We start from the raw sequence: 72,089 nt of genomic DNA on the forward strand, positions 1-72,089 counted from the left end.
TGAACCAAATATGAAATTAAAGCTTATTAAGTCCAGTTATTTTTTTATAGAAGAAATGGTGTAAGCAATGGAATTGCAGATTATGAGATAAATAAATTTAAGTAAGACAAGATCATATTGATTCTAGGTTTCCTTGTTCTGGCTTTGAAATTTTGTACAAATATATTTAGGGGTGAAATTTATATGTATAAAATCTTAATAAGTCTATTTTTAAGAGAAACAAACTGAAAGATAACTATTTTTTGGTGAAGAAGGATCAGAGCTGCCTAGCAGCAGAACATGGGAAGAAATAAAGAACAAAAATTGTATTAATTGGCTTTTATGAAAATTTTTAAATTTTTATGGTAAAAATTTCTTTGAAATTACTTTCAAAAACAACAAATAGATCTTAATTTCGAATTTCTTAGATAATGATATACATAATTTAGTGACTGCTACTCAAGTAGATAGCCTTGTTAAAAGTATGTGTATTTAGTGAAAGAATAATTAATATTACATGTAGGAGTGTTATTGTAACACCCCTTACCCGTAGAATAATTAATATTACATGTAAGAATATTATTGTAACACCCCTTACCCGTATTCAACGCTGGAATAGGGTACGAGGCATTACCGGACTTGTCACATGACCAAACATACAATTTTGGGTTATAAATTTGCACCTAAATTAAAACCATTCATATTAAATCACAATGTCCTTATTACGAGCCTACGAGGCCGAAAATGTGCATTCGAAGTGATTCGAGACTAAATTGAGAACTTTAGAAATTTTTACAAAACTTAGAAAATTTTCCACTAAAAAGGTCACACGCCCGTGTCCTGACCCCATGTAACTCTCTGACTTGTAATTCATGAACAAATTGAGGTCACACGACCAAGTCAAACGCCTGTGTGCTAGGCCGTGCAGAAAATTATTTTTCACAAAATAGGTGCAGACTTCACACAGCCAAGGCACACGCTCATTTTCGAGACTGTGTCATCCACACCGCTGAGATATACGCCCCTATCTCTGCCCGTGTGCTCAATTCTGAGTATTCTATTTCTTAAAATTAAGGTGCATAGGACATATGGCCTAAATACATGCCCGTGAGGCAAGCCGTGTATCGCACACGGCCTAGACACACGGCCGTGTGGAAAAAAATAAGGTTATTTACCAAGCCATTTTGCCACACTTTAATGTACACACTTACACAACATATCATACAACAATCCAAACATATACATACAACCAACCATCCACAACCAAGACAATTAACACATCATTCATGATAGGCATCATTATGTGAATATACTTATAACCAATATTAGCCAATTTTCAATGGCCTTATACAAGATGAACTTCTAACCAATATAAGCCAACACATTTGGCCAAAACAATTATGGCACATAACAAAATAACCAAGTCCCCTATACATGCTATAACTCAAAATGTTGAATTCATTAATACCAAAATAATTGTTGATAGTGTGAGTGGATCTCCGACGGTCTCCGAACTCGAGCTAGCTTGGTAACATTATAAGACAAGGGAAAGAAAATGGAGTAAGCTATATAGCTTAGTATGTTCTTATGCAAATAATAAGCATCATAAACACACATCTAACATACAATTAACATGATGAAGATTAGCATGAACGTTATCAAAATCTCATAGTCATAACTTACTCAATCATAATCCTACCACGAGTTCATCACATATCGAGTTCATTACTTATGAGTTTTATGAACATACCTGTACCAACTCACAACATAACCATATCCTTTCATAACTTTGACATTCCCATTGAACACTTGGAATATTATCGGGCACTTAGAAAATCTTGCACATGTAGCTAAAGCTACCTCATATCTCATAACACATATAGGCTCGCCTTCGAGCTATTCACGGGCCTGCTCACACAAGCTGTCAGTCAGGACGTAGCTAGCTAGTGTTGCTCACACAAGCTGTCAGGTATCTGTAACATATGCCATAATACCCAGCCACTGGTAGGACGTATGAGACCAGCACTCGGATCACATAAACACATATACATATGGGTTCCTAGTGACATGTCACTCGTATCCTATTCTATTCCTAAGGTTCAACCGGGATTTCTCGCTTGTCAAAACTTTGTCAAATACAACCAAAGGGTCAATCACAATTCATTTAATATTAAAGAATTTAAAACATAAATATAACAATGCATTATTTACATACGAACTTACCTCAGTACAAAAATAGTAGAATTGGACCTAATCGTCAAACACTTTGTTTTTCCCCTCATCTAGGTCCAAACCTTGTTTTTCTTTATCTATAATAACAAATTTAACTCATTTAATACTCACATTATTCAATTTATTCCAAAAATCATATTATGGAAAAATTACATTTTTGCCCCTAATGTTTCACATTTTTACAATCTAGTCCCTAGGTTCGTAAAATGAAATGTATTCAAATTTTTTCAAAACCCAAGCCTAGTTGAACCATTTTCATACTCATACCAGCCCACGTTTTCCACTTAATCACACTTTTACTACTCATTTTATAACGATTACAAATAAGTCCTTTTTAACATTTTTACCGAAAATCACTTAGTAAAAGTTGTTTATCTAACACCAAACATGCATTTTCTACCATTAGACATCAAAATATACAAATATCTAATATGGATAAAATTTTAAACTTCATCTTTATTTCAAATTAGTCCTTGAAAAAGCTAGATTAGGTTACAACGATCTCAAAAACATGAAAATCATTAAAAATAGGGCTAGAACTGACTTACAATCAAGCTTGGAAGCTTTGGACAAAACCTTAGCTATGGCGACTCTTCAAATTCAGCACAAGGGGACTAAATTGGAGAAGATGGCATCTTTTTATTTGTTATTTTTGTCTTTATTTACCAAATGACCAAAATGCCCTTCACTTAAAACTTTGAAATTTTATCTAACCGTGTCCATTTTTGTCCAAATTAAAGTATAATGGTCTAATTACCATTTAAGGACCTCCAATTTAAAATTTCATAGCAATTAGACACCTCTAGCTTCTAGAACATACATTTTATGCATATTACAATTTAGTCCTCTTTGTCAAATTGGATACCTTATCTATAAAATTTCTTAATGAAATTTTCACACAATCATCCAATCATACTGAAGACCATAAAAATATAATAAAAATAAATCTTTCTACGTCGAATTCGTGGTCCCGAAATCACTGTTCTGACTAGACCCAAATTCGGGCTGTTACAGTTATACTAAAAGTCAAAGATTCTCATATATATATATATACATACATGTTCATATAGGATGTGGAATGGAGAGGAGGAGGAAAAGAATAAAATAGTTATAATGCAAAGAAGTTGATAGAAGTGAGGGAATTGCTAATATATAAGAAGTTTAAACGAAACTGTTGAATCATTAAAGCTCCATTTGTTTCACGTAAAAGCTTTTACGAAAAATATTTTCAATCTTTTTTATGTTTATTTCATGTAAAATAGGATGGTCAACGTAAAAGAATTTTCTTGACAACATAAAATTACCTCCTTATTCCTGTAAAATTCTTACCAAATTTTTTTCGATAAAACATTTTCTAAACTAATAAGGCTCTATTTACCAAAATGTCTTTGGACATTTTCCAATCGACGTTAAATATGGATTAACATAAAACATATAACACTATCAATAATCAAACAATTCATGTTCAATTATCAATTTAAATAAATTTTGTAATTTATTCAATTTAGTCCCTAAAATTGGAACTAACATAACTTTTAATTTAAAGCTTCAAATTGAATTATGATTTCACTATTATACATTAGGGCCCTCCTATTTTTTATTTTGATAGTCAATTTTACGTTTTATTCAGTTTAGTCCATAGTGTATAAAACTATCAACTAAGCTTTGCAATTTAGTCATTTCTCACATCTAAGCTTTAAAATCTATCAATTTAACACCTAGAACTTTAAGAAATCAATAATGACAACTTTTTAAAACTTTAACAAATTTAAAAATGTGTACATGGGCTAGTTAAATCAAGCTCTCATGACCTCAGATCTATAAAAATTATATTGAAAATAACCAAAGACTTAATTTGATTTTGAAGTTAAAAGCTTAGATCCCTAAGAATGGCGTTTCCTTAATTATCTTCATGTTTTACAATTTTACTATAGATCTGAGCCCTTTTTCCTATTAATTGAATAATAATAAATTAGCTTTTATTTAATATTTGTTCTACTATTTTTTGAAGTTAATTTATTATTATTCAAACAAATATTGTAGTGATCATGTGGTGTACTATTAATTATGCACTTGGAAAATATTATTAATTTAATATTATGTAGCACTAATTATGGTTTAGAAAATAATTTATTATTCAATATTTGTTTTTTTTGTTTTTTATAACACAATTAGGAATTATTTATAGATATAAAATAAACTCAATTAAACAATGAAAAATAAGGAAATATTAAATGTATGTTTGTTTAATTGAAAACAACTTTTATGAAATATTTTCAAGAAATTTACGAAATAACAGAAAATATTTTACATAGATTCATCCAAACACCAGAAAATATTAGCTTTGTGACAGCCCAAAATTGACCCTAGTCGGAATGTGGTTTTGGGACCACAAAACCGAGGCATAAAAATAATTTAAAATTTATTTTGATGCCTATGATATGTGTTAAATTGTGTGTGACATTTTGATGATTTGATTTAGTGTTATAAATGTGAATTTCACTAGAAAGGGCCTAGTAGTAAACTTTGAAAGTATGATGGGAAGATGTGGGATGACTAGTTGATCATGCATGCAAAAATAAGGGATTTGCATGTCAAATTTCCCCAAAAGAAGCATAGTGGCGGGCCAAGGTAGGTGTTGATGGGCAAGGAAACATGTTTCCAACATGTTTGGTTAGTGAGTTATGTATGAAGAAATAAAATAAGAATTAGCATTAAAGAAATGAACAAAAAAAAAAGATGAGCATGGATGCCCCCCATTGCCGTGCAACTAAGAAAGAAAACAAAAAATTTTGTTCATCCTTTTCTCTCCTTTTGGCCGAAAATACTAAGAGGAAGAAGAGATTTTTGCTTCATTTTCTTTGTTTAGAAGAGATCTAGAAGGAAATTTGGCTAAACTTGCATCAAGAGTAAGGTATGTATGAGGTTGTGTTATGAGTTTCATGCATGTTTTAGTTGCTAACTTGATGTTCATGTTAGCCATGGTTCAAATCCTTGTTATGCCATGGGAATGGTATTTGGCCAAAGTTGTTATTGTGTTAAAGCCATTGCATGCTAAATGTGAAGCTTGCTAATGATGCATGCAATGATGGATTGTCTACTCTTGAAATTTCTTTGTAGCCATCTTGAGTAAGACATTGAGTTTTCTTTTGTTTAACCATGATTGAAGTTGAAAGGGCATGATTGTGATGTATTCGCCATGATGCATTCATGAGCATGGTTCATGCTTCTTGCATGTTAGTTAAAATTTGTGTTTTGGATGGCTATGGACACCTTGAAATTGACCTTGCACCTATATGTATATATGATTGCACATGATATTTTGATTATGAAGAAAGTGATAAATATGTTGTTTAAAGAAGAAATTGTTGAAGAATGTTGTGAAATTTGCATGTACATTTGGCCTAGTACACATATGATGTGAAAATCTTGCAATTTATTGTTGATTTTGTGCAAGTATGACTAAGTATAATCGGCCACATGAGGGGAATTATTGTGCATGCATTCGGTTAGAGGCAAGCTTAATGATGCCTATTCTTGACTTAGGTAATCGGCTACCTTGTTGTGAGCTAAGGCCGAATGTGCGTAATTAAAGAAAATTGACTAAAGTGCTTAGTTATGTGATGTTGAGTCAATGATATGTGTATTCGCCAAGGCTAGCAAGCGAGACTTTAATGAATTGAATTTGTTTGAATTAGCTCAAGAGCTTAGAGGGCCACAATTGGATAAGGGAAGGAAAAAGTGATCGATTAGCCGTCGGTTGTTCGACAACATCCGAGGTAAGTCCTCAAGAAATGACCCTACTCGAATTATGTGAAATGAAATAGGGATGTGTAATGATTATTGATTTATGTGTGTATGAGTATTTGAATGATACCGGGCTAAGTCCCAAGGCGATTATGCAAGTGATATGTTTGTGTTTGAGCCTTAGTAACGAAAATGAAACATGGATGTGTAATGATTATTGATGTATGTGTGTGCATGAGCAATTGAATGATATCCGGCTAAGTCCCAAGACATTTATGCTAGTAATTATATCCGGTTAAGACCAAGGCCATTGTGCTAGTGACCACATCCGGCTAAGACCAAGGCATTCGTGCAAGTTGTTAAATCCGGGCTAATACCAAGGCATTTGTGCAAGTCATTCTATCCGGCTAAGACCAAGGCATTCGTGCATGTGGTTATATCCGGTTGTATTCAAGAAGCTTGGGCTGAAGGTGAGCGTTGGTTGCTGTAATAAATTTAATTAGTACGCTCGAAAAGCCCAAAGGAAAAGGTATGTTTATATGTGCATTGGAAAAGTCGATATGTTTGAGTAACATTCGTTCAATCGACTAACGAATTTTCAGCTATTGAATTGGTTGATATCTTGTGAAAGTATACAATGATGAAGTGTGAAGTAAGTATGATTATGTGAATGTGTATTAATGAAATGATTCATTTGGCTATGTGAATGTAATGCTTTAGTTAAAGCTGATTTTATTGCTTGAGACTTACTAAGCATAAAAATGCTTACCCGTTGCTTTGGCTCTCTGTTTTATAGATTTTGCTCGTTAGCGATCGGATTCGGGATCATTAAAGTCGAAGTCATCTACACTATCAAAGCCTCCATTTTGGGTATAATTTTGGTTGAACTTTGAAATGGCATGTATAGGACTACCCTATTGTAGAAGGTCATGTACCTTTCGGTTTTATGTAAGCTTGGATAGCCATGCGAAAATGGCTTAGATACGTTGTTAGTATGATTCTATAATCGTTTGTATGATGATCATTATGGGGTATGGAATGGTTTTGAAAAGATTAGCCATTGAATGGTTAATCATGATCACACTTGTTCTATGTATGCAAAAGGGCCAATTGAATCGTGGAAATCATGAAATAGGTAAAGGTTACCTTGAAAACAGATGCTAGCAGCAGCAGTGGTGTGGTTTTGAAAAATCACCAAAATTTGTAAGAATGGTATTAAATAGTGAATAAGTTATGTAAATGAACCTTGATGAGTCTACTTTCATATGGAAGAAACGAAACGGTCATAGGAGTTACTTGTTAAGAGTTATTAAAGTTATTGTGAGACAGGGCCAGAACGGTTTCTGGGTCCCCTGTCGCGACTTTAAAAATTTGCTATAAATTATCCAGAAAGAATTAGAAGTCATTCCTTATATGTGCAGATTCCATTTTGAGTATAGTTTCATTAGAACCAAACGGCACCAGTATTAAAGCCCTGTACAGAGAGATATTCAAGTTGTAACGCGCGAAGGTCAGAGCAGTCGATCCCTGTAACATGGGTGACTTTAACTAATAAAATGTACCAATTGGCCCGACCAAAAATTCTAGAAATAAATCCATGGAAGGATATATGAGTCTAAATTCAGGGAAAATTTACGGAATCAGTTTCCGAGTTTTGAAACTCGAGATATAATTTTTAAGGCGACAGTGATGCAGTTTTCCAGCCTGTCTGGAAATGCCAAATTGGTCGGTACTTTAAGAGGATTTAGCTCGTCAACCCCTCGCGTCCGACACCGGCGATGGTCTCGGGCTCGGGGTGTTACAATTTTATTGGTATCAGAGCTACGGTTTAGTCGATTCTAGGACTACCGTGATATGTTTGGGGTCTAGCTATACATGCCATTAAATGATGAATTGATAGTGTGGTGATTTCTGACAATTTGACTTTGTGTTTGTTTATAGCAATGGATCCCGATCCCAACCGAGCAATAGCTGATGATGTGGAGAGTGTGGCGCCTGCTCCCGCGCAAGGGATAGCGCCGGCGGACTCTCAACCTATGGCCAGCAATCCGAATGATGAGGCTAGGCAAGCCTTTTATAGTGTGATGAATGATTGGTTTAACCAATACATTCGAACTAACACTACTGTTCCACAACCTTCATTCCCGACAAATGCAACCTCAAGACCTACATTACCTCCGAATCGATCAAATAAGGTCAAGTAAGCCCCAATCGATAGGATTCAAAACATGGGGCCACTGAATTTAAAGCTACGGATGATGACGATGCCGAGCAAGCTTAATTTTGGTTGGACAACACTATCCGGTGCTCGATGAGCTATCTTGTACACCGATGAGTGCTTAAAGTGTACCATCTCCTTGTTACGTGATTCCGCCTACTATTGGTGGAGTACTCGACTTCGTGGTGCCTAGAGAGCAAGTGACTTGGGAGTTCTTTCAAACCGAGTTCAAATAAGTATATCATCGAGATTCATCGACCGAAGCGAAAGGAATTTCTTGATCTTAAGCAAGGCTCTATGTCGCCATCGACTACGAACGAAAATTTGTGAGGCTTAGCCGATGCAGCGAGAATGCATTTCGTCCGAAGCTATTATGTGTAAACGCTCGAGGATGGGCTAAATGATGATATAAGGATGTTCGTTGGCATTCTCGAAATACGAGAGTTCGTAGTACTTGTTGAGCGAGCTTGTAAAGCCGAAGAGCTTAGGAAGGAGAAACAAAAAGTTGATGTGGGAACTGGAGAATTCCGGAAAAGGTCCTCGGGAAAGTCTCTTCAACAGGCATCGAAGAGATTTCGAGATGATGTGAGCCGGTCTAGAGGCGCTTCGGGCTTTTCTAGACGAGATCGCGGTCGACCTCCTGTGACCACACGAGTCACTTCGATCGCCAGTGGTGGAAATGATCGCCGAGAGAGAGCGTGTAACAGCCCAAAATTGACCCTAGTCGGAATGTGGTTTCGGGACCACAAAACCGAGGCATAAAAATAATTAAAAATTTATTTTGATGCCTATAATATGTGTGTGCTCATGTATGACATTTTATGATGATTGATTTAGTGTTATAAAGGTGAATTTCACTAGAAAGGACTTGTGTGAGAAAATTTAGAATTGAGATAGGCAAATGTGGAAGTGGTCTATTGATGCACACTAGGAAATGTTGTCCTTGCATGTCAAATTCCCCCAAATTTGACTATAGTGGCAGGCCAAGGTGGGCATGATGGGCAAGGAAAACATGTTTCCAACATGTTTGGCTAGTGAGTTATGTAGGAAGTATTATAATAAAAATAAGCATAAAAAATGAAAAAAAAGAGAAAGATGAGCTTGGATGCCCTTGTTGCCGTGAGTAGAGGAAAAGAGAGGGAAATTTTGTTCATCCATTTTCACTTCTTGGCCGAAAATACTAAGGAAAAGGGGAGGATTTTTGCTTCATGCTTGGTTTAGAAGAGATCTAGAAGGAGATTTGGCTAAATTGCATCAAGATTAAGGTATGTATGAGGTTGTGTTGGGAGTTTCATGCATGTTTTGGTTGCTAACTTGATGTGCATGTTAGCCATGGCTTAAATCTTTGTTATGCCATGGAAATGGTATTTGGCCAAAGTTGTTATGGTGATAAAGCCATTGCATGCTAAATGTGAAGCTTGATGATGATGCATGCAATGATGGATTGTCTACTCTTGAGTAAGATTTTGAGTTTTCTTTGTTTTATCATGATTGAAGTTGAAAAGGAGCATGATTGTCATATTCGCCATGATGCATTCTTGAGCATGATTCATGCTTCTTGCATGTTAGTTAAAATTTGTGTTTTGGATGGCTATGGACACCTTGAAAATTCGCCATGCTCATATATGCATATATATGATTGCACATTATGTTTGGTTATGAACTAAGTGATGAATATAGTGGTTTAAAGAAGAAAATGTGGAAGAATGCTTGTGAAATTGCAAGCACAATTCGGCCTAGCACACATATAAGTGCTTCATGCTATATTATAAGTTTTGGGCCACAATGTGCAAAGCATTAATTAGTAAATTGCATGCTGTTTTTGTGAGGTATTAAGTGCAAAATTGACCTCAACATGTACATGAATATTCGGCCTTGGGTAGCCTATTGAAGGCCTTAGCATTTCCTTGATGCTCGAATAAATTGTATTGAATTGCTTGATGTAGTATAAAATGTGCATGACCATTGTGTATTCAAGCTAAAGGGTGGCCATATGACCATTTAAACTCCTTGTCATATTCGCCAAAAGCTAGCACAATGAGGTTTTAATAAATTGAATTTGTTTGAATTAGCTCAAGAGCTTAGAGGGCCACAATTGGACAAGGGAAGGAGAAAGTGATCGAATAGCCGAAAAAGCCGTTCGACAACATCCGAGGTAAGTCCTCAAGAAGTGACCCTACTTGAATTATGTGAAATAAAGTATGGATGTGTATTGATTATTGATTATGTATGCATGTGTATTAGAATTCTACCGGCTAAGTCCCAAGGCGAATATGCTTGTGACTGTAATTGCGTTTGAGCCTTAGTAACGAAAATGAATTATGTATGTCCAATGATAATTGATGTATGTGTTCATGGGAAATTGAATGATATCCGGCTAAACTCAAGACAATTATGCTGGAAATTTTATCCGGTTAAGACCAAGGCAATTGTGCTAGTGGCTACATCCGGCTAAGACCAAGGCATTCGTGCGAGACATTCTATCCGGGCTAAGACCAAGGCATTTGTGCACATGGTTGTATCCGGTTATGTTCCGAAGAATCTTGGGATGGAGGTGAGTGTTGGCTTCTGTAATAAATTCAATGAGTACACTCAAAAAGCCCAAAGAATGAGGTACGTTTATATGTGCATTGGAAGGTCGACATGTTTGAGCAACATTCGCTCAATCGACTAATGAATTTCAGTTATTGAATTGATTGATACTTTGTGAAATTATATAATGATGAAGTGTGAAGTAAGAATGTGTATTAATGAAATGATGCATTTGGTTATGTGAATGTATTGCTGTAATTAGAGTTGATTATATTCCTTGAGACTTACTAAGCATAAAATGCTTACCCGTTGCTTTGGCTCTCAAGTATTTTCTAGATTTCGCTCAAGCAATCGGATTTGGGATCGTTGAAGTCGAAGTCATCCACACTATCAAGCCTCCATTTTGGTATAAATTTTTGGTTGAACTTGAGATGGCATGTATAGGACTACCTCTTGTTTGTTAAATATGTTGTAATGTAAGTATGTACGGCCATGCGAAAATGGCTCGAAAAGGGAAGCATGAACTTAGACTAATTGTGGTTTGTATGTATATATTTGGTGTCATGATGTGGCTATGGCATGGAAATGGGAATGTTGGTCATATGATCAGCCATTGGCATGGTTAAAATGATCATATATGAACCTATGTATGGCAAGACTAGTTGATTCATGGAGACTACCAAATAGGTAAGCCCTACCTTAAAAACAGATGCTGCCAGCTGCAGTGGCGTGAATGTGAAAAACCACCAAAATTCATAGGAATGGAATTAAATAGTGAATAAGCTATGTAAATGAACCTTGATGAGTCTATTTTCTTATGGAAGAAACGAAATGTTCATAGGAGTTACAGGTTAAGAGATATTAAAGCTATTGTGAGACAGGGCCAGAATGGTTTCTGGGTTCCCTGTCGCAACTTTAAAATTCACTATAAATTATCCAAAAGAATTAGGAGACATACCTTATATTTAAAGATTCCATTTTGAGTCTAGTTTCATTAGAAACAAACGACACCAGCATTAAAGCCCTGTACAGAGAGATATTCAAGTTATACCGCGCGAAGGTCAGAGCAGTCGATCCCTGTAACATGGGTAAATTTAACTAATAAACTGTACCAATTGGCCCGACCAAAATCCTAGAAATAAATCCATGGATGGATATATGAGTCTAAATTCAGGGAAAATTTACGAAACCAGTTTCCGAGTTTTGAAACTCGAGATATGATTTTTAAGGCGACAGTGACGCAGTTTTCCAGCCTGACTGGAAATGTCAAATTGGTGGGCAAAACATGTGAACTTGGCTTGTTAACCCCTCGGGTCCGACACCGGCGATGGTCTCGGGTTTGGGGTGTTACAGAGCGGAGTGTCTGCATTGTGGCAAATGGCATTCAGGGAGCTGTAGGTTCCGTGATCGCTCCTGCTATAAGTGTGGATCGGCTGACCACTTTATCAAGGACTGCCCGAGGTTGCTTGAACAAAATGTAAGTTGAAGTGGAAACCCGGGTGCTACCACTGCTCGAGGTAGGCCATCCAGAAATGCGGGCAATGCTAGTGGCGATCAGAGAGGGTCGAGAGATGCTACAATGAGACCCGAGGCTCGTACTCCTGCTAGGACTTATGCCATACGCGCACGCGAGGATGCTGCCTCACCAGATGTTATTACCGGTACTTTCACTCTTTTCGATACTAATGTGATTGCTTTGATTGACCCTGGTTCTACTCATTCTTATATATGTGAAACCTTAGCATCCAAAGAAGACTTTGCCTATTGAGTCTACTAAGTTTGTAATTCGGGTGTCAAACCCCTTGGGTCATTACGTGCTTGTCAACAAAGTGTGCAAGAAAAGTCCCCTAGTATTCCGAGGTTCTTGTTTTCCGGCGGACTTGATGCTTTTGCCGTTCGATGAATTCGACGTTATTCTTGGTTTGGATTGGTTGACCATGCACGATGCGGTTGTAAATTGCAAAAGCAAGACTATCGATCTGAGGTGCGCGAATAACGAGATAATTCGGGTTGAGTTTACGGACTTAAAGGGGTTGCCAGCTGTAATATCAGCAATGTTGGCCCGGAAATATGTAAGAAAAGGGTGCGAAGTGTACCTTGCGTATGTGCTCGATGACAAGGAGTCAGAAAAGAAACCCGAATCTGTGCCAGTGGTTTGTGAATACCCGGATGTTTTCCCTGAAGAATTGCCGGGTTTACCACCTGTTCGGAAATAGAGTTTGGCATCGAATTGGTACCGGTACCACTCCAATTTCGATAGCTCCGTGATCGTATGGCAATCGACGGAATTAAAGGAGTTGAAAGCTCGGTTGCAAGAATTGGTGGATAGAGGTTTTGCCCGCCCGAGTTTTTCGCCTTTGGGTGCGCCGGTGTTGTTTGTGAAAAGAAGGATGGGACCATGAGGTTGTGCATCGACTATCGTCGACTTAATAAAGCGACGATAAAGAACAAATATCCGTTATCAGCGTATTGATGACTTGTTCGATCAAGCGAAGGAGCCTCGGTGTTCTCGAAAATAGATTTGAGATCGGGCTATTATCGCCATGAATTCGAGATTCGGACGTACCCAAGACCGCCTTGAGCGAGATATGGTCACTACGAGTTTCTAGTGATGCCGTTTGGACTTACTAATGCCCTGCGTTATTTATGGATTTGATGAATCGGATCTTCGACCATATTTAGATCGGTTCGTAGTCGTATTCATTGATGACATCTTGGTCTATTAAAGAAATGAGACCGAACATCTTGAACACCGAGGTTAGTCTTTGCAAATTCTACTGGGATAAGCAATTATATGCTAAATTCAGCAAGTGTGAGTTCGGTTAGAGAGGTTAGCTTTTGGGGCATGTGATATCTCGCATCGGGCATTCGAGTCGACCGAACAAAATTTCAGCCATACTTAACTGGAAGCCTCCGAGAAATATTACCGAGGTTCGGAGCTTTTTGGGGCTTGCCGGTTATTACCGACGATTTGTAAAAGGTTTCTCAACGATAGCCACGCCAATGACGAAGCTACTCCAAAAGGATGTTAAGTTCGAATGGACGGAGAAATGTCAGAAGAGTTTCGATCAACTGAAAACTTATTTGACTGAAGCCCCAATTCTAGTGCAACCCGAATCTGGCAAAGTGTTTGTCATCTATAGTGACGCCTCCCTACTTGGGTTAGGTTGTGTATTGATGCAAGAAGGTCGAGTTGTGGCCTGCGCGTCGAGGCAATTAAAGCCACATGAGAAAAATTATCCGCCCATGATCTCGAATTGGCGCCATCGTATTCACCTTAAAGATTTGGCGACATTACTTATTTGGTGAGAGGTGCCATGTGTACTCGGATCACAAAAGTCTCAAATATTTGATGACCCAAAAGACTTAAATCTGCGACAAAGACGTTGGCTCGAGCTGTTAAAGGATTATGAGCTGGTCATTGACTATCACCCGGAAAGGCGAATGTGGTTGCGGATGCCTTGAGTCGTAAATCATTATTCGCTTACGAGCGATGAATGTGCACTTGTCCGCTCGATCCGACAACGTGTTAGTAGCTGAATTGAAAGCCAAACCATTATTGATACATCAAATTTGTGAGGCTCGGAAGGTCGACGATGAATTGGTTGCAAACGGGCGAGTGTGTTCGAACAAGGAATCGGAGTTTCAGATTGATGATGACGATTGTTTGAGGTTCGAAGTCGTCTGTGTGTTCCAAAGAATTGAACTTATTTCGATAATTCGAACGAAGCCCATTGTAGCCAAATGGCAATCCACCCGGGAGTACGAAGATGTACAACGATTTGAAACGTCGGTTTGGTGACATGGTATGAAACGAGACATCTCCGACTTTGTTTCGAGGTGTTTAATATGTCAACAAGTGAAAGTGGAACATCAAGTGCCTTGAGGATTACTTCACCGATCACGATACCCGAGTGGAAATGGGATCGAGTCACAATGGACTTCGTGATCCGGACCGCCATTGTCGTGAGTAAGAAGGATGCGATTTGGGTCGTTGTAGATAGATTGACTAAGTCGGCTCACTTTGTCCCCAGACGCACGGATTTTTCAATGGACAAATTAGCCGAATTGTACGCTTCTCAGTTGTGAGATTACACGGGTGCCTATTTCTATCGTGTGGGATAGAGATCCGAGATTTACCTCGCGATTTTGGAAGAAGTTGCAAGAAGCTTTGGGTACCAAGTTGCATTTCAGATCGCCTTTCACCCCAAACCGATGGTCAATCCGGCGGATAATTCAGATACTTCAGGATATGTTGAGATGTTGCATCCTCGAGTTCGTGGTTCATGGGAACGGTATTTGCCTTTGATTGAATTCGCTTATAACAATAGTTTTCAATCAAGTATTAGGATGGCACCTTACGAGGCTTTGTACGGTCGTAAATGCCGTACACCATTGTTTTGGACCGAGCTCGGTGAAAGCAAAATTTTCGGTGGATTTGATTAGAGATTTGAATGAAAGTAAAAGTAATCCGTGAAAGTCGAAGATAGCCTCCGATCGTCGAAGTCGACGCGGATCTGAAGCGTAAGGACATCGAGTATCGTGGGAGATAAAGTGTTTCTCAAGGTTTTGCCTTGGAAAAAGATACTCAGATTCGGCCGTAAGGGCAAGTTGAGCCCGATGTTCATTGGACCATATGAGATATCCGAGCGAGTCGGTCCAGTGACATATCGTCTGATTTTGCCCCCTGAACTCGAAAAGATTCACGATGTCTTTCATGTTTCGATGCTTCGACGCTATAGATCTGATCCATCGCACGTGATTAGTCCATCGGAGGTTGAAATTCAAGCCAATATGAGTTATGAGGAAGAACCGATTCGTATCCTATCACGTGAAGTGAAAGAGTTGCGAAACAAGCGGGTTCCGCTAGTGAAAGTGTTATGGCTCAAACACGGGATAGAAGAAGCTACTTGGGAAACCGAGAACTCTATGAAAGAGCGATACCCAACCCTATTTACCGGTAAGATTTTCGGGACGAAAATTTCTTAAGTGGGGAGAGTTGTGACACCCAAAATTGACCCTAGTCGAATGTGGTTTCGGGACCACAAAACCGAGGCATAAAAATAATTTAAAATTTATTTTGATGCCTATGATATGTGTTAAATTGTGTGTGACATTTTTGATGATTTGATTTAGTGTTATAAATGTGAATTTCACTAGAAAGGGCCTAGTAGTAAACTTTGAAAGTATGATGGGAAGATGTGGGATGACTAGTTGATCATGCATGCAAAAATAAGGGCTTTGCATGTCAAATTTCCCAAAAGAAGCATAGTGGCGGCCAAGGTAGGTGTTGATGGGCAAGGAAACATGTTTCCAACATGTTTGGTTAGTGAGTTATGTATGAAGAAATAAAATAAGAATTAGCATTAAAGAAATGAACAAAAAAAAAGATGAGCATGGATGCCCCCATTGCCGTGCAACTAAGAAAGAAAACAAAAAATTTTGTTCATCCTTGTTCTCTCCTTTTTGGCCGAAAATACTAAGAGGAAGAAGAGATTTTTGCTTCATTTTCTTTGTTTAGAAGAGATCTAGAAGGAAATTTGGCTAAACTTGCATCAAGAGTAAGGTATGTATGAGGTTGTGTTATGAGTTTCATGCATGTTTTAGTTGCTAACTTGATGTTCATGTTAGCCATGGTTCAAATCCTTGTTATGCCATGGGAATGGTATTTGGCCAAAGTTGTTATTGTGTTAAAGCCATTGCATGCTAAATGTGAAGCTTGCTAATGATGCATGCAATGATGGATTGTCTACTCTTGAAATTTCTTTGTAGCCATCTTGAGTAAGACATTGAGTTTTCTTTTTGTTTAACCATGATTGAAGTTGAAAGGGGCATGATTGTGATGTATTCGGCCATGATGCATTCATGAGCATGGTTCATGCTTCTTGCATGTTAGTTAAAATTTGTGTTTTGGATGGCTATGGACACCTTGAAATTCGGCCTTGCACCTATATGTGTATATATGATTGCACATGATATTTTGATTATGAAGAAAGTGATAAATATGTTGTTTAAAGAAGAAATTCGTTGAAGAATGTTGTGAAATTTGCATGTACATTCGGCCTAGTACACATATGATGTGAAAATCTTGCAATTTATTGTTGATTTTGTGCAAGTATGACTAAGTATAATCGGCCACATGAGGGGAATTATTGTGCATGCATTCGGTTAGAGGCAAGCTTAATGATGCCTATTCTTGACTTAGGTAATCGGCTACCTTGTTGTGAGCTAAGGCCGAATGTGTGCGTAATTAAAGAAAATTGACTAAAGTGCTTAGTTATGTGATGTTGAGTCAATGATATGTGTATTCGGCCAAGGCTAGCAAGCGAGACTTTAATGAATTGAATTTGTTTGAATTAGCTCAAGAGCTTAGAGGGCCACAATTGGATAAGGGGAAGGAAAAAGTGATCGATTAGCCGTCGAAGCCGTTCGACAACATCCGAGGTAAGTCCTCAAGAAATGACCCTACTCGAATTATGTGAAATGAAATAGGGATGTGTAATGATTATTGATTTATGTGTGTATTAGTATTTGAATGATACGGGCTAAGTCCCAAGGCGATTATGCAAGTGATATGTTTGTGTTTGAGCCTTAGTAACGAAAATGAAACATGGATGTGTAATGATTATTGATGTATGTGTGTGCATGAGCAATTGAATGATATCCGGGCTAAGTCCCGAAGACATTTATGCTAGTAATTATATCCGGGTTAAGACCCGAAGGCCATTGTGCTAGTGACCACATCCGGGCTAAGACCCGAAGGCATTCGTGCAAGTTGTTAAATCCGGGCTAATACCCGAAGGCATTTGTGCAAGTCGTTCTATCCGGGCTAAGACCCGAAGGCATTCATGCATGTGGTTATATCCGGTTGTATTCCGAAGAAGCTTGGGCTGAAGGTGAGCGTTGGTTGCTTTAATAAATTTAATTAGTACGCTCGAAAAGGCCAAAGGAAAAGGTATGTTTATATGTGCATTGGAAAAGTCGATATGTTTGAGTAACATTCGTTCAATCGACTAACGAATTTTCAGCTATTGAATTGGTTGATATCTTGTGAAAGTATACAATGATGAAGTGTGAAGTAAGTATGATTATGTGAATGTGTATTAATGAAATGATTCATTTGGCTATGTGAATGTAATGCTTTAGTTAAAGCTGATTTTATTGCTTGAGACTTACTAAGCATAAAAATGCTTACCCCGTTGCTTTGGCTCTCTGTTTTATAGATTTTGCTCGTTAGCGATCGGATTCGGGATCATTAAAGTCGAAGTCATCTACACTATCAAAGCCTCCATTTTTGGGTATAATTTTGGTTGAACTTTGAAATGGCATGTATAGGACTACCCTATTGTAGAAGGTCATGTACCTTTCGGTTTTATGTAAGCTTGGATAGCCATGCGAAAATGGCTTAGATACGTTGCTAGTATGATTCTATAATCGTTTGTATGATGATCATTATGGGGTATGGAATGGTTTTGAAAAGATTAGCCATTGGAATGGTTAATCATGATCACACTTGTGCTATGTATGCAAAAAGGGCCAATTGAATCGTGGAAATCATGAAATAGGTAAAGGTTACCTTGAAAACAGATGCTGGCAGCAGCAGTGGTGTGGTTTTGAAAAATCACCAAAATTTGTAGGAATGGTATTAAATAGTGAATAAGTTATGTAAATGAACCTTGATGAGTCTACTTTCATATGGAAGAAACGAAACGGTTATAGGAGTTACTTGTTAAGAGTTATTAAACTTATTGTGAGACAGGGCCAGAACGGTTTCTGGGTCCCCTGTCGCGACTTTAAAAATTTGCTATAAATTATCCAGAAAGAATTAGAAGTCATGCCTTATATGTGCAGATTCCATTTTGAGTCTAGTTTCATTAGAAACAAACGGCACCAGTATTAAAGCCCTGTACAGAGAGATATTCAAGTTGTAACGCGCGAAGGTCAGAGCAGTCGATCCCTGTAACATGGGTGACTTTAACTAATAAACTGTACCAATTGGCCCGACCAAAAATTCTAGAAATAAATACATGGAAGGATATATGAGTCTAAATTCAGGTAAAATTTACGGAATCAGTTTCCGAGTTTTGAAACTCGAGATATGATTTTTAAGGCGACAGTGATGCAGTTTTCCAGCCTGTCTGGAAATGCCAAATTGGTCGGTACTTTAAGAGGATTTAGCTCGTCAACCCCTCGCGTCCGACACCGGCGATGGGCTCGGGTTCGGGGTGTTACAAGCTTTTCCAAAAAAGTAAGTCATTTTCCAAAAATCATTTTTTGGAAGTCATTTTTAGTAAAACAAATGGAGCCTAACTGAGTAATCGTTATATGATGAATTAAAAAAGATATTTATTGATAAATTGAAGTATTATATGGATTTAAATTGAATGTACATGTGTTGGATTATGTGGTGTTGATCTTTACTTAAATATAAAGAAGTCTTGACTTGTTTAGGATAAAAGGATTTAGAGTTGCGACACTAGCCACAAGATATCTCGACATGAGTATTAGAAAATCTAGTGTCACGATACTGGCCCAATGATGCCGCAACATTGGCCCTGTTTCCTCTACCTTATTGTTTTTTATCCAAAAAAATCTAGAACCAATCCTAAATGCAATCAAACTTATGAAAAAGAACCTAGAAATGATTTATAAAGTCTTAAATGACTTTAAAAATGTATAAAAGATATTAATATTTATACTGAAATGTAGCATTCCTTACTCAGATTTAGCTACTAGCTCAGGGAATCGGGTCTTACAGTCTTATTTACTAAACCCTCGTTATATTAAGTTTCATCCCCTATTATATAAGAAAACTACCTCTTCTCTTATGAGATTCGTATGGCAAGATTCATCTGCCTAAGGTGCATATGCATTTAATTTGTCTAATTTCAGTAAGAACTGATGATTTTATGGAACTGGAAATCAAAATTGCAAGATGCAAGGCAACTGAATTCCAATCCAATTAAGGACAAAAGCCTAAATATTACAAGGTTGTTTCAATCTGCTATGGCCCTTGAGGCTAAAAGAGAAACCTTCATCTTCTCAACATTCGATGCATCAATCTTGGAAGACTTGGTAATCTTTTCGACAGACCTGGAGTAGGTATGGTTCGAACATTTGCACTCCCAAAGGCGGAAATCGCGAAAGCCAAGTCCTGCCCATAGTTGTATTGATAATGGACAACTCCCACGGGGAAAATAAAAAGATCTCCAGTTTGAAGTGTCTGAGTATGTAACACATCATTTGCATCTACAAATCCGACTTTAAGAGAGCCTATAAGAAGAAAAAGAAGCTCGGCGGCATGAGGATGGCGATGGGACGGATTTAAGGAGCATGGAGGGAATTGCAGAACAGCATAAGAAACACCCTGATCATCTAAGGCTGGAAATTCTGCCTCGCTCACTTTCATAAACTCAAAAGCTGTCGGTGGATCGGCCCCGATCAGGACACGAAAGGCAGTGTGTGTGAAGAAGTTTGCATCATCGGTGGTGATATTTGGAGGGATCACACAGTCAAGCTTAAGGTCTATCTTACTACCATGTATCACCTGGGAAAGCATTAGTACAAATAAAATGGCATGAATGCATGATATGATACCCATACCTGCAATTTTCAGATAATCTCCTAGGTACATAAAAGATGGTAAAACAAAAGCAAGTTATTAAAGGATTGTATATATTAAAAAGGAAGCTGAAGCTTAATAGTAACTTGACAAATTCTTCACCACATGCAAATGGCCGGCAGCTATGAAGAAATACAATGCTAATATTTGTCTTGTATGTCATTTCTTGAACTTTTCACCAAGGATCAACTATTGCAAGCCAATTTGCTCAAATTTATGATATTCCATATACATCAAGACAGTTAACTGAAGCGTCTATTAAAGAATATGATACGGTCTAGTAAGACGATCAAAGGAAGACATGGATGCCGAACTCTGACTTAAAAATGATGGAAAAATGTTATTTAAAATACTGTAGTTAGTACGATAAAATGACATTAAGGTTTCGTCACAATTTTTAATGATATAAGGAAAGTAGAATTCAAATTTCGGGTAAAAACGATGGTATACACTACAAAGCTGCTGCTGTACAAGAAAAATAATTCCATGATTTCTGAATAAAAACTGTAACCAAATGTGGGGTTTTCACTCTATCCGGTGGTTGTGGGGTCAATAATTTTTTAAAATTGCTTTAGAAAATAAATTTTAATTTATATCACTAATAATTTTATAAAATAAAAATCTTATATAAAGTTAAATTATTCTCTTTCCATCTGTCTTATCTTTTATCTTCTTTAAAGAAAATTCTTTTATTCTTTCTCTCTACAAATTTTATAAAATATATGATTAAACTTTCAATACTTTCAAGTATATCTTATTAATTTAGTAACAATTCTTTTTTCTTTTTAAACTTTATTGATTATTCTCTAAAAATTAAGATGGTGACTTTGCTTGCAGTAGATTAAAAATTTTATGCAAATAAATAGATTTTTATTAGATGAATGATTTTGGAATATTGATGTCATATGAAATTACTAATATTTTGATTAGGAAATAATTTTTAAAGGATAGTTAATACAAATCCTTGAATAATTTAGGATTAAATGTGTTTATGTTCTTATATTTCTTGAATATTGATTAGAAATTTAACATTTTTATTTAGAATATAATTATTTTGATTTATGCATCACATGGTGATGGCACCAAAAATAATTAAGTTATTTTTATTTTGTGAAAAGAATTATATTTATCATTACCCGCCATGACGAATTGTGAATTCCTTTCAATTCAAAAGATAAAAGTGATATTGATAGGATATCAATTAATGTTTAATAATTTAAAATTTTATGGTCAATTTTTACTAAAAGCAAACGTATTGGAGAAAAAACTTATTAAGTTTGAAGTTATTTTGTAACTATTTAGCTTGTATGAATTATTATTGGTTTAATACTAATAATATAGTTGGTTTTATGAAGGGTTTAAGATTTAGATTTATCTAATTATTATTTCAATAATTTTGTAGTACTTATCTTTACTTATATTATAAATTAATTTATCAAGGGAAAAAAATGTACATTAAATTATAAGACTTTTTAAAGTATATTACTTTTTTAAAAATTTAGCTCCACAATCAAATTTTTAATTTCAATTTAATAATTTAATTAACAATGAAATATATTCTATTTAGTCCCTAAATTTGTGCTTTAATAATATAAATATTTTGTTGCATAAGGGTACACGGTTTTTTTTTTAGCATGATCTCATTAGTTAACAGCATATGCAACATTCAAATTTCAAAATTATATAATCTTAAAATTGAAAATTTTATGTGTATAAGTTAAAATGATTAATTAAGTAAATTTGATGATTTTTATTTTATATATTTTACATTTATTTTATTTTCATTGAAAACGTTTATTTGACATTAATAATCACATGTATAAATTTGGGTAATTCCTTAAAAAATGGGTCCGAACCAATAAAAGTTTGCGTCACAAAATAAGAAAAGAATTAACCCAAAAGCTTGTGGAGTTGAAAGATAAAAATCCTGATGAAGAGCGATTAGCAGAGATCATTGAAGTCAAGCTAGCTTTAAATATGGGAGTTGATAAAGAATAATTTTTTTGGGAATAGCAAGCAAGGGAAAATTGGCTCAGAATGGGTGATCGTAACACAACGTTTTTTCACAACCGTGCATCCTATCACAAGAAGTGGAACATAGTTAAACGGCTTGAAGATGAGAATGGCAGATGGATTAAGGGGGATAACGAATTGCTAAATTTAACAACAGGATATTTTGTGGATCTTTCCTCCACAAAACTTGTGCAAGATTGCCAACATTTAAGGGCAGAAGTTCAACCTTGCATTCCTGGACATCTTAATGAGGAGCTTTCAGCTAACTTTAAAGAAGATGAGTTGTGGGAAGCCTTAAAAACAATGGCTCCTTTAAAAGCATCAGGTATGGATGGGTTCTCTACTCTTTTTTTTTCAAAAAATATTTGCATTTTATAGGGAAGGATTTAGCTAGATTTTGTTTGGAATTTAGAACAATCAGAAAGAGCTAGGCACTATTAACAGTACCAACATAGTTCTAATCCCTAAAGTCAATAATCCAATAAAGTGAGCTAATTTAGGCCAATTAGCCTTTGCAATGTAGCATATAAAATAATCTCGAAAGCTATCGTCAATAAGTTTAGAAAGGTTCATAGCTAGTGGATTGAGGAAACACAAGGTGCTTTTGTCTCAAGTAAATAGATTACTGATAAAATATTAGTGGCATACGAATCGCTGCATTCCTTTAAGAAGAAACGATATGGGATTGGAAATTTTTCCCTAAAACTAGACATGAGCAAAGCGTACAATAGGGTAGAGTGGACTTCCATTGAAAACATGATGAGAAAGCTTGGTTTCTGTGAGAAGTGGGTTTCTTTAATCATGCGTTGCATTAAAAGTGTCTCATATTCTGTTGTGTTTAATGGTGGGAAAAGGATTGAATTCAACCCTACTAGAGGAATAAGGCAAAGAGACCCCTTAAGCCCATATGTTTTCATCATTTGCGAGGAAGGGTTCTCAAGACTTCTAAACAATGCACGAAAAGATATCAGATCAGGTGGTGAATTTTAAGAAGTCATTAATTTATTTTAGTAACAATGTCCATGATGCAGTCAAAAGGTAGAAAGGGATTGATTTGAAGGTTCGAATAGCCAACAACCCAGAAAAATACCTTGGACTTCCAACGATGGTAGGAAGGAGGAAGATAAAAGCCTTTTTTGAAATTAAAGAAAAAATTCTTAACAAAAGTACAAAATTGGAGTATTTGTAATTTATCTGTTGAAGGAAAAAGGGTGCTTATCAAAAAAAAGTTTCAAGCCATTCCACATGCTATGCAAGTTTTTAGATTACCAGTTTTATTATGTTGAGAGTTAGAGAACATTATGTGAAAATTCTAGTGGCTAAATTTAAAAATAAATAAGGGTATTAATTGGTGTAGTTAGGCATCATTATGTATCCCTAAAGCACAATGGGGGATTGGTTTTAAAGATTTATCGAGTTTTAATAAAGCCTTATTGGCAAAAAAAAGGTGGAAGCTAATCACCAACCCCACAAGTTTACTCGCGTAAGTAATGAAGTCTAAATACTACCCAATAAGTGATTTTCTTAATGCCGAATTAGGGGTTAACCCTTCATTTACCTGGAGGAGCATATGCGGCACTCGAAGTGTTCTAGAATCAAGCATGTGATGGAGAATTGGAGATGGAAAGTCAGTTAATATATGGAATGATGCATGGTTCCCTGTAGAAGAAAAGTTACAGTTTCAAAATATAGATTACAGGTACACATTAGTTGCAGATCTAATTGACCATGAATGTAATACCTGGAGAGAGGAAACCTTGAAGAGGTTGTTCCCCAAAGAATAAGTTAAAATAATTGATTCCATTTCCCTAGGGAACTCTTTGCAACCATATATCAAGATTTGGTGAGGGGACAGATCGGTGGAGTATACGACAAAAAGCGATTACAAACAATGTGTTAGAAAGGAACTAAACCTATTGGGGAATGAAATTACAACATTTTTAGAAAATAATAGAAAATTTTATACAAAGATATAAAGCTTAAAAGTCCCCAACAAGGTACGGATTAATCTATGAAGAATCACAAACAACGTATTGCCTACATTAAGTAATTTAAAAGCTTGTAAACTAAGGTATGATGCCCTGTACCCATTATGTGGAGAAGAAGATGAATCAATTAGCCATTTATTTAGAGATTGTAACCTTGCGAAACATGTCCTCCTACAAATGGCAATAACAATGGCACACACATGTCAATCAAACATGGAAACAGTGGTTAGTTAAGACTTTCAATATCAACATAAAGTTGTACATGTCTAGCAGTTTCACTATAGGCAATATGGTATAACAGAAACAAATACTATCATGAAGGTATTTGACAAAGTTCATACAAGATTGTGGCTTTTATTAAAGCATACATTACAAAGCTTGCCATGCTGCAGGAAGCAACAACATGCAAATTCAATATGGAGAAAACCCAATGGGAACCTCTGATAGAAAGTCATGTAACTGTGAATTTTGATATCGCGTTTAACGAACAAAGCAATAAAGTAGTTTCGAAAATAATTATCAAGAATTGTATAGGGCTAGTTATGGGTTCAGGTACTTACCCGATAAACAATATCCATGACCAAACAGCCGCTGAAGCTTATGCATGTATCCAATGAGTGGTTTTTAAAAGAGAAATAGGATTTGACAAAGTTATCATTCAAGGCGATTCAAGGACCGTCATAAAAAAGCTACAAAATTTGGAATATGACAGATTAGTAATTAGGAGTATTATAAATGATATACAAGAAAAAGGTAAGAAACTTCAAGCATTTTGCGTTTGTTGCGTACCATGGGAAGCTAATGGGGCGGTGCACATGGTGGCTGCATGGGGGAAAGGAACGTCTGTTCGACTTATTGGTTAGAAGAAATGTCGTTGGAGTTTGAGCCTATAGTTTTAAGAGAACAATGATGATGTGTTTAGAGGAAGTAATTGTAATACCCCTTACCCGTACCCGAGGCCGAGATAGGATACAAAGCATTACCGAACACATACACAGTCATTCATGTAAAAAGTCAGGTTGTAAATTTTTTTCCTTAAAACAACCTCATTCAACATACACAAATTGTCCCTAATATAGGCCTACGAGGCACAAAACAGCCATCGGAAAAGAATCGGGACTAAATCGGAAACTTTTAGAAAAGTTTGGGAAATTTCCCTAATACAGAGCCACATGCCCGCGTGAGACAAGGGACACGCCCGTGTGCTCTCTACACGTACGTATCTTCTGGCCATGTAACTCTCTGACTATGACGTCAACATCAATTTAGTGTCACACGGCCGTGTGGCCAGACCGTGTGGTCAATTGAAATTAAATGAATTTTCCATAAAAAAGGTGCAAACTTCACACGGCCAGAGTACACGCCCATGTGGGTAGGCCGTGTCCCTCACACGGACAAGACACATGGTTGTGTCTTAGTCCGTGTGTTTACTACTGAGCATACTGACTTGCGAAAATAGGGTACAGGGGACACACGGCCATTCCACACGCCCGTGGGACCGGCCGTGTATCACATACGGTCTAGACACATGCCCGTGTGTCTACCTATGTAGACCATTTAAAGGTTATTTTCGAAGCCAATTGTCACTCTTAATCATTCATACATTGAAACATATTTCATAGTATGCAACATGACATATTTAGACACTCAAATATTCAACACCATGGAACTCTCACATCTTTATAATGTCATCCTAATGCACATTCATTTTGTTACACCATTTAGAAGCATTCCACACCAATTTCATGCATTATTAAGCTTGTTACCATAATTTCAAATTATGCATTCATGACTATAGTCATTTTAAGCCATTAAGTTATCCCTTATCTTTAAACATCTAGTTCATAGTTTATCGTAAATTCAACAAGAAATAACACATCACATCATCAAGGCACTAACACATGCATGCTTGGGTAATTAGGTTACAACCCAATGATCAAATATAAGCCATATCGCATGGCCATTACAAAATGAATCATCAACATCATAGGCCTTCACAATTTGGCCAAATAGCATGGCACATAACACAAAATAACCAAGTTTCCTATACATGCCATACTCAAAATAACAATTTCATTATACCCAATGATCTTTTGATAGTGTGATCGAATACTCTGACAGCTTCCGACCCCCGAGCTAGCTTGGCAGAACTACAAAGGATGGAAAGAAAAAGAGGGTAAGAATTAAAACTTAGTAAGTCCACATGCAAATAATATGCAATGGTAGTAAGAAATCTACATGCAAAGACATAGTAACATATACATAAAGATAATTCATCATTCAAACCTTTTGGCTTACTTATCATATGTACATATATACATGCTTATCACAAATCGTTCTTTACTAAGGCATTATTCATAGGTTTAGCATGCATACCTGTACTTATCGTAGTATATCATATAACCATACCTCTTCAACATGCCCTTATCGGGACTTTCATCAGATTCATTGTATTACCCGTTAAACACTCGGATTACTATTGGATATACGAAAACTTGCACATAAGTGTCACATAACATACGTAACCGAAGCTACCTCATAACATGTAGTGCTTGTAATGGAGCTACTCACGGGCTTGCACATATAAGCTATCGATTAAGGTGTAACTACACAGGCTGCTCGCAAAAGTTGTCAGGTATCCGACCACTCAAGGGTTACCTAGCCACCGGTAGGACACACAAGACCATTGCCCGAAACTTAATCACATGTATCGTATCCATTATGAACTCAGACCACTCTACGAGCTTGGATGCTCGCATCCATAATGAACTCGGACCACTCAACGAGTTCGGATGCTAGATATATCACAAACCTAGACCACTTACTGAATTCCTAGTGACATGTCACTTGCATCCTAAACTATTCCTAAGGTTCAAACGGGATTTTTCTCACTTGCACAAGGCATACTTTGTCATGCTTGCTCGTGATGTCGTATGTAAAGGCCAATTATCATTTATGCTTTCATAACAACCATTAAGTATATAACTTATAATAACAAGAAAAATATTTATCACAATATATCAAAACATTAAAAATATGCTACAACACCACATTATTTGCATATGCACTTACCCCAGAACAAAAATGATGATAATCGAGCCTAATTGTCGTATACTTTATTCTTCCCTCGATCAAGACTCGGTTCACGTTTTTCTTGATCTATAATACCAAATTTAACTTGTTTATTAATCACATTATTCAAATCAATCCATAATTCATGCCTTGGAAAAACTACCTTTTTACCCCTAACTTTTCACTTATTTACGATTTAGTCCCTAGGCTCGTAAAATGAAATGCATGTATTTTCTTTGTTACCCAGTCCTAGCCAAATTTTCCTTGTACTCATAACAGCCCATATTTTCAGAAAAAATCATATTTTTATCACTTATTTTACATCTTTTACAAAATGGTCCCTTTAAGGTGTTTTCATGCACAATCACCTAGTAAAATATATTAAACACATATGAAACTATCATATTCTTCCATTAAACATCAAAACACAAACTTCTCATGCATAGATCAAAATTCCAACATGAACCCTAGATTAAAATATGGTTAGAAACGGGTACATCATGTTACGAGGATTTCAAAAATGTAAAGAACATTAAAAACGGGCTAGAGCGGACTTACTTCCAAGCTTGGAAAGTTTGAAAACCCTAGCTATGGTTCTCTACAAATTTGGCAGCTAAGGAGGAAGATGGACAACATTTTCACTTGATTTTCCCTTTTTATTTCATTTAAGTACCAAATGACCAAAATGCCCTTAGGGTTTTTCTTTCAAATTTTTACTATGGATGTCCATTTTTGTCCAAAATTATAAAAATTGTTCAAATTGCTAATTAAGACCCTCTAATTCATAATCTAAAGCAATTTCATGCTTAAAGCTTCTAGAATGCAAGTTTTTCATTTTATTCAATTTGGTCCCTAAGGTTCAATTAGACATTTTTTGCATAGAATTTTTTCATGAAACTTTCACATAAGCATGCATTCATATTATAGACCTCGTAGAAATCATAAAATAATTATTTCTATCTCAAATTTGTGGTCTCAAAACCACTATTTTGACTAGGCCCTAATTCAAGATGTCACAGTAATATCGATGGTGTGATGAACTGAGTCCAAAGGTGTGATCGGAGCTTCGTGGAACTCAAAAAATTGTGGGATATGGGGAAATAAGATGAAGATTGAAATATTAAGGTTACCAGGTCCTTCGACGGGCAAACATTCAGCAACAAAGTGATAGAAGGAAAGGGGAAGAGAAAGTTAGGATTAGGGTTTTTTCAATTTTTGTTTTTTAGTATTATATAGAAACGTTTTACTTTCTCATTGCAAAAGTTAGGGGCCCGATTTCAAGTTTTAGGAAATGCAAAACCGAGGCACAACCCAAGGTTTGTAGTTATAGGACGACAGATGGCAATGGTAGATGGATTAGGGTTTTTTTTTAGGATTTTTTATTTATTAGTTGGCTTTCCTTATACAGTAAAACCTCTATAAAACAATACCCTTAGGACATGAAAAAATTATTATTTTATTGAGGTAACTAGTTTATCGGTAAATGAATATTTTATTTATGCATGGATTTTTTTATTATCAAAATCCAATATGCATGTAGGTACAATGAATCAAAGTTAATTGGTTCATGTAACCAAAAAGGAAAAAAGAGTTAACGGTTTCAAAATCCAATACGTATATATTCATTGGATTAATTAAAAATTTTATTATAAATAAACATATGTACATATCAAAATATTGAAATTCATATAATCTTTTTGTAACACCCCATACTCAACCTAAACGAAAAGGCCAAGTCTGAAGAGTTACATCGAATATTTCTCAAAACATAACTCTTGAAACTAAGTTTTTTTAAAGTCATCCATAAATTTAACAACATAAAGTTTAATCTGAGTTCATCATCTTAATAAGTCGAATTCCTTGAATATACTGAAAATAAACCACTAATATGGATGACAATAAAAGCTAATACATAATATGATCGAGTTCCTGACCCACTGACCCGATCAAGTCTGTGTGTCACCTGTAATTTAATCAATAGACAAAATGAATTAGCAACGCAATAAGGAAAATAATTACATATTCAGTAGAGCTGTAAGTAGATTTAAATTTTGAATCAGACTCAGAAGGCAATTTGTTCAATTAACAGACCAGAATAGACTAGACAAATAACAAGTAAAATTATTATCAGATATAGAATAGATCAAAACAGATGCAATTATCCTACCCTCATTTGATACACACCATCTCCGACCAACTTAACACACCAAAATGAGTAATTAATACTCATACAGCCCTACACACCACGTAGTGCCAATATGACACATTTCATTAATTATAGGCTAGCTGCCAAACTAGATTACAAATACTGATGGTTTAACCAATGATTTAGAATAGAGCACTTCCTCCTTTACACAAATTCCCACCCAAATGTAGATGCAGATTTCAAATGTCAGTTAATACATAGATATATACGACCATTTAGATACAAGTCATCCTCGTACAAGATAAATCAATATCATTAACAATTTTCACACGCAATATACATATGAATTTTCAGTACTCAGTCTCAGATAACAAAATAATGCTTTATACAGTTTAATTAAATTCATATGGACCCCATAGAAGGCCTGTATTCGTATCATATGATGCTTGTGGCCCGAGGGTAGAATTTTAAATATTACTCCACATGCCCGTATGGTTTCACATGGCCTAAATATCTGGCTCGTGTGGTTCCACACGGCCTAGCACACGCCCGTGTGTTTGCCTGTGTGCTTCACACAACCCAACACACACCCATGTCACTTGCCCATGTGGTCTTAATGCACAAACAATGTGTTACACGACCTTAATACACACCCATGTCTTTGGCTTGTGTGAACCCTACATAAAACATTCCCACACACAGTGTGGACACACGCCCGTATCCTTAGCCTGTGTGTCTCTAATTCGTGAATAGTGAGTTACATGACCATGTGGTATCAACGGTCACGTTTTTCGGCATCTGAAATTCACAGAAAATCAAATTTTTGTACACACCTGAAATAGTCTCAAAATAGGAACAACGTAGAAGACTCCCAAAGCCTAAAATGACCATTCAATAACTCAATTAACAACTTAATTGAACGAAAATTCTAATTTAAAGTCAAACTAAACTATGTCGAAAACTTCAACACAAAAACCTCAAAATGCAGAATATTCACTTACTAATGATCGTTCGACCCCTAAACCAAAATTAAATTGTCGGAGGAACATTCCTCGCAGGATCTTTGCCTAAATGGAAGCAAAATGCAGAGTTAACGAGAGCTTGAGAAATCCCTATAGTAACATTCAAACTCATAATGCCACGATGAAAACAATGAAAACAGAACAAAACAACGATAAACTTACGCAGAACCCTTCGATTGAAACAATGAACAACACAACAACTTTGATTTAATCCGCTAACAAAGTTACCAACGTAATAAAAAAGAAAGAAAGAAAAGGAAATGGAAGAAAAGGAAAATCAAAAATAAAATAAAAGGGAAAAAGAAGAAGGAACGTTAATAAAAAAAATAAACTAACAAAAAGGTTTAAAACGTTTAATAGATAACACACAAAAGATTATTTCTCTATCGACTGAGTAAAGATTCTAACATAGGATCAGAGAGTAATAAAATGCTTAACCAATAAACCAATAGGCTTATTCTTGACACAAATTAACAAGGAATTAAACTTAAGTCAGTTACTCGAAAATAGAGATTAACCTAGGCTAAAATAACAAAACTTCTCAAAGATGAGACTCTAACCCCTTATCTCAAACACACAAATAGAACTCATAGCCACAAATACAGAGATTTAATTACAAAAAAAAAATTCAACAGTCAAATATTTAAATTTTGAGGCATTACAACTCTCTCTCCTGTAAAAGAAATTTCAACCTCAAAATTTACCTGACTCAAATAAATAGTGGTATTACCGACGAATGGAATTATCGAGTTCCCAAGTGGCTTCCTCTGTGCTGTGATTCCATCATAATACCTTAACCAAAGGGAAAGTTTTCTTCCTCAATAATTTGACATCCTGGTCTAAGCTCTAAATAGGTTTTTCCTTAAAAGTCAGATCTGGTCAAACCTCGATCTCCACAATAGGAATGTGTGCGACAAACTAGACCGATACCGCCTTAATATTGAGACATGGAACACATTATGAATTTGATCCAACTCAGGAGGTAATTCTAGCTAATAAACAACAAGTCTAACACATTTTATAATACAGTAAGGCCCAATGAACCTCGGGCCCAACTTGCCTCTATGTCCAAATTGGAAAACCTTTTTCTACGCAGACCCTTTCAAGAATACCCGATCACCTACAAAAAACTTGATATCTTTTCTCTTTAAGCCTGCATATGATTTCTGTTGGTCAGAAGCAACTTTAAGACGGTTTCAAATCACATAGGAGTACAATGCTTACAACCATACAAAGCCTCGTAAGGTGCCATCTGAATACTAGACTGGTAGCTATTGTTGTATGCAAATTAGCCAACGACAAATAATCCTCCCAACTGCCCTGGAAATCAATTACACAGCCCTAAATTATATCCTCTAGAATCTAAATAACTCATTCAAACAGTTCGCTAGTCTGAGGGTGATACATAATACTGAAATCTAATCGAGTGCCTAGCACCTTGTGAAGCTTCTTCCAAAATCGAGAAGTAAAACGTGGATCTTTGTCTGAAATAATTGAGACTGGAATTCCATGCAGTATTACAATTTCAGAAACATACAATTTAGTGAGCTTCTACAATGAGTAATCTGTCCTGATAAGAAGGAAATAAGCAGACTTGGTCAGTTGATCAACGATAACCAAACTGAATCTTTTTCAGTGGATGTTAAAGGCAACCCACTAACAAAGCCCATTGTTACATGCTCCCACTTCCACAGAGGGATCTTAATCGGCTGAAAGAACCTAGAAGGTAACTAATGCTCATCCTTGACCTTTCGACATATCAGGGAGTGTGACACAAACGTAGTCACTTCCCATTTTAGACTAGGCCACCAGTAAAGTTCTTAAAGGTCCCGATACACTTTATTTCCACCAGGATGCATAGCATAAGGGCTACTATGCACCTCTTGTAGAATCGATTGCCTCAACTCTTTGCCGTTGGACACACAAATTTGATCCCCAAAACACAAAACCTTATCACCGTTCGAACATAAATATGAAGTTTCACTCGTATCAATCTATCGTAGATGCTGAACTAGGGATTCATCATTCAACTATTTAGTTCGAATATGATCAACCCAAATTAGTTTAAACTACAGTTCAGCTAGCAGACTCCCATCCTTAAACAAACTCAAACGAGTGAACATCGCCCTCAGATCGATCATCGCTCTACAGCTAAAAGCATCGGCGACCACATTAGCCTTACCGGAATGGTACTCTATCATGGAATCATAATCCTTAAGCAACTTGACCCATCTATGCTGCCTAAGATTTAACTCCTTTTAAGTTAACAGGTATTTGAGACTCTTATAGTTGGTGTAAATGATACACCTCTTACCATACAAGTAATGCCTCTAGATTTTTAGAGAAAACACGACTATAGCTAGCTCAAGATCGTGAGTAGGTTAGTTACCCTCATACGATTTCAACTATCGCGACGCACAAGTTACCACTTTACCATCCTGCATCAAAATACATCCCAGACCGACGTGTGACTTATCACTGTACACCACAAACTCCTTACCCGACTTAGATTGAACCAATATAGGAGCTTAAGTCAGAACTAACTTGAGCTTTTCAAAGCTCGACTACTACTCGCTAGACTATACAAACTGGATATTCTTATGCAATAGCTTAGTTAGAGAAGACGCAATTAGAGAAAATCCTTCAGTAAACCTCTCTGGTAGTAACTTGCTAAACATAAAAAACTTCAGGGTTCAGGTACATTCTTTGGTTGTTTCCACTCAACTACAAACTCAATTTTCTTGGGACCAACTCAGATCCCCTCAGCGATCACTACATGCCGCAGAAAGGAAACCTCCTACAACCAGAATTCACACTTGCTAGACTTAGAATACAAACGCTTTTCATAGAGTATTTGCAGGACAGTACGAAGGTGTTCATTATGCTGAGACTCGGTCTTGGAATAAATCAAAATGTCATTAATAAAAACTACAAAAAACTAATCAAAATATGATTGGAACACTCGATTTATTAAATCCATAAATGCAACCAGAGCATTTTTCTAATTGAAAGGCATAACCGGGAACTCGTAATGTCCGTAACAAGTCCTGAAGGTAGTCTTATACATATTAGTCTCTTTAACCATTAAATTGATGGTAACCAAAACGGAGGTTAATTTGAAAGAACACGGATGTTCCTTAGAACTAATCAAATAAATCATTGATCCTTGGTAGCAGATACTTATTCTTTACTATCAGCATCTTTAGTTGACAATAATTTATATACATTCTCATTGATCCGTCTTTCTTCTTAATAAACAGAACCTATACTCCACATGGGGATACACTTGGTCTAATATTTCCTCAATTGAGAAGTTTCTAGAGTTAAGCTTTTAGCTTTGCAAGCTCCTTCGGTGCCATGCGATAGGCTACAATCGACACAAGAGAAATACTTGGTAACAGATCAATACCAAACTCTTATAACAATGAAGAACAAGTATCCTTTGCCAACGATAGATAATTTATTCGACCAGTTAAAGGGAGCCACGGTGTTCTCCAAGATAGACTTGAGGTCTAGTTATTATCAGTTGAGAGTCAAAGAGCAAGATGTACCGAAGACTACTTTTCGGACGAGATACGATCATTATGAGTTCCTTGTCATGCCCTTTAGCTTGACTAATGCCCCGGCGGTGTTTATAGATTTGATGAACCTCATTTTTTACTGTATTTGGATAAGTTTGTAGTCTATTTCATTAGTGACATAATTATTTAATCGCATGATGAGGGTGAACACGTGAAGCATTTGAGAATTGTGTTACAAACCTTGAGAGACAAGAAATTGTACGCCAAGTTCTTTGGCTTAAAGAGGTCAGATTTCTAAGACACATTGTGTCGGGTGATGGGATTGGAGTTGACCCAAGCAAGATCTCGGCTATTGTTGAGTGGAAACCACCGAGGAATATGACTGAGGTTCGAAGCTTTTTGGGATTGGTCGGATATTATAGACAGTTTGTAAATGGATTCTCTATGATAGCTACGCCAATGACTAGGTTGCTGCAAAAAGATGTCATGTTTGAATGGACAAAAAAGTACCAACAGAGTTTCGAGAAATTAAAGGCTTTGTTGACTGAAGCCCCAATGTTAGTGCAACCTAAGTCGAGCAAGGATTTTGTGATATATAGCGATGCCTCCTTGAATGGTTTGGGGTGTGTGCTTAAGCAAGAAGGCAAGGTTATAGCCTATGCCTCAAGACAACTTAAGCCACACTTGAGAAATTACCCGACCCATAACTTGGAACTAGCAGCTATAGTGTTCGCATTAAAGATTTAGAGACACCATTTGTACAGTGAGAAATGCCGAGTATTCACCGATCATAAGAGTCTTAAGTACTTGATGATTCAAAAGGAGTTGAACCTACGGCAATGACGATGGTTAGATCTATTAAAGGATTATGAGTTGATTATCGACTACCTCCCAGGAAAGATGGATATGGTCGCCGATGCATTGAGTAGAAAATCATTATTTGCATTAAGACCATTGAACGCCAATTTGGAATTGTTAGATAATGATTCAGTTTTGGCAAAGTTGAGAACTAGACCAATATTTCTGCAAGAAATCCATGAAGCCGAGAGCAATGACAAAGATTTACGAGTTAATAGAACTCAGTGTGAGTTGCGGATTGAATCAGATTTTTGGATTGGCATCGATGGATGTCAAATGTTCAAAGATTGAGTTTGTGTACCCAAGGAAAATGAGCTTATTTAGAAGATTCTACGAGAAGCGCATAGTGGTTGTTTGTCCGTCCACCCGAGTAGTGTAAAAATGTACAATGATTTGAAGAAAGTGTACTGGTGGTCGAGGATGAAAAGAGACATTTCAGAATTGATTTCCAAATGTATAGTGTGTCAACAAGTGAAGGTTGAACACGAATTACCTTCGGGTCTACTTTAGCCTATCACAATCCCTGAGTGGAAGTGGGATCGGATTACCATGGATTTTGTGACGGGTTTGCCATTAACCCCGAAGAAAAAAGATGCTGTTTGGGTTATTGTGGATAGGCTAACAAAGTCGGCACATCTCATACCATTGCATACCGACTACTCCCTTGAGAGATTGGCTAACTTGTATATTTCCGAGATTGTGAGGCTACACGGGATACCCTTGTCGATTGCTTTAGATAAGGATCCGAGATTGGCCTTGAGGCTTTGGAAAAAAGCTACAAGAGGCTTTGGGGACTAAGCTGAGTTTTAGCACAGCATTTCGCAAATTGACTGTCAGTTGAAAAGAGTGATTCAGATTTTAGAAGATATGTTACGGTGTTGTGTTCTCAAATTTCAAGGTAGTTGGGAAAAGTATTTGCCATTGGTTGAATTTGCTTATAACAACATTTATCAAGAAAGTTTGAAGATGGCACTTTATGAAGCTTTGTATGGGCGAAATTGTTGAACACCCTTATATTGGACCGAGCTTAGAGAGAGTCAGATTCACGGGGTCGATTTAAAGTGATTCATGACTGCTTGAAGGCCACCTCGGATAGGTAGAAATCCTACGCGGATTTGAAATGAAAGGAAATTGAGTTTCAAGTCAATGATAAGGTATTTTTAAAAGTATCTCTGTGGAGGAAAGTCCTCAGGTTTGGTAGAAAAGACAAGCTGAGTCCTCATTTTATAGGACCTTATGTGGTTACCGAGAGACTAGGGCCAGTAGCCGACTGATTGAATTTGCCATTGGATTTGAAAAAGATTCACAATGTGTTTCATATGTCCAAGCTACGTTGATATAGATCAGACCCTTCCCATGTGATTATGCTGTTAGAGGTTGAGATTCATCCGGACATGACTTAAAGTGAAGAGCCGGTCAAGATTTTAGCTTAGGAAGTCAAACAATTAAGAAATAAGAGTATAGCACTTGTGAAAGTTTTGTGGCATAGACATAGAATCGAGGAAGCCACATGGGAACTTGAGGAGACTATGAGAGATCAGTACCCGAACTTATTCACCAGTCAGATTGTTGAGGACGAAAATCCCTAAGGGGAAGAAATGTAAAAGCCCGATTTTTGGGGGTAAACGAAATAGTGGTCTTAGGACCACAAATCCGGATTTGACTAAAATATTTTATCATTATTTTGGAATCATTGCATGTTTATATTAGTGTACAAAAAATTTGGAGAGTTAATTTTGATGTTTGTGAGCCTAATTGCAAAAGGACTAAATCGCATAAAGTGCAAAAGTCCTAATTTGATAGCTAAAGGTGTTATTATATTAGAGAAAAAAAATTAAGGGATTTTAAAGGGCAATTAGACCCTTAAAAGAAATCATAGCTGGCCATAAAGTCAAAAAGGAGATAAAATTCTAATATTTGGTAAGTTTGGTGCCTTATTTTTTACTAAAATAGAAATAAATAAAGGAAGGATGATATCATCCATTTTTCATCTTCTTTCTCTACCAAAAATCATCCAATAAATGGGGTTTTAAAGCTTAAAATTTTTAGCACAGGTAAGTGATTTCATTTACTTTGTTGATGATTTTTGTACTTTTGAGACGCTTGAAGCATGAGCTTTCAAATGAGAGGCCTATTTTGCAAAATGGTTGAAAGTATAGAGTTTTTCCATGGGAGCATCTAGGGTGTTTTCTGAAATTTTATGGAAGAATATGAGCCTTGGTTGTGACATAAACAATTTTTGTGAAAGATGTTAGCATGGAAACACCTAAAGGGACCATTTTGCATTAGCTATAAAATAGATGAAAAATGTGTGAAATAGTGGGAATTTGGAGTTGCTATAAGTGTCAAAGAGTTTGGATAGTCTCAAGGAACAAATAAATTCTATAAAAATCAATTTTTGAGCCCAGGGGTAAAATGGTCATTTTGCAAAAGTCTAAGGCAAAATGGTCATTTAGCCCAACTGTGAATTGTTGAGTGGTTAGGTTGATAAAGTGACTTAATAAGTGCATTTTGTTATTATAGATCAAGAAATACTGAGTCCGAACCTAGACCAGGGGAAAGCGAAGCAAACCGACTAAATCGGCTAGTCGCCACATTTTGTAATCCGAGGTAAGTTGTATGTAAGCAATACAACTACATGATGATATATGTGTTTGAATTGCATCAAAATTATTATAGCATGAATTGGTCGACTTGTGGAAATAAGAAAATGTGATGAGAGTAGAGATACTGAAATTTCCGTTAAAACCCTAGAGAAATAAATCCGATATTCATGCCATAACGATGAGGTCATTTGTGAGAGCTAGTGTAAGACTATGTCTAGGACATGGCATCGACATTAAGACGAGTGCTAGTGTAAGACATGTCTGGGACATGCATTGGTCTCGAGATGTAAGCCAGTGTAAGACATATCGGGGACATGCATAGGCTACGAGATGGTATTCAATGGAAGACCATGTCTGGGACATGGCTTTGACTTAAGATATAAGCCAGTGTAACCATGTCTGGGACATGGCATCAGCACCTTACCCCATGTTTGAGGCTATTGTATATCCGATAGCATTCTGAATGGTTCAACGGTGGAAGTTCTGATTTCTAATTAATGAGGAACGTATAACCGTGTTGTGAGTGACACAAGTACCTATTTGGTAGGTATAAATTGTGAGCCACCTTATATGTTATATGATGTGTATTGAGTATTGATGAGTAAGTTTTGCTTATGCCCACTTGTGTATTATGATACTTGTTGATGAATGGCAAAGTATTGTTGTATAATTATTTATATGCAACTTACTAAGCTTTATGCTTACTCCCTCTCCTTTCCTTTTTCTCATAGTGCCACCTAACCAGCTCAAGGATCACCTGAAGTCAGAGATATCGATCACACTATCAACCGAAGCACTCGGTATAGTTGGATTTGTATTTTTGAATATGGCATGTATAGGACTTAGACTTTATTATTTTGTGTCATTGAGGTTTGGCCATATGTATTGGCTTGGGTTGGAAACCCTTCAATTTGTATCAAGCCTTGAATGATGGCTAACATTCATTTTTAATTTATAAAAGATGCATTATCATGGTTGAATGAATGTCTATTGTGGCTGATTTGGTTATACGAATTATGCTTATTTTGGTATTTGTTGGTATTTGTATAGAATTACATATGTAAGGGTGGCAATGGGGCTTGGTAAATAGCCTTATATTGTCCACACAGGTAGTCAAACAGGCATGTGTCTAGGCCATCTGTAACACATGGTCTATCCCATGGGCGTGTGGTTTAGCCATGTGTCCCCTGCACGTAAAAATTTTAAGTTAGTATGCCTGATAATAAACACACGGGTAGAGACATGCCCATGTGTCTCAGCCGTGTGAAGGGCGCAACCTAGCACACGGACGTGTGCCTTGGCCGTATGACATTTTGGGGTTGTTGACAACAAAAATAGAATGTCCATGTTTTTGTACACGGGCTAGTAGACGGGCGTGTCGTGGCCTTGTGAAGGACACTGGCTAGGCACACGAGCGTGTGCCAGGCCGTGTGAAAACCCCTGTAGGTGTTCATTTAGAATAAATTCCACATGAGTAGAGGATACGGGCGTGTCCCTATATTGCATAGGCCATTGAGCCACACGGGCCATCAACACAACCATGTGGAATTGGCCACGTGGGTGTATGCCCCTTCCACATGGGCGTGTGCCCCTATGTCAAGCGATATTTTTCTATAGTTGGTAAAGGTACCCGAGTTGGTTTCGAGTGATTCATGATTTGTGTTTTGGGCCTCGAAGGCCCATATTATGGATATGTTGATAAGTTTGAGAGAGTTTTAAATTTGTCCAAGTCTTCAAGATTCGAAAATAGTTGTAAGCATGAGTTTAAGTGAGGTAACACCTCGTATTCTAACACGGTGTAGAATACGAGTATGGGGTGTTACATTTAGTGGTATCAGAGCTATGGGTTAGTTAGTTCCAGGATTAACCTAGTAAGAGTACGAGTCTAGCTATACATGCCATACTTGTATATTGATAGTGTAACAACTTCTGACAATTATAAATTATGTTTTCATATAGTAAATGGATCTTGATAGAGCCACGACGGATGACGTGGAGAGTAACGAGCCAACTCCCATTAAAGGGACCGTGCCAGTTGAGAGTGAGACTGTGACTATAAGCCAAGACGAAGGGGCTAGAGAAGGCTATCTCCGAATGATGACGCTTGGTATACATAGTTCGTTCGTGCGAACCCGAACACTCCACCCCCCCACCTTCTCCGATCCCTCAGTGTGCTCCGGTAGCTCTACAAGGCGCAGACATGTTTAGGAGAGACAAAGCTCTAGTGGATAAGATTCGAAAACAAGGGGTTGAAAAATTTCGAGCTAGTATAGATGATGACCCAGAAATAGTAGAGTTTTGGTTGTAAAATACCATTAGGGTATTCAATGAACTATCATGCACACCTGAAGAGTGTGTGAAGTGTGCAGTGTCACTCCTACAGGATTCGGCTTATTATTGGTGGAATACTCTCGTGTCCATAGTACCAAGAGAGAGAATCACTTGGGAATTCATCCAGGAAGAATTTCGAAAGAAGTATATTAGCCAAAGGTTCATAGACTAGAAATGGAAGGAATTCCTAGAGTTAAAGTAAGGCAGTAGAACAGTGACAGAATACGAACGAGAGTTTGTGAAACTCAACAAATACGCGCGGGAGTGTGTATCCTCAGAAGCCGCTATGTGCAAAAGGTTTGAGGATGGTTTAAATGAAGATATCTGAGTGTTTGTAGGTATATTAGAGATAAGAAAGTTTGTAGTGCTTGTTGAGAGTGCATGCAAAGCAGAGGAGCTAGTAAAAGAGAGGAGGAAAGCAGCTATTGAATCACGGGATTCAAAGAAGAGATAGATGGGGAAATCAAGTCCTCGTCTAAAATATCAAGAGAGTTTACTACATGATCGAATGCTTTGGTGGGGTTTTCTAATAGAAACAAGAACCGGCAGAACGCAACTTTTAAAGCTCAGACTACTTCTGTCGTGAGTGTTGGTAGTACTTAACCAAATAATCTAGAATGTTCGCAATATGGTAGATGTCATTTTAGCGAGTGTCGAGGTAAAGAAAGAGGGTGTTTTAAATGTAGGTCATTGGACCATTTCATTCGGGACTGTCCCGATTTAGAAGAGGGAGAGAAAAAGCAAGAAGTGAAGGCAAGTAGTGCTCCATTTAGGGGTAGACCGCAAAAGAACCTTGGAAGTGGGGCTAGTAGCAGGGGTGCGCCAAGAGATGCTGCAGTGAGGTTCGAGGGCAGAGCGCCTGTGAGGACTTACGCTATTCATGCTTGTGAAAAGGCAGAGTCTCTTGACATGATCATAGGTACCTTTTCTATTCATGATATATATATTGTTGCTTTAATTGACCCTAGTAGACCCACTCATATATTTGTATGGAATTGATACCTCAATTGAGCATGATAGTAGAGTCAACTAAATTTGTGATAAAACTGTCCAACCCCTTAGGAAAACATGTGTTTGTAGACCAAGTGTGTAGAAATTGTCCTTTGGCAATTAGAGGTCATTGTTTTTTGGCTAACTTGAAGGTCATTGTTTTTTGGCTAACTTGATGTTACTGTTGTTTAATGAATTTGATATAATACTTGGGATGGATTGGTTGAATTCTCATACTATTGTAGTGGATTGTGGGAGAAAAGTTATTGAGTTGAAATGTGAAGACAAAAATGGTCTTCGGGTTGGACCAGGTGAATCGGATGGTTTGCCTGTAATAGTACCATCTTTGACTGCTGAGAAATATTTGAGAAAAAGATGTGAGGCATATCTCGCCTTTATGTTGAACATTTAGGTGTCTGAGTCGAAGATTGAATCGATACCGATGGTTTGTGAATTTATAGATGCATTTCCAGAAGAATTGCCCAGATTTCCTCCAATGAGGGAAGTAGAGTTTGGAATCGAGTTGGTACCGGGCACGACACCTATTTCTATTGCTCCGTATAGGATGGCTCCTACGGAATTGAAAGAGTTGAAGGTACAGTTGCAAGAGTTAAAAGATAAGGGCTTTACGAGACCAAGTTATTCACTGTGGGGTGGCCCGATACTTTTTGTGAAAAAGAAAGATAGGTTGATGAGGTTATGTATCGAATATAGACAACTCAACAAGGTAACAGTGAAGAACAAGTATCCTTTACCATTGATAGATGATTTATTCGACCAGTTAAAGGGAGCCACCGTGTTCTCCAATATAGACTTGAGTCTGGTTATTATCAGTTGAGAGTTAAAGAGCAAGATGTTCCGAAGAATACTTTTCAGACGAGATATGGACATTATGAGTTCCTCGTCATGCACTTTGGCTTGACTAATGCCCCGGCGGTGTTAATGGATTTAATGAACCACATTTTTCAACCGTATTTGGATAAGTTTGTAGTCATTTTTAGTGATGACATATTGATTTACTTGCGTGATGAGGTTGAACACGCGGAGCATTTGAGAATTGTGTTACAGACCTTGAGAGACAAGAAATTGTATGCCAAGTTCAGGAAGAGTGAATTTTGGCTTAAAGAGGTCAGATTTCTAGGACACATTGTGTCGGGTGATGGGATTAGAGTTGACCTAAGCAAGATCTCGGCTATTGTTGAGTGGAAACTGCCGAGGAATGTGACTGAGGTTCGAAGCTTTTTAGGATTGGCCGAATATTATAGATGGTTTATAAATGCATTCTCTATAATAGTTATGCCAATGACTAGGTTGCTACAAAAAGATGTCATGTTTGAATGGGCAGAAAAGTGCCAACAGAGTTTCGAGAAATTAAGGCTCTATTGATCGAAGCCCCACTTTTAATGCAACCTGAGTCGGGCAAGGAGTTTATGATATATAGCGATGACTCCTTAAATGATTTGGGGTGTGTGCTTAGGTAAGAAGGAAAGGTTATAGTCTATAACTCAAGACAACTTAAGCCACACGAGATAAATTACCTAGCCCATGACTTGGAACTAGCAGCTATAGTATTCGCATCAAAGATTTGGAGACACCATTTGTACGGTGAGAAATACCGAGTATTCACCAATCATAAGAGTGTTAAGTACTTGATGACTCAAAAGGAGTTGAACCTATGGCAACGATGATCGTTAGAGCTATTAAAGGATTATAAGTTGATTATTGACTATCTCCTGGGAAAGACGAATGTGGTCGCCGATGTATTGAGTAGAAAATCATTAGTTTTGTTGAGAGCATTAAACGCCAATTTTGGCATTGTTAGATGATGGTTCGGTTCTAGCAGAGTTGAGAACTAGACTGATGTTTCTGCAAGAAATTCATGAAGCCCAGAGCAGTGACAAAGATTTGCGAGTTAAGAGAACTCAGTGTGAGTCAGAGATTGAATTAGATTTTTGGATTGGCACCAATTGATGTCTAATGTTCAAAGATAGAGTTTGTGTACCCAAGGACAATGAGCTTATTCAAAGAATCTACGAGAAGTACATAGTGGTCGTTTGTCTGTCCACCCGGGTAGTGTGAAAATGTACAATGATTTGAGAAAAGTGTACTGGTGGTCGAGGATGAAAAGAGACATTTTAGGGTTCGTTTCAAAATGTCTAGTGTGTCAACAAGTGAAGGCTGAACACAAGTACCTTGGGGTCTACTTCACCCTATCACGATCCCTGAGTGGAAGTGGGATCGGATTACCATGGATTTTGTGACAGGTTTGCCATTAAACCCGAAGAAAAAAAGGATGTTGTTTAGGTTATTTTGGATAGTCTAACAAAGTCAACACATTTCATACTATTGTATACCGACTACCCCCTTGAGAGATTGGCTGACTTGTATATTTCTGAGATTGTGAGACTACACGGGATACCTTTGTCGATACGTAACTGGACCGACTCGTTCGGATATTTCATATGGCCCGATGAACCTTGGACTCAATTTGCCCTTACGCCCAAATCTGAGTATCTTTTTCCAAGGCGAAACTTTAAGAAACACTTTGTCTCCCACCTGATACTCAATGTCTTTTCGTTTCAGATCCACGTACGACTTCTGGCGATCTGTGGCTGCCTTCAGACTTTCACGGATTACTTTTACTTTTCGTTCAGCATCTTTAATCAAATCAACTCCGAAAATTTTACTTTCACCGAGCTCGGTCCAAAACAATGGTGTACGGCATTTACGCCCGTACAAGGCCTCGTAAGGTGCCATCTTAATACTTGATTGAAAACTATTGTTGTAAGCGAATTCAATCAAAGGTAAATACCGCTCCCACGAACCGCTGAACTCGAGGATGCAACATCTCAACATATCCTCAAGTATCTGAATTATCCGCTCGGATTGACCATCGGTTTGGGGGTGAAAAGCGGTGCTAAAATGCAACTTGGTGCCCAAAGCTTCTTGCAATTTCTTCCAAAATCGTGAGGTGAATCTCGGATCTCTATCCGACACAATAGAAATAGGTACCCCGTGTAATCTCACAATCTGAGAAACATATAATTCAGCTAGTTTATCCAATGAAAAATCCGTACGTACGGGGATAAAGTGAGCCGACTTAGTCAGTTTATCAACAACGACCCAAATCGCATCTTTCTTACTTGCCGACACTGGCAACCCAGATACAAAATCCATCGTGACTCGTTCCCATTTCCATTCGGTATCATGATCGGTGAAGTAAACCCGTAGGCACTTGATGTTCGCCTTTACTTGCGACATATTAAACACTTGAAACAAAATCGAAATGTCTCGTTTCATACCATGCCACCAAAGCGGCGTCTCGAGATCGTTGTACATTTTCGTACTCCCGGGTGAATTGACATTCGGCTACAATGAGCTTCGTTCGAGAATCATTGAAATGAGTTCGAATTTCTTGGAACACACAACCGATTTACGTACCTCAAACAATCGTCATCATCAATTTGAAACTCCGATTCCACATTGAACACACTCACCCGTTTTGCAACCAACTCATCGTCGACTTTTCGAGCTTCACTAATTTGATGAATCAATAATGGTTTGGCCTTTAATTCGCTACTAACACATTGTCGGGTAGAATAGACAAGTGTACATTCATCGTCGTAAAGCAAGCGGTGATTTTCGGCTTAAGGCGTCATAACCACATTAGCCTATCCGGGTGATAATCAATGACAAGCTCATAATCTTTTAACAACTCGAGCCAACGTCTTTGTTGCGATTCAAGTCTCTTTGAGTCATCAAATATTTGAGACTTTTGTGATCCGAAAATACATGGCACTTCTCACCAAATAAGTAATGTCGCCATATTTTCAAAGCGAATCGATGGCGACTAATTCGAGATCATTGGTGGGATAATTTTTCTCATGTGGCTTTAATTGTCTCGACGCATAGGCCACAACTCGACCTTCTTGCATCAATCGCAACCTAACCCAAGTAGGGAGGCGTCACTATAGATGACAAACTCTTTGCACGATTCGGTTTGCACTAAAATTGAGCTTCAGTCAAATAAGTTTTCGATTGATCAAAACTTTTCGACATTTTCCGTCCATTCGAACTTAACATCTTTTGAAGTAGCCGTCATGGGTGTGGCTATCATCAAGAAACCTTTACAAACCGTCGGTAATGTAAGCAAGTCCCAAAAAGCTCGAACCTCGATAATATTTCTCGAAGGCTTCGAGTTAAGTATGGCTGAAATTTTGCTCGGTAGACTCGAATACCCGTCTGATACCACATGACCCAAGAAGCTAACCTCTCTTAACGAACTCACACTTCTTGAACTTAGCATATAAGCGCTTATCCCGTAAAATTTGCAACACTAATCTCGGTGTTCAGCATGTTCGGTCTCATCTCTTGAATAGACCAAGATGTCATCAATGAACACAACTACTGAACCGGTCCAAATCATCATGCGAAGATCCGATTCATCAAATCCATAAATACCGCGAGGGCATTAGTGAGCCCGAGCGGTATCACTAAGAACTCGTAGTGAGTGTACCTCGTTACGAAAGCGGTTTGGGTACATCCGAATCTCGAATCCATAGAATCGATAATAACCCGATCTCAAATCTATCTTTGAAAACATTGAGGCTCCCTTTAGTTGATCAAACAAATCATCAATACGCGGTAATGAATATTTATTCTTTATCGTCACTTTATTCGGTGACGATAGTCAATGCACAACCTCATGGTTCCGTCCTTCTTTTCACAAACAATCTTGGTGCACCCCAAGGTGAGAAACTTGGTCGGCGAAACCTCTATCCGTCAATTCTTGCAATGAGCTTTCAACTCTTTTAACTCGGTTGGTGCCATACAATCTGGACTATCGAAATCGGCGTAGTCCCGGTACAAGCTTAATACCAAACTCTATCTCCGAGAAAGTGGCAAACCGGTAATTCTTGGGAAAAACATCCGGTATTCACAAACCAGCGCATGATTCGGGTTTTATTTCTAACTCCTTATCATCAATTACATACGCAAGGTATGCTTCGCACCCTTTCTTACATATTTACGGGCCAACATTGATGATATTACGGTGGCAACCCTTTAAGTCCAGTAGACTCAACTCGGATCATCTCGTTATATCGCACCTCAAATACATAGTCTTGCTTTTGCAATTCACAACCGCATCATGCACGATCAACCAATCCAAACCAAGAATAACATCAAATTCATCAAACGACAAAAGCATCAAGTCCGCGGAAAATAGGAACCTCGAATTACTAGGGACATTTCTTACACACTTTGTCGACAAGCACGTAACGACCAAGGGACTTGACACCCAAATTACGAACTCGATGAGACTCAATAGGTAAAGTCTTCTTTGGATGCTAAGGTTTCGCATATATAAGAATGAGTAGAACCAGGTCAATCAAAGCAATCACATTAGTATCAAAGAGAGTAAAAGTCTGGTAATAACATCTGGCGAGGAAGCATCCTCGGCGTCGCGTATAGCATAAGCCCTAGTAGGAGCGCGAGCCTCGGATCCGGTCGTAGCATCTCTAGATCCTCTCGACCACCACTAGCATTGCCGTATTTCTAGATGGTCTACCTCGGCGATGGTAGCACCGGTTTCCCACTCGATTTACATTCTGTTCGAGACAACCTCGGGCAATCTTTAATGAAGTGGTCAACTGATCCACACTTATAACAGAGGCGGTCATGGAATCTACAACTCCCGAATGCCATTTACCACAATCACGGCACTCCGCTCTGTCTCGACGATCATTTCCAACACTAGCGATCGAAGTGACTCGTGTGCTCACAGGGGTCGATCGCGATCTCGTCTAGAAAAGCCGAAGTGTCTCTAGATCAGCCTAGATCATCTCTAAATTTCTTCGATGATTGTTGAAAGGGCTTTCTGATGATCTCTTCGAAACTCCTTTGCCCCCACATCGCCTTTCCTTTTCTCCTTCTTGAGCTCCTCGACTTTGCAAGCTCGCTCGACAAGCACCACAAATTCTCGGATTTCTAAAATGCCAACATACAACTTTATATCATCATTCAGTCCATCTTGAGCGTTTACATCACGACTTACGAAGAAATGCATTCTCGCACGTCTGGCTAAGCCTCACAAATTTTCGTTCATAGTCGATGTGAGACATGGAACCTTGTTTGAGTTCAAGAAATTCCTTCCGTTTTGGTCAATGAATCTCGGTGATATACTTTTTCGAAACTCGGTTTGGAAAAACTCCCAAGTTACTTGCTCTCTAGGCACTGTGAAGTCAACGTAGTCCACCAATAGTAGGCGAATCACGTAGTACACTTTAGGCACTCATCGGTGTGCAAGATAGCTCGTCGAGTACCGGATAGTGTTGTCCAACCAAAATTCAGCTTGCTCAAGCATCATCATTGTCAGTAGCTTTAAATTTAGTAGCCCGTGTTTTGGATTACATCAACTAGGGCTTATTTGATCTTATTTGGTCGATTCTACGGAGGTATTGTAGGTCTTGAGGTGGTATTAGTCGGGAATGGAGGTTGTGGAGCAGTAGTATTAGTTAGAATGTATTGGTTGAACCAATCATTCATTACGCTATAGAAAGCTTGTCTAGCTTCATCATTCGGATTACTAGCAATAGGTTGAGAGTCAGCGGAGCTGTCCCTTGTCTTGGGAGCAGCGCTACACTCTCAAGATCATCACTACCGCTTCGGTCGGGATCGGGATCCATTACTATAAATAAGCACATTTGCAAATGTCAGAAATCACCACACTATCAAATAATCACATAAAATGGCATGTATAGCTAAACCCAATGCATTACGGTAGTCCTAGAATCGACTAAACCGTGGATCTGATACCAATTTAATTATAACACACCGTACCCGAGACTGTGGCCGGAGTCAAACACGAGGTGCTAACAGACATAATATATTTATTTTCACAGTCCATTTAAAAATTTCCAGACAGCTGCCTAACTGTGTCACTGTCACCTTAAAAATCATATCTTGAGTTCCACAACTCGAAAATCAGTTTCGTGATTTTTCTCTGAAACTAGACTCATATATGCATCTACAAATTTCTTTCTAGAATTTTTGGTCGGGCCAATTAGTACAGTTTATTAGTTAAAGTCTCCCATGTTACAGGAATCGACTACACTGACCTTCGTGCATTACGACTTGGATATCTCCCTGTACAGGGCTTCAATACTGATGTCGTTTGTTTCTATAGAAACTAGACTCAAAGAGGAATCTATAAATATATGGCATGGCTCCTAATTATCTTTGTTTAATTTATAATGAATTTCCAAAGTCGGAACAGGGAATCCAGAAACCGTTCTGGCCCTGTTTCACGAAAACCTAAATATCTCTTAACATACAACTCATATGACCGTTTCGTTTCTTCCATATGAAATTAAATTCATCAAGGTTCATATACATAATTTATTCACTATTTAATTCCATTCCTACTATTTTTAGTGGTTTTTCACATCCATATCGCTGCTGCTGTCAGCATCTGCCTTTAAGGTAGACTTTACCTATTTCATAGTTTCCATGATTCAATTAGCCCTTTTTGCATACATAGCACAAAGTATAATCATGATTAACCATTTCAATGGCTAATCATTTCCAAACATTTCCATACCTCTTAGTGATCAACATACAAAACGATTATACTACTATGCTAAAAACGTATATAAGCCATTTTCGCATGGCTATCCAAATTTACACAAAATCCATGGGTACATGACCAACAACAAAAAGGGTATTCCTATACATGCCATTTCAAAGTTCAACCAAATTTGTACCAAAAGGGGGCTTTGATAGTGTGGGAGACTTCGACTTCCAAAAATCCCGAGTCCGATAGCTGACGAGCCAAAATCTATAAAACAGAGAAACAAAGAAACAGAGTAAGCAATTTATGCTTAGTAAATTTTGAGCAAGGGATTCCAGCACAACAAAAGCATAGCATTCATATAGCTAAACGGATAATTTCATATGCACAAACCCTCAATATCATACTTACTTCACATTACCAACCCTTATGTTCATACACAAAAGATCAACTTAGCCAAAGGCCGGTAGCTCATTTATCGACTGAGCAAATACAAATTTGTGAGGGATCAACTAATTCAAAGCACATACGAAACATACCTCTTTGTTGGGATTTCACAAGCGTATTAACTGAAATTTTTACAGCAAGTTCATTCATTCCCGAATCACGTACCTTTGGAGTTTAACCGGATATAGCTACTTGTTCAAATACCTTCGGGACATAGCCCGGTTATAGTAGCTCGCACAAATGCCTTCGAGACTTAACCCGAATTTAGTAACTCGCACAAATGTCTTCGGATCTTAGTCCGGATTTAGTAACTCGCACAAATGCCTTCGGATATTAGTCCGGATATAGTCACTTAGCACAAAGCCTTGGGACTTAGCCGGACATCATTCAAGAACCATGCACACATATATCAATAAATCATGACACTTCCATATTTCATTTTCATTACCAAAGCTCAACACAAGACACTTATCATATTTACAATTTCGCTCAATAGCCACATACAAAGAGCATGATTTTGATTTACTTAAGACATAATCTAATCGAATCATAATTTAAGTTCCATTACTCAAAACTTACCTCGGATGTTGTCGAGCGATTCGATGGCTATTCCACCACTTTTTCCTTCCCTTTATCGGATTTAGTTCCCCTTTGCTCTTGAGCTTAATTTAACAAATAAATTGATTTAATCATTTGAGCATCGAAAAGAGGAACTCAAGGTACTTAGCCCATATATATTCATTAGACATTAAAGTCACATATGTACGGAATCATGAATCAAACTCCACACATTAGTTAATACTCTCCTTAGCCGAATTTTCTAAGTCAAGATAAAGCCTTCAATATGCTTACCTATGGCCGAACAACACATCAACCTATGTACTCATTTATGTGGCCGATTATGCATGTCTATGTTGAGGCCAATTAAATACTCAATACCACACACAAATGGCATACCTTTTACTAACTAATGCATTACATATTATAACTCAATACGCATCCATCATGTACTCCATAACCGAAACACCATCATATGTAAGTATATACCTTGAGATATTGTATATGTCATACCAATACGTTATGTGCAAACATATATATATATATATGTGCAAGAGCCGAATCTCAAAGTTGATTATAACTAAACATGAACATAAATCCAAAACACAAATCTTACCTACCATGCAATAAGCATAAATCATACTTATGGATATACCATGGCCGAATACATCACAACACCATACCATTTCAATTTTGATCATGGTTAAACAAAGAACTTAATGTCTCACTCAAAAATGCTAAAAAGAAAATCCAAGAGTCATCAATCCACCATCACATGTATCATTATCAAGCTTCATATTTAGCATGCAATGGCATTAACACAAAATCCACCTTGGCCGAATATCATCCCCATGACATAGCAAAGATTTGAACCATGGGCTAATTATAACTCAAGCTAGCAACTAAAAACATGCATGAATCTCATGGCACAACCTCAAACATACCTTAATCTAGATACAAGTATGGCCAAACCTCTTCCTAATCCTCTTCCAAACCAAACATGAGCAAGAACTCCTCCCCTCTTCCTTAGAATTTTCGGCCAAAAGAAATGAAAAAGGATGAACAAATTTTTTTTTCTCTTTCCTTCACTCACGGCAATAGGGGGGAAGAAACACTCACACACATCCTTTCCTTTTTTTTTTCCATTTCTTTATTACCCATACTTCTTATTTTATTTTTCCTACCATACATCACTAACATAACATGTTTGTGACATGTTTCCACTCATAGCATGGCCGGCCACTACTAATTAGGGGGGAAATTTGACATGCAAGTCCTCCCTTTTGATTACATGCACTATTAGATCCTTATAGATTAGCCTATCACATTTCAAAAGTGTCACACAAGTCCTACTAACTTAATTCACATGCAATCGACTAAATCGAAGCTTGAAATTCTCACACATTCATAATTACATATTCTAGACAATAAATATTACGTTCAAACATTTTGGTGACTCGGTTTAGCGGTCCCGAAACCACTTCCCGACTAGGGTCAATTTTGGGCTGTCACATTATATTACTGTACGAAAAATTTGGTGAGTTAATTTTGACGTTTGTGAGCCCAATTGCAAAAAGACTAAATCGCATAAAGTGAAAAAGTCCTAATTTGATAGCTAAAGGTGTTATTTTATTAGAGAATCAAAATTTGGGGATTATAAAGGCCAATTAGACCCTTAAAAGAAAGCATAGCTAGCCATAGAGTCAAAGAGGAGACAAAAATTTCAATTTATGTGAGTTAGGTGGCTTATTTTTTACTAAAATAGAAATAAATAAAGGAAGGATGATATCATCCCTTTTTCTTCTTCTTTATCTACCAAAAATCAACCATTAAAGGGGGTTTGAAAGCTTAAAATTTTCAGCAACTTGAAGCACTCACAAGTAAGTGATTTCCATGTCCTTTGTTGATGATTTTTATACTTTTGAGACCCTTAAAGCATCAGCTTTCAAATGAGTGGTCTATTTTGCAAAATGGTTGAAAGTCTAGGATTTTTCTATGAGAGCATCTAGGGTGTTTTCTAAAATCTTTTGGAAGAATACGAGCCGTGGGTTTAACATAAACAACTTTTGTGAAAGATGTTAGCATAAAAACACCTAAAGGGACCATTTTGCATAAATTGTAAAATAGATGAAAAATATGTGAAATAGTGGGAATTTGGAGTTGCTATAAGAGTCAAAGAGGTTTGGCTAGTCTTGAGGAACAAAGAAATTTGATAAAAATCAATTTTTGGGTCGAGGGGTAAAATGGTCATTTTACAAAAGTCTAGGGGCAAAATGATCATTTAGCCCAACTGTGAATTGTTGAGTGCTTAGGTTGATAAAGTGACTTAATAAGTGCATTTTTTCATTATAGATCAAGAAATACTGAGTCTGAACCTAGACCGGGGGAAAGCCAATCAAATCGACTAAATCAGCTAGTCGCCAAATTTTGTAATTCGAGGTAAGTTATATGTAAATAATACAACTACATTGATGATATATGTGTTTGAATTGCATTTAAATTATTATAGCATGAATTTCTTGACTTGTGGAAATGAGAAAATGTGATGAGAGTAGAGATAGTAAAATTTCCGTTGGAACCCTAGGGAAATAAATCAGATATTCATGCCATAACAATGGGGTCATTTTTGAGAGTTAGTGGAAGACCATGTCTGGGACATGGCATTGGCATTGAGACGAGTGCTAGTGTAATACATGTCTTGGACATGCATTGGCCTTGAGACGTAAGCTAGTTTTAGACATGTCTGGGACATGGCATCGACACCTTACCCTATGTTTGAGGCTATAACATATCCAATAGCATTCCGAATGGTTCAACGGTGGAAGTTCTGATTTCTAGTTAATGAGGAAAGTATAACCGTGTTATGAGTGACACAGGTACCTATTTGGTAGGTATAAAATGTGAGCTACCTTATATGCTATATGATGTGTATTTAGTATTGATGAGTAAGTTTTGCTTATACCCACTTGTGCATTATGATACTTGTTGATGAATGGCAAAGTATTGTTGTATAATTATTTATATGCAACTTACTAAGCTTTATGCTTACTCTCTCTCCTTTCCTTTTTCTTATAGTGCCGCCTAACTAGCTCAAGGATCACCTGAAGTCAGAGATATCAATCACACTATCAACCGAAGCATCCGTTATAGTTGGATTTATTTTTTTGAATTGGCATGTATAGGACTTAGACTTTTTTATTTTGTGTCATTGAGGCTTGGCCATATGTATTGGCTTGGGTTGGAAACCCTTCAATTTTTATCAAGCCTTGAATGATGGCTAACAGTCATTTTGAATTTATAAAAGATGCATTATCATGGTTGAATGAATGTCTATTGTGGCTGATTTGGTTATAGGAATTATGCTTGTGTTGGCATTGATTGGTATTTGTATAGAACTACATATGTAAGGGTAGCAATAGGGTTTGGTAAATAGCCTTATATTTTCCACACGGGTAGTCACACGAGTATGTGTCTAGGCTGTGTATGACACATGGTCTACCCCATAGGCGTGTGGTCTAGCCATGTGTCCCCTGCACGTAAAAATTTTAAGTCAGTATGCATGACAATAAACACACGGGCAGAGACACGACCATGTGTCTCAACTGTGTGAAGGCCAAGGCCTAGTACATGGGCGTGTGCCTTGGCTGTGTGACATTTTAGGGTTGTTGACGTCAGAAACAAAATGTCCATGTTTTTGTACACGAGCTAGTATACAGGCGTGTCGTGGCCATGTGAAAACCCATGTAGGTGTGCATTTAGAATAAATTCCACACAAGTGGAGGACACTGGAGTGTCCCTGTATTGCTTAGGTCGTATGAGCCACACAGGCCATCAACATGACCATATGGAATTGGCCACACAGAGGTGTGCCTCTTTCACACGGGCGTGTCCCCCTATGTCAAGTGACATTTTTCTATAGTTGGCAAAGGTACCTGAGTTGGTTCCGAGTGATTTTTGATGATTGGTTTGGGCCTCGAAGACCCATATTATGGATATGTTGATAAGTTTGAGAGAGTTTTAAATTTTTCCAAGTCTTGGAGATTCAAAAATAGTTGTAAGCACGAGTTTAAGTGAGATAACACCTCGTATTCCATCATGATGTAGGATACAGGTATGGGGTGTTACATTTAATTGTATCAGAGCTATCGTTTAGTCGGTTTTAGGACTAACCTAGCTAGAGTACGAGTCTAGCTATACATGCCATAACTGTATATTGATAGTATGACGACTTCTGACGATTATAAATTATGTTTTTATATAGTAAATGGATCCTGATAGAGTGACGGAGGAAGACGTTAGGAGTAATGCGCGACTCCCACTGAAGGGACTGCGCCAGTTGAGAGTGAGCCCGTGACTATGGACCAAGAATGAGGGGCTAGAGAAGCCTTTTTTTCGAATGAAGGACGCTTGGTATACAAAGTTCGTTCGTGCGAACCCGAGTACTCCACTTCCCCCACCTCCTCCGATCCCTCAGTGTACCTAAATAGCTCCTCAAGGCGCGGACATGTTTATGGGGAAGAAACCTCTAGTGGATAAGATTCAGAAACTAGGGGTTGAGGAATTTTGAGCTAGTATAGATGATGACCCAGAAAGAGTAGAGTTTTGGTTGGAAAATACCATTAGGGTATTCGATGAACTATCATGCACACCTGAAGAGTGTGTGAAGTGTGCAGTGTCACTCCTATGGGATTTGATGTACCAGTGGTGGAATACTCTCGTGTCCATAGAGCCGAAAGAGAGAATCACTTGGGAATTATTCTAGAAAGAATTCCGAAAGAAGTATATTAGCCAGAGGTTCATAAACCAGAAAAGGAAGGAATTCCTAGAGTTGCAGCAAGGAAGTAGGACAGTGACAGAGTACGAACGAGAGTTTGTGAAACTCAGCAAATACGCGTGGGAGTGCATGTCCTCAGAAGTTCCTATGTGCAAAAGGTTTGAAGATGGTTTAAATGAAGATATCTGAGTGTTTGTTGGTATTTTAGAGATAAGAGAGTTTTTCGTGCTTGTTGAGAGAGCATACAAGGAAGAAGAGCTAGTAAAAGAAAAAAGGAAAGCGACTATTGAGTCACGAGATTCAAAGAAGAGATAAATGGGGAAATCACATCAGTCCTCGTCTAAAAGATCAAGAGAGTTTACTACTCGGTCGAATGCTTAGGTGGGGTTTTCTAATAGAAACAAGAATTGGCAGAACGCAACTTCTAGAGCTCAGACTACTTTTATCACGAGTGTCGATAGTGCTTGGCCAAATAAGGCAGAATGTTCGCAATGTGGTAGACGTCATTTCAGCGAGTGCCAAGGTGAAAAAGAGAGTGTTTTAAATATGACTCATTGGACCATTTCATTCGAGACTGTCTCGATTTAGAAGAGGGAGAAAAAAAGTAAGAAGTGAAGGCAAGTAGTGCTCCATTGAGGGGTAGACTGCAAAAAAAACCTGGAAGTGGGGCTAGTAGCAGGGTTGCACCAAGAGATGCTACAGTGAGGTCTGAGGGCAGAGCGCCTGCAATGACTTACGCTATTCATGCCCGTGAAGAGACAGAGTCTCCCGACGTGATCACTGGTACATTTTCTATTCATGATATATCTATTTTTGCTTTAATTGACCCGGGGTCGACCAACTTCTATATTTGTATTGAGTTGATACCTTGTATGAGAATGATAGTAGAGTCAACTGAATTTGTGATAAAAGTGTCCAACCCTTTAGGAAAGCATGTGTTTGTAGACCAAGTGTGTAGAAATTATCCTTTGGCAATTAGAGGTCATTGTTTTCTGGCTAACTTGATGTTATTGTCGTTTAATGAATTTGATATAATCCTTGGCATGGATTGGTTGACTTCTCATAGTATTGTAGTAGACTGTGGGAGAAAAGTTATTGAGTTGAAATGTGAAGACGAAAATTTTCTTCGGGTTGGACCAGATGAGTCGGATGGTTTGCCTGTAATAGTAATGTCTTTGACTGCTGAGAAATATTTGAGAAAAAGATTTGAGGCAAATCTCGCCTTTGTGTTGAACACTCAGGTATCTGAGTTGAAGATTTAATCGGTACCGATAGTTTGTGAATTTATAGATGTATTTTCGGAAGAATTGCCTAGATTTCCTTTAGTGAGGGAAATAGAGTTTAGAATCGAGTTGGTACCAGGCACGACACCTATTTCTATTGCTCTATATAGGATAGCTCTTAGGAATTGAAAGAGTTGAAGGTACAGTTGCAAGAGTTAACAGATAAGGGCTTTGCAAGACCAAGTTATTCACCGTAGGGTGCCCCGGTACTTTTTGTGAAAAAGAAAGATGGGTCGATGAGGTTATGTATCGACTATAGATAGCTCAACAAGGTAACAGGGAAGAGCAAGTATCTTTTGCAAAGGATAGATGATTTATTCGAATAGTTAAAGGGAGCCAAGGTGTTTTCCAAGATAGACTTGAGTTCTGGTTATTACCAGTTCAGAGTTAAAGAGCAAGATGTACGGAAGACTACTTTTCAGATGAGATACAGGCATTATGAGTTCCTCGTCATGCCTTTTGGCTTGACTAATGCCCTGGAGGTGTTTATAGATTTGATAAACCGTATTTTTCAACCGTATTTGGATAAGTTTGTTGTCGTTTTTATTGATGACATATTGATTTACTCGCGTGATGAGGGTGAACACGCGGAGCATTTGAGAATTGTGTTACAAACCTTGAGAGACAAGAAATTGTACGCCAAGTTCAGTAAGAGTGAATTTTGGCTTAAAGAGTTCGGATTTCTAGGACACATTCTGTCGGGTGATGGGATTAGAGTTGACCTAAGCAAGATCCCAGCTATTGTTGAGTGGAAACCGTCGAGGAATGTGACTAAGGTTCGAAGCTTTTTGGTATTGGTCGAATATTATAAACGATTTGTAAAGGGATTCTCTATAACAGCTACGCCAATGACTTGGCTGCTGTAAAAAGATGTCATGTTTGAATGGACAGAAAAGTGTGAACAGAGTTTCGAGAAATTAAAGGCTTTGTTGACCGAAACCCCAGTGTTAGTGCAACCTGAGTTGGGCAAGAAGTTTGTGATATATAGTGATGCCTCCTTGAATGGTTTGGGGTGTGTGCTTATGCAAGAAGACAAGGTTATAGCCTATGCCTCAAGACAACTTAAGCCACACTTACAAAATTACCCGACCTATGACTTGGAACTAGAAACTATAGTGTTCGCATTAAAGATTTGGAGACACCATTTGTATGGTGAGAAATGCCGAGTATTCACCGATCATAAGAGTCTTAAGTACTTGATAACTCAAAAGGAGTTGAACCTATGACAATGATGATGGTTAAAGCTATTAAAGGATTATGAGTTGATTATCGACTACCACTCGGGAAAGGAGAATGTGGTTGCTGTTGCATTAAGTAGAAAATCATTATTTGCGTTAAGAGCATTGAATGCCAATTTGGCATTATTAGATGATGGTTCAGTTTTGGTAGAGTTGAGAACTAGACCGATGTTTCTGCAAGAAATCCGTAAAGCCAGAGCAGTGACAAAGAATTAGATTTTTGGATTGGCACCGATGGATGTCTAATGTTCAATGATAGAGTTTGTTACCCAAGGACAATGAGCTTATTCAGAAGATTCTATAAGAAGTACATAGTGGTTGTTTGTCTATCCACCCAGGTAGTGTGAAAATGTACAATGATTTGAGGAAACTGTACTGGTGGTCGGGGATGAAAAGAGACATTTCAGAGTTTCTTTTCCAAATGTCTAGTGTGTCAGCTAGTGAAGGTTGAACACAAAGTACCTTCGAGTCTACTTTAGCCTATCACGATACCCAAATGGAAGTGGGATTAGATTACCGTGGAATTGCCATTAACCCTGAAGAAGAAGGATGTTGTTTGGGTTATTATGGATAAGCTAACAAAGTCGACAAATTGCATACCATTGCGTACCGACGACTCCCTTGAGAGGTTGGTTAACTTGTATATTTCTGAGATTGTCAGACTACACGGGATACCCTTGTCGATTTCGAATAGGGATTCGAGATTTACCTCGAGGTTTTGGAAAAAGCTACAAGAGGCTTTGGGGACTAAGTTGAGTTTTAGCACAACATTTCACCCGCAAACTGACGGTCAGTCGGAAAGAGTGATTCAACTTTTAGAAGATATGTTACAGTGTTGTGTTCTCGAATTTCAAGGTAGTTGGGAAAAGTACTTGCCATTGGTTGAATTTGCTTATAACAACAATTATCTTGCATGTTTGAAGATGGAGCCTTATGAAGCTTTGTATAGGCGAAAGTGTCAATGCCCTTATATTGGACTGAGCTTAGAGAGAGTCAGATTCACGGGGTCAATTTAGTCAAAGAGACTGAAGAGAAAGTTAAAGTGATTCGTGACTGCTTGAAGGCCACCTCAGATAGACAAAAATCCTATGCGAATTTGAAACGAAAGGGAATTGAGTTTCAATTTGATGATAAGGTATTTTTAAAAGTATCTCCATAGAGGAAAATCCTCAGATTTGGTTGAAAAGGCAAGTTGAGTCCTCGTTTCATAAGACCTTATGTGGTTACCGAGAGAGTAGGGCCAGTTGCTTACCGATTAGATTTGCCACCAAAATTGGAAAAGATTCACGATGTGTTTCATGTGTCCATGTTATGTCGATATAGATCAGACCCTTCGCATGCGATTACGCCGTTAGAGGTTGAGATTCTTCTGGACATGACTTATGGTGAACAGCCGATCAAGATTTTAGATCGGGAAGTCAAACAGTTAAGAAATAAGAGTATAACACTTGAGAAAGTTTTGTGGCATAAACATGGAACCCGAGGAGACTATGAGAGATCAGTACCTGAACTTATTCACTGGTAAGATTTTTTAGGACAAAAATCCCTAAGGGGGAGAAATGTAATAGCCCGATTTTGGGGGCTAGTCAGAATAGTGGTCTCGAGACCATAAGTCCAAATTCGTCTAAAATATTTTATCTTGTTTTTGGAATCATTGCATGTTTACATTAGTGTACGAAAATTTTGGAGAGTTAATTTTGATGTTTGTGAGCCCAATTACAAAATTACTAAATCAAATAAAGTGCAAAAGTCCTAATTTGATAGCTAAAGGTGTTATTTTATTAGAGAATCAAAATTGGGGGATTTTAAAGGGCAATTAGACCCTTAAAAGAAAGCATAGCTGGCCATAGAATCAAAGAGGAGACAAAATTTTCAAATTTGGTGAGTTAGGTGGCTTATCTTAGGCTAAAATAGAAATAAATAAAGGAAGGATGATATCATTCCCTTTTCATCTTCTTTCTCTACCAAAAATCAGCCATTAAAGGGGGTTTGAAAGCTTAAAATTTTCAGCAACTTGAAGCACTCACAAGTAAGTGATTTCCATGTCCTTTGTTGATGATTTTTGTACTTTTGAGACCCTTGAAGCACAAGCTTTCAAGTCTAGAGCTGTTCCATGAGAGCATCTTGGATGTTTTTTGAAATTTTATGGAAGAATATGAGCCTTGGGTGTGACATAAACAACTTTTGTGAAAGGTGTTGGCATGAAAACACCTAAAGGGACCATTTTGTATAAGTTGTAAAATAGATGAAAAATGTGTGAAATAGTGGGAACTTGGAGTTGCCATAAGAGTCAACTGGTTCGGCTAGTCCTGAGGAACAAAGAAATTCGATAAAAATTGATTTTCAGGCCGAGGGGTAAAATGGTCATTTTGCATAAGTCTAAGGGCAAAATGGTCATTTAGCCCAATTGTGAATTGTTGAGTACTTAGTTTGATAAGGTGACTTAATAAGTGCATTTTTTATTTTAAATCAAGAAATACCGAGTTCGAACCTAGATCGGGTGAAAGCCAAGCTGTAACAGTCTGATTTAGATCCTAATCGGAATGGTGGTATCGGGACTATGAATCCAAATTGGAAAAATATTTCTAAAAATATTTTTGGTGTTTATAATGTGTGAATTTGTGTGCACTAAATTTTCGTTATAAAATTTTATCGTTTGGATGCCCGATTTAAAGAAAGGGCTTAATCGCATAAAATGGAAATTTGATTGTTTAATAGAAAATGGCCGAATTGAATATGTATTTTTGATATGGAGTATTTAAGTGGCAATTTGACCATATTTAATTAGATGGAGTGTAGTGGCCATGTTTTATAATGGTTAAATATTTGTTTATAAAGGTTATTTAGGTAATTCAATAAAACATTATAAGTTATAATATAATTAAACATAAAAAAGAAAACTTGCATTGTTCATATTATTTGACCGAAACTAGTAAAAGAAAAGAAAAAGAGAAAGCACATGATATTCGACCATTGTTGATCCAAATTCAATGTTAGTTTGGTTTCGGTTTTTGATAATTTTTACGTTTTTGAGATCGTTGCTTTGAATTCTATTTGACCCATGCTAGAATTTCTGATTTTGATGAATGTTTTGAGTTATGCCATTGATGAATATTTGTGTTTTGTGATGTTTGATGATGAAATATTAAAGATATTTTTTAGATTAACATGTTTTGTTTTGAAGTTTTTGATGATTTTAAGTAATTATGACTAAATTATAAAAATAATAAATTAAGGGACTAAAATGTGAAATAAATGAAATATATGGATTAGTATGAGTATAAGGAAGATTCGTTCTATTTATGTTGCTGTGAGATTTTGCATATTTTGTGCTTTATGCAATAGGGACTAAATTATGAAAAATGTGAAATATTGGGGGTAAAAGTGAAATTTGCCCATTTGTGTGTTTTTGGATGAATTTGGTTGAATATTTTAATTTATATTAAATTAGAACAAGAAAAGAGAAAATCATATTTAGATCTGGGAAAAACTAAAGTTGTCGACTAGCCGATCCGTACTGGTTTTCATTGTCCGAGGTAAGTCTTTAAGCAATTAAACTTCATCTATTTTGAATGCAAAATAGTTTAATATGATGATTTTGAATTTATGGATTTAAAGTAGAGTTAGCCGAATATGATTAAGTATGAGAATAATGTATTTGAGCCTAATTCGACTGAGTTATAACATTTGAAAGTCCGTATGAATTATATGGCATATTTGGAATTTTCGATATATGAATTGTTTATGAGACAACTTTATAATAGTGATACTCAGGCTTTAAGCCTAGCACGCCTCGTGCTGGTGAACTTAATCGGGCTTTATGCCTAGCAGGTTTATTGCCGGTGTATAAAAATCAAAATTTGAGTTTAGCAGGCCTTGTGTCAGTGTGTGATACAGACTTAGGCCTAGCAGGCTTTATGCCAATGATTTATTATAAGTTTATGCCTAAAAGACTTCATGCTGATGTGGTATTTGAGTAAGTAAATCAAGCTAAATGGCCAGGTATGAATTAACTTGTTACCTATGTGAGATAAGGTAAGTAAGTACTTTAAATATTTGTGTTAAATCATGTATGATAGAGATGAAAAATATATGTGAGATTAATATGTGTATTCGGCCTTGTGACTAAACAATTTGAACATCAAGTAAATGATTCTTCACTATGTGTATATGTGTGACTATGTATATTCAGCCATATAGGTAATGTACATATGTGATGTTATATATGACCTTGTGTATTCGTCCAAATAAGTGATGTTTGAATATGAAGTTAAATCTTGTTTTGAGAGCTTGTATAAATGAGTGGAAGTATATTCGCATGTGTAATGATATTAGCTTTGAAAGTTGGATGAAAATTTTTAAAATTTAACTTTATAAGTATTCGACCAAAGTGATAGTTATGTTAAACATATGTGGTTATGGAATGTATAAGTTAAGACTAAATATGGCATTGATATAGTAAATTGGTTTAGTTTAAATTTAAGGAGTTGACTATATTATTGAGTTGTTATTTGCTTATGACTTACTAAGCTATGATAGCTAACTCTGTGTGTACATGATTACTTTGTTTTCTAGATTTTGGATTTATGTTACAAGGTCGAGAATCGTCAGCAAAGTTCATCACACTATCTACAGCTTCGGTATTTAAATATTTGAACTCGAATTATGGCATGTATAGGCTGGAGTGTGTGTTCAGTAAAGTTAATTTTTTGGAAATGTATGTTTACTAGCCATGCGAAAATGGCTTAACTATTTTGCTCGAATTTAGTTTTGGTTTGGATATGTTTTAAGTTCATTTTGGCCAATATGCTATGTGGTTCGAATAATTATAATTAAGTTACCTAAGTGTATGTTTTAGGTTATGGTTTTTAAGTGTGATATGAATTGATAATGGTTGAGTGAACTTGGTTGTGATCTAAGCATGTTTCGAAAGTAATGAGTATATTATATATATATATATGACATGTTTGAGTTATGTTTGATGTTGTGATCTTGAATTGTGAATTGAATAATTAAGTAATATGTTTGAGGTATTATAAATAAAAAAATGATCGGATTTAGTTTACATGATGTAAGTATAAAGGATGGTTTTGGTTTATATGCTTCAGCAATGTGAAGTTCTAGGAACGTGATCGCAAGGTTTCATGATAGGTTTTAAATATTTATAATTACTCATTCTTGGACTAACTATTATCGCGATGTAGTCAAGTGTACCTATCGAACAGTAGTATAGTTTTAGCAAGACCGGATTGCCGAACCCAAAGGAACTAAAAGTACTAGTAATAACTGTCGTTTTATTATCTAGCCTAAGAATAAACATATTTTGTTTTAATTAACTAATTATCTAAAATAAGAACTCACAGAGAAAAGAATTGGGGAATTGCTTTTCGAAAAGTTGATTGAATGAGGACAATAACTAAAGAAAAACCACCTAGACTTTACTTGTTATTTTGGATCTGAATTGGATGATTTATTCATTCAACTTGTTCCGTAGAGATCCTTAAGTTATGTTATTATCCCTATTCAAGACTAATAACGTCTAATCCCTAGATTGAATAACCGAGACTTTTCTCTAATTAACACTCTAGGGTTGCATTAACTCAATCTATGGGTCCCCTTATTAGGTTTCACCCTAATCCAGCAAAATCTTGTCACCTATTTATAGGCGCGCAATCAACTCCGCTTAATTATGACAAAAGTACTCTTAGACAGGGTCTATTCCTCCTCTGAATAAGAGAATGTCTTGAATCAGTATCCTGGGATATCAAAACAGGAATTAAGAACACATAATTAAGAACAAGTTAAATATTTATCATACGATTCAGAAAATAATAACAAGGTTCGTCTTAGGTTTCATTCCCCTTAGGTATTTAGGGGTTTTAGTTCATAACTAAATAAGAAAACATCTCAGAAGAATAAAGAATACAAAACATAAAGAAAACCCAAAACTCCTGAAGGGAAATTGAGGAGAGATCTTCAGTCTTGATGATGAATCCTAGCTTCCGAGATGGATCAATTGGCTTCCTTGGAGTAATTCCTTACCCCCTCTTCTCCTTCTCCCTTTTCTCCTCTTCTAGGGTGTATTTATAGGCTTTGGAATGCCTATAAGCCCTTAAAAATGGCCTTTTCCGAATTGGACTCAACTTGGGCTCGGCAGGGACACGCCTGTGTGACACGCCCGTGTGCGATTACTTCAGGCCGTGTTCGAGCCTGTTAAAATAGCACGGGCGTGTGCTATTCCCGTGTGAATGTGCTTTAATTCTGCCAGATTGACACGACCGTGTGGTCTGCCCGTGTGAAAAGGTCCAGGCTGATTTTGTACTTTGGCCCATTTTCTCTATTTTTGCCCCGTTTCTCGTTCCTTTCGCTCTCCTATGCTCTCCTAAGTATAAAATATGAAATTAAAGAATTAGGAGCATTGAATTCACCAATTCTAATGAGAAATCATCCATAAAATGCATTAAACATGGGGTGAAAATATGTATAATTTACGGTTTATCAAATACCCCCACACTTAGGCATTTGCTTGTACTCAAGCAAATTTCTCAACCCATAATCAAAATAAATTCTTCTCAACTTATAATTTCTATCGATAATATCTCAGAATAATCCATAGATAATCATACATTGAGAATTCAACTAAAAGAATATAAAAGTTTCAAACATTCCAAGTTGAGTATTTAATCATGCAAACATAGGTGTCTCTCCGCATCTAAGTAATTACCTTTGATTCAGAATATCACAGAGTTTCACATCCTCACTAAAGATTCACTCAAATTAATCGAGGTGTTCAAGGACAATAAATGAAGCACTCAATAGTCAATAATGAAAAGTCATTACCATAGGCTTGCATGAAAGTCAAATCTCCACCACTATAATTTAAGATGATACATCAATCAAAAGGTCTTTAGAGGGTTGTAATGAGGCTTGGTTAGGGGTGTGGTCACAAGCTGAAAGAAAGGGTTAGAATTGAGATTGAATTGAAAAATTTCCTAACTAGAAAAAGAGTTAATCTTCACTTGCGTACAACAGAGCTTCTTCTCAGAATATGAAATTACAGATATGTATACATAGTTGTTTTTTTTTTAATTACAAGTTAAATAATATAGACTAACTATTGAGAACAAAACATAGCTAGGCAATCCATTCAACTCACATCTAGACAAAAATAGGGATTAATTTAGGGGATTTCAACAATAATGGGTTAAAGGTTAATATTAAGGGTAATACAAGAAATGGCTTGTTAGGCTCAAGGGGGTTTACTAGGGGTTAATCGCGGAGGTAGGCTTTCATGGCATGAGTGGGTTAATCCTAAGTGCCTTAATCATTTTGACATATAAAATCAAATGGTGTGGTCTTGACATGCATAATCAAGCAAGTTCTAGAATAACAGTTCAATACTGACGTGCTCAAAGCAATAATAAAAGTGAGCATGAAAGAATTAATAGATGCTTAAAAGACTCAAAGCTCTCACAAAAATTATGGCTTTTTGATGTTTAGACTCGTGAATTCCAATTCAAAGTAATACCTAGACTTGGGGAAACAACCTATAATTTTAAATTCTTAACAATCAACTTATTATGCTTGATTCTCTAATGTTTTAAAGTTTAAACAATCAATGCATAAATTCCTATATTTTAATTCAAGAAATATCAATCAAAATCATAAATCAATTAAAATTTATCCTAAATATGATATGAGAGTTTTTCAAGAGAACAAGGAGATTATTCAGGGATTTTTCTAATAATGAATGAATGCCCCCCCACACTTAAGATGTACATTGCCCTCAATGTACAAAGATAGATATTAGAGTATAAAAATAAGATAAGGTGTAACACCCCTTACCCGTATCCGAGGCCGGGCTAAGGTACGAGGCGTTACCAGACAAACATACAAACATTAAACTAAAATACGAGCCATAAAATTTTATTCATATTTCAAAGCGTTCATTCTCTTACACATAGTCCCTTATTTGAGTCTACGGAGCCCAAAACATACTTTAGAAAGGGTTTGGGACTAAACCGAGAATTTACGAAAATCTTGGAAATTTCATGCTTTAAGGTTCCACACGCCCGTGTCCCAAAGTCGTGTTCCATACACGGCTGAGACACATGGTCGTGTCTCTGCCTGTGTGGAATATACCTAGGCTATTTTCCAAGCTTTGGTCAACCTTGATCTCTTACACACTTATACAAAATCAAAAGCATATAACATGGTATTCATTTAATGATTAAACATCCTCAATTAAACCACAAACATAGCATTTGTATGTCATCATACATGTGTCTCTCATACTCATTTTACCTTGTTTATTATAGTACCACTTAGACATTTATACCAAGATTATCATCTTACCAAATATCTTCACTTAATCATCAAGCATTCATATTTAAAGCTAGATCATATCTTTACAAAATACCACGATTCAGATCATGAGAATAACATGTTTGCTGAAACATTTCAATTCAATTCCATACCCAACAAGCATTACATTGAGACTAGTCTCATATATATATATATATATATATATATACATGTCATGATACATAACATTCTCTTTTTGTTTTCTTATAAACACATATCATTTATTTCATTATATCAATATTTCATATACCATAGTTTCCATGTATTCCACATATATTTATTTTCCTCCTCCTCCTTTCCATTCCACATCCTTAATGTATATAGCATTCTTGTAAGTACGATTTCACAATTTACTAATAAATGTTCACATCAATCTGTCCACACGAGTCATAGTCACTTAATTATTTATAATTCAAGTTAAAGAGCTCCAAATTAAGATCTGTAAATTTTCCCTGAAACTAGACTCACATATCTTTCCACCATAAAATTTTCATAATTTTTGATTTGGCCAATTAGTACAGTTTATTCATTAAAATTTCCCCTATTTCACTTTCTAACAGTTCTGACCTCTCTTCACTAAAAAATAATTATCTCACAGTACAAAACTCGGATAATATTCTTGTTAATTTATCTTGAAAATAGACTCATTATGTATTTTAAAAATATAATTTTGAGACTCTAATTATTTTTCTCCAAATTGTTGTGATTTTCCAAAGTCAGAACAGGGGATCACGTAATCATTCTGAATCATTCTTACAAAAACATAAATATCTCAAAATATAGAACTCCTTTGCTTTGTATATTTATTTTATATGAAAATAGACTCATTAAGATTTAATCTGATATCTCATTCAGTCTCTGATTCAATTTATACTATTTTTGGTGATTTTTCAAAATCACGTCACTGCTACTGTCCAAAACAGTTTTATTGCTAATTCACTCTTTCACACTTTCTTTGTATTAACCTTATTTTAACATACATATCACAAATCATTTTCACCACATTTCATACATCACAAGTATAGGCCCATGATCACAAGGTCAACATAAAATCATCCTCATGTATAACTTACTTGTTTATAACCTTACCACATCCTGGTCACTTAATGAACACATCATTCACATAACCAAGTTTCGCACTTATTCATCACAAAACTCACAAAGCAATACATAGAGAGTCTCCGCTGAACACTTGGATCAATCCTCGATACTTGGTGGTTTCAGCACATAGCTCCACCCATCATATAGTTCGGCTCTCTTGTACACATGGTGAACACTTAGTACCACCCATGTGACCTAGCCAGTTTATCTCGTAGCTCTCTTGTCTACATGGTGTCCTTCACTTGGAACCACGCATGCGACCTAGCTACATATATCCCGTAGCTCTCTTGTCTACATGGTATACACATAGTATCACCCATGCGACCTAGCTACATCATAATGTCTTGTAGCTCTCTTGTACACATGATGTGCACTCAACACTATACATGTGACCTAGCTACATACCATCTGATCATCCAATCTTTCCAGAAGGTTCAACCGGATTTCTCTCTTTCCCAACAATTTAACCAATCAAGTAATTATCCACAAACATATTTCCAATATTTTTATAAAATATCATAATACAAGTAATAGTGATGTATTGCTTACATATAAACTTACATCTCATTTAATATCAACATAATAACATTAAATTACACATTGTCTTATTAAAATCATATGAACTTACAATTTCCCATAATATCCATAATCATAGAAATCACATTTATGTATGATAATTCAATGCACTTCATGTACCATAGACATATTTTTAAATCAATTCATAAACTTGGCACCATAATCATTTAATTTAACATAATTCAATTAATTCACTAAATTTAGCTTTCAAATATAAATTACAAACATTATTGTTGTATTATTATCATAGCAACTTACATACTTTCAACACCTCGGAGATCATAGTAAATATATCAATTTTACGTTGAAACATGCATAAATTAATGCTTATTATACATATGAACTTACCTTGATATTAAAACGGCCATTTTACCAACTTTCCCAATTTTCAATTTTTCTCTCATTCTAGGTTCAAATCTTGTTTTCCGGGATCTAAAACATCATATTTTACTTATTTAATTAATGTATTATTCAAAACAGTCCTTAGCTCAAACTTTGGAAAAATTACAATTTTGCCCCTAATCTTTTGTATATTTACACTTTTGCCCCTAGGCTCGGGAATTAAACTTCATCCCTTATTCTTATGTTTTATGACATGATGATCACTTTTCCCGGTCGAGCAGGACATGGCAGTCGTGAAGAACCTTTCCCGGTGGAGTTTTAGTTCCTATGTGATGATGAGCTTAAGAGCTCTATATAACTGTGATAAAATCAGGAACTTTTTAGGGGATATTAAGAAAAATAATTACTCAAAAAGAAAAAAAAAGAATTTGATAATTAAAATAAAATTTCTAAAATCTAATAAAAATAAAAAGTAGTTTCAATAAAAATTAAACATATAAAATAATAAATAAATATTTCTAAACATCTTCATCGCTGGATGGTTCGCGAGGTCGGATTGGCGATGAGATGTGGAGGTGCTGACAAATTTGCTATAGGGTAGCATCAATGTTGTTAAATCGTTGAAAACACTGATACTCGAATCTGGTAAGGCGCTTAGAGATGTCAGCATATGAAGCCGCCGCATGAACTGGACGAGAGGGTGGTGGTGGCTGAGTCGGTGGCTCCTCGTGCTGTGGGGGAACATCATCAGGAATGTCCTCGTAGGCTTCCTCCTCGGTAGATTGGGCGAGACGATAGGTTCCTCAGCGCCTCTCGATCATCCTCATGCTAAGCATGCTCGAGATGTCTTGTGGAGACATCTGGCCGATGTGGGTGAGGGATGATTCTTGGGCCGCGGTGTTGAGGAGCTCGAAATGTCATGCCAGCCTAATCACGTAGGGGCCAATGGAGATGACCTACTTCCAATGCCGCTCTGTCTGGTGCGGAATTGCAAGGGCGATGAAATAAGCAAGGTCGATGACGTGCCCTTGCGACATGCACCCTAAGAAGTAGACGTCGTGGGTGTTGACGATGCCAGTGCTCTCTCGCCTCCCTGTAATCGTGTGAGCTAAAATAGCGTGTAAGTACTTCAGGAATGGTGGGAGAACTGATTCCTTGGAACTGCTAGGATTGTACGAGGCTGTGCTAGGGGCCAAAGTAATGTCAGCACTTCGAGGAAGAGAAATGTATGTGGCAACTGAGAGCATGTAGTTCATTCTCCTCTCGAAACTCCTCCTCTGTATATAGGCCTAGAGCAGCACCAAACTCTAGGATGCTTAGCTGGCAGATTAATCTACCTAGGCGAAACTGGACCGTGCCAGGATCATCATATCTTGTTATTACGGTCTGGAGATGGAACGTTGAGCATAGTTCCATCGTGAGCTCGAGGTATGTCAGCTCGATAATCCCGAAGAATAGCTTCCAAAGGTCGGTGGTTAGGAGAGCCTAAATCGCGTCAGCCAACTGGGCTTGTTCTACAGCAGCCCAGTCGATACAGTGGCCAGCAATTAAGGGTCGGGCTCGAAGTATTTGGAACAGTTCTTCTTAAGGCCCTCGGGGAAACTGTAGAAGAGGGTGACGGATTTCCACGGTTGGGCCCATGGAAGAGGATGCTCCCTTCCTCTTCTACGAAGCAGGTATGACAGTTTTCTTTCCTCTTGACGATGACATGGTACGCTAAAGGAGAGAGATTGGGCGTCAAAAACAAAGTTGAAGGCGGCGCACGGGCTTGGCAGGGGGCCGTGTGGAGTTGCAGCGGCTAGGGTTAGGGTTTTTGAATAGGGAAGAAAGTGAATAGTGCAGGGTATTTATAGATTTTGGGGCACACGGCCATGGCACACGCCTGTGTCCCCCAATTTCAGCCCGTGTGATTCTCGAATTTCAAATTTGGGCGTGTCAGACATTTAGTACACACCCGTGTTCCTCGAGCTTGTGGGTTCACGGCTGTTCTAGCTTTGTTCGCTTCTCCCACGCCTGTGTGTTCAAGCTCCACGCCCGTGTTAAGTTAATAGGTTCGACTACAGGTGTTAGACACGGGCATGTCGCATGCCCATGCTAGTTTCTCAGTTTCAACCACGAGTCTTCAACACGGGCGTGTTGCACGCTCATATTATTTTGGTAGGCTCGACCACGGCCATGTCGCACAGCCATGGCGTTTTATTGTAGCCTGTGTTGGGGAAATCTTTTCCCTTGTTTTCACACAGCCTTAAACACGCCCGTGTGCTTGGCCGTGTCTCTGTGGAAACACCTGTATTCAATATCTCTATTGGTAGGTTAGGAGTTGAATACAAAAATTTAAAGAAATTAATAATGTTAGTGCTCGGGTTGCCTCTCGAGAAGCGCTTATTTATAGTCTAAGCTCGACTTACCTCTTCAGTGAATGGTCATGGCAGTTTGAGGAGTTTATACTCCTCATTCCTGCTATCAATCTCATAAAATAAGGTTTTAATCGGGTGTTGTTTACCTTAAAAGTGCCGAACTTGGGATGAATCACCTCCACCATACCGAATGGAAAAATACTGAGTACCATAAGAGGGATTTCCTCATTCGGTGTAGTAGTGACAATGTGGGGATCTACGGCATCTAGTAAGACTTTATCACCCACCTTAAGTTGATTTGGAGAGGTATTAGGCTCGTTTTGGCGTAGTTTCGGTTTATCGTGTATTCTCTATTTATGTGCTCGCCATTCGTCTAGCTCCTCTATCCGTAGCCTTCATTCTCCATGAATGTGTCCTCTATCATTTCTGGAACATGGCTTGTGAACTTATTTGAAGCTCAATTTCTACAAAGTCATATTGTCAGTTTTAGTAGATTGGTGTGGACTATTACCTTCAATGTTCGATGTGATGCCAGAATTACGAGCTTGAAGGGTGATCGTTTCGTCTCCCACACGAAGTATAAGCTCACCTGTGCCAACATCAATAATTGTTTTAGCAGTTGTTAAAAAGGGCCTCCCTAAAATCAAAGGGGTGTTATTATCCTCCTCTATGTCTAGAACAATGAAATCAATGGGAAATATGAACTTATCTACTTTCACTAGTACATCTTCAATAATACCCCTAGGAAATCTTATAGTTTTATCTACCAATTGAATGCTCATCCTAGTTTGTTTAGGTTTCCCAAGACCTAGTTGCTTAAACATTTTGTAAGGCATGACGTTAATACTAGCCCCTAAATCAGCTAATGCATGACTTATATCTAAACTACCAATTAAGCAAGGAATTGTAGAACTCCCTGGATCTTTCAATTTGTGGGGTAGCTTATTCTGTAGAATAGCTGAGCAGACTGCGTTTAGCTCCACATGTGACGCTTCGTCCAACTTCCGCTTATTTAATAAAAGCTCTTTTAAAAATTTCATTGCATTTGGCATCTGCGACAAAACTTCAATAAACGGTAAGTTAATATGTAATTTTTTCAAAAGTTTGAGGAATTTACCAAATTGTTCGTCTAGTGATCTTTCCTTATCGCGTTAAGGTATGGAACACGAGGTCTATATTCTTCATTCAACTTTTTGTTATGACTTACCTCACTTTTACCTTTTCTCACCACAGTTTCTTACATCAATTCTGGCTCAGGCGCAATGAATCCTTACTTATCTTGAGTACTAATTGAGTTGAGGTGTTCCCTTGGATTAGGCTCAGTATTACTTGGTAAGCTACCTTGTGGTCGATTGGAGATTAGTTTGGATAGCTGGCCTATCTGAGTTTCGAGCCCTTGGATCGATGCTTGTTGATTCTTAAGTGCTGTCTCGGTATTTTGGGAACGGGTTTCTGATACCGAGATTAATTTAGAGAGTATCTCTTCAAGGTTTGGTTTCTTCTCTTGTTGATAAGGTGGCTGTTGAAAACCTTGAGGATTTTGTGGCTTTTGATTCCCTTGACCACCCCAAGAGAAATTTTGGTGGTTCCTCCAACCTGCATTATAAGTATTACTGTATGGGTTATTTTGAGATCGAAAGTTATTGTTACCCATATAGTTGACTTGTTCCTCTTTGGTTGTAGGATTGAAGGATTGATACTCTATATGCAAACCTCCTCCACTTGAGTCATACCTCATTACTGGATGTACCTGCGTAGAACCAAGTAAATCATAAATCTTTTTATTGAGAATTTCTACCTGATTTGACGGCATAATAACTGAGTCGACGTTATAAACGCCGGTTGATTTTGTTGGCTTAGTCCTCATGACTTGCCACTGATAATTATTTAGTGACATTTCTTCAATGAATTCATAAGCCTCTTCAGGTGTTTTGTTGTTGATGGTTCCTCCAGCAACTGCATCAATCATCTGTCTTGTTGTGGGATTCATAAGATTGTAAAACGTTTGAACTTACAGCCATAGAGGTAACCCATGGTGAGGGCACCTTCGCAATAGGTCCTTGTATCTCTCCCATGCATCGTAAAGTGCTTCTAAGTCCATCTGTACAAAAGAAGAGATATCATTACGTAACTTAGTCGTTTTAGCTGGCGAAAAATATTTTAGTAGAAAATTTTCGGTCATTTGCTTCCAAGTAGTGATGGACCCTCATGGTAATGAGTTCAACCACTGTTTAGCTTTGTTTCTCAGTGAAAAATGGAATAACCGAAGGCGAATGGCATCATCAGAAACGCCATTAATTTTGAAAGTGTTGCAAAACTTTAGAAAATTAGCCAAGTGAGTGTTGGGATCCTCATCCTGCAAACCATCAAACTGAACAAACTGTTGTATCATCTGAATTGTGTTAGGTTTCAGTTCAAAATTATTCACAGCAATAGCAGGTCTAACTATACTTGACTCAGTTCTTGTTAAAGAAGGTTTAGCATAGTCATACATAGTACGTGTAGAAGGATTTTGATTAGCCGCAATTTCAGGAGGTAGCTGATTGCCTTGGTTTTCAGCCATCTCTTCGGTTGGGGGTTGAGTATCATCTTCTTGCTCGTT

General features: G+C 37.2%; 2 protein-coding genes and 1 non-coding gene across 3 annotated transcripts; 2 read left to right on the forward strand and 1 right to left on the reverse strand.

The window, feature by feature from the left end:
* Positions 1-19,630: 19,630 nt before the first annotated feature.
* On the reverse strand, positions 19,631-20,556 carry LOC108462099 (putative germin-like protein 9-2). The gene has a single exon (XM_017762096.2). The coding sequence runs from the start codon at positions 20,340-20,342 to the stop codon at positions 19,743-19,745; it is 600 nt and encodes a 199-aa protein (XP_017617585.2). The 5' UTR covers positions 20,343-20,556; the 3' UTR covers positions 19,631-19,742.
* A 1,626-nt stretch (positions 20,557-22,182) lies between these two features.
* On the forward strand, positions 22,183-26,511 carry LOC128291594 (uncharacterized). Its single transcript, XM_053026774.1, has 2 exons — positions 22,183-22,668; positions 26,453-26,511. Exons 1-2 carry the CDS (start codon positions 22,368-22,370, stop codon positions 26,509-26,511), a joined length of 360 nt encoding a protein of 119 aa, XP_052882734.1. The 5' UTR covers positions 22,183-22,367.
* A 45,003-nt stretch (positions 26,512-71,514) lies between these two features.
* LOC128291940 (small nucleolar RNA R71) lies at positions 71,515-71,621 on the forward strand. Its single transcript, XR_008281924.1, has one exon. It is a non-coding gene; the product is annotated as a small nucleolar RNA R71 (small nucleolar RNA).
* The last annotated feature ends 468 nt before the right edge of the window (positions 71,622-72,089 follow it).

This window comes from Gossypium arboreum, chromosome 4, assembly GCF_025698485.1.
Source record: "Gossypium arboreum isolate Shixiya-1 chromosome 4, ASM2569848v2, whole genome shotgun sequence".
Classification (NCBI taxonomy): Eukaryota; Viridiplantae; Streptophyta; class Magnoliopsida; order Malvales; family Malvaceae; genus Gossypium; species Gossypium arboreum.

What these genes read in the sequence shown, in the direction of transcription:
- LOC128291594 (XM_053026774.1), top strand. Translation starts at nt 22,368, where the DNA reads ATGGGTGATCGTAACACAACGTTTTTTCACAACCGTGCATCCTATCAC. An exon ending in GGCTCCTTTAAAAGCATCAG is followed by an intron (nt 22,669 to 26,452) that starts GTATGGATGGGT and finishes ATACTCTGACAG; the next exon opens with CTTCCGACCCCCGAGCTAGC.
- LOC108462099 (XM_017762096.2), bottom strand. Translation starts at nt 20,342, where the DNA reads ATGTACCTAGGAGATTATCTGAAAATTGCAGGTATGGGTATCATATCA.